This window comes from Ixodes scapularis, unplaced genomic scaffold, assembly GCF_016920785.2.
Source record: "Ixodes scapularis isolate PalLabHiFi unplaced genomic scaffold, ASM1692078v2 PGA_scaffold13__105_contigs__length_92229423, whole genome shotgun sequence".
In the NCBI taxonomy this organism is placed as follows: domain Eukaryota; kingdom Metazoa; phylum Arthropoda; class Arachnida; order Ixodida; family Ixodidae; genus Ixodes; species Ixodes scapularis.
The window spans coordinates 45,974,118-46,046,206 of NW_024609839.1; the positions used below are offsets into that span (position 1 = coordinate 45,974,118).

At 44.1% G+C, this 72,089-nt stretch overlaps 2 protein-coding genes across 3 annotated transcripts in view; one reads left to right on the plus strand and one right to left on the minus strand.

The window, feature by feature from the left end:
- Positions 1 to 18,230: 18,230 nt before the first annotated feature.
- LOC8027789 (carbohydrate sulfotransferase 1) lies at positions 18,231 to 46,779 on the minus strand. Of its 2 annotated transcripts, none has more exons than XM_002409514.4 (2): positions 46,566 to 46,779; positions 18,231 to 20,664 (listed from the first exon to the last, which is right to left on the minus strand). In XM_002409514.4, the coding sequence occupies exons 1-2, from the start codon at positions 46,618 to 46,620 to the stop codon at positions 19,496 to 19,498; spliced, it is 1,224 nt and encodes a 407-aa protein (XP_002409558.3). In that variant the 5' UTR covers positions 46,621 to 46,779; the 3' UTR covers positions 18,231 to 19,495. The 2 variants fall into 2 exon arrangements, with proteins under 2 accessions (XP_002409558.3, XP_029835892.2); XM_029980032.3 differs by lacking the exon at positions 46,566 to 46,779 and adding an exon at positions 29,099 to 29,268.
- Positions 46,780 to 71,341: 24,562 nt separating this feature from the next.
- LOC121046610 overlaps positions 71,342 to 72,089 on the plus strand; it is a 4,209-nt gene continuing 3,461 nt past the window's right edge. The window contains exon 1 of the mRNA XM_040501048.2: positions 71,342 to 71,683. Coding sequence (XP_040356982.1) covers positions 71,357 to 71,683 — 327 coding nt within the window. The 5' untranslated portion in view covers positions 71,342 to 71,356. The remainder of the gene's footprint in view (positions 71,684 to 72,089) is intronic.

The window sequence follows — 72,089 nt, forward strand, 5'->3', positions numbered from 1 at the left end:
GAGCAAGAGTATTGCAATGACTAAAACATACTTCATTTTCCAATATTCTTGATAGGGTTCCTGAAAGAAAGATGAAAAAAAAAGAAGCAAAGCGTTACGGACATGACGGGTTGAAGTCGCATCCACAAACGTTATTGTGTGACACATATATTGATTTGGCTGGGAAGTTTTTATCTAGAAGAACTGAAGTAAAACCCCGACATCAATAATGACTTGCCAAAGCGAAGTCAACCTACAATCTCTACGAGTAATGTTTGAGCCAGTGGTCTGGTGAGCAGAGTTTGGAAGCCTTTTATGTAACTGTCGTGTTTACGAAACATTCAAACAATTTTTATTCCGAGGATCACGCGATAGGCGTTAATTCTTATGGAGTTGTTCATTTAAAAAAGTTCGCATTCGGCATGAGATACGATTATGTGTTTTGTGTTCCGTAAATTTAAAAAATCGTGACGGGGCTTCGTCTCCAGGTTGGCTTAGTGAGCGGAACGTGGCCGTGACTAGTTATCAGCGACGCAAAATTAATTATCGTGTTTAGTAGAACCAGGTGGGATTTTCCAACTACTGCCACACCGTCTCGCTTAGAGCAGTACACGCAGAAAAAAAATTAAATCTTCCACATAAAAAAAACCGCTATTTGCTAAGTTTTGGCATGACATGCAGCTTTTGTAAAGGGAAGGGCAATAAAACTCGACGAGTATCAAAGATGCATGACGTTTTTCTTAACGGGCTAGAGGCCCACTAAAACCAGAACATCATGAATGTCTTACCAGAGAGAAGTCAGCCTACAATCTTTACGAGTAATGTTCGAGCCAGTAGTCTGGAGAGCATAGCTTTGAAGCCTTTTATGTAACTGTCGTGTTGCGACACATTGAAACAATTTTGAATCCAAGGGATCCCGCGATAGGCGTTCATTCTTCTGTAGTTGTTCACTTTGCGACGTTCGCATTCGTATGAGACACGACCGTGGGTTTTGCTTTCCGTAAATTTAAAAATCGTGACGGGACATCGTCTCCACGTTAGCTTGGTGAGCAGAAAAGGCCATGACTAAATATCAGCTTACGATAATTTAGAGTGTTTAGTAGAACCAGGTGGGAGTTCCCAACTGCTGCTGCGTCGTCTGCCTGGGAGCCGCACACGCACAGCGCATTTAAGTCTTCCACATAAGAAACGCTATTTGCAAACTTTGGGCATGACATGCAGTTTTTTTAAAAGAAAGACAATAAAACTTCACGAATAAGACCGATATATGCCTTTTTTTAATCACCCACTTGTTTTTAAACCCCAAAGTTGCAAATATATAAAGTTTTGCAACTTGTTTTTTAACACTTACCGAAAGACGGAGTTTATGAACCATATAATGAGAGGCATACCTATGTCGATTCAACAATCTTTACGGTCCTTTTCTAGGGCTGCTGGCGCGAAAAGAATGAAACGTTCCTTATGCGTTGAAACCTTGTTTACTAAGGTTGCTCTTGAATGCCGTCGCTTTTTTTTTTAATTGTCAGCGGTACACACTGGATCATTGGCGAACTCCACAACGCCAGAATTTTGAATAGCTTTAAAATTAGCAACCCTAGTTGTCAAGTGAATTCTGAAATAAAAATTCACATTAGCAATACACACGCAGAAACAAGTAAAAAAACGACCAGATTATTAGCAAGTAATAATACCCCAGTTATAGTTTTTTATTACTATATTTACCCTCAAAACAGATAATGCTCGTATGCATGTGAGTTGTAGTGCACACTCCTGAAAAACCACTGAAGCCCCCAAATACAGTTTGTGCCATACATTTGGGTGTTATACTCAGACATCACCCCTCAAAATGGGAAGTATATATTGTGGGAGTGTTTAAACACCGTTCGCGGAACAATAAGACCCGGGGCTCACTGAGAGCCCGTGTTCCAACACCCACCCCGCAGCGTACTCACGTTCAACCGCCGCGGCAGGTTCGTTCGTTTGCTGCACAGCGTAGCTCTAATAGAAGAGACAAACGTACCACACAGTGTGCCGGGTGACCAAACAGTTTAATCACCGCAAAAAGCTATACAGGGCGTAAACAACGCGACACACTGAGCACCGGTGACGAGAATCGACTCACCGCTCGAAGCCTTCCCGAGAGCCGACGGGCGCCAACGTACTGGAGACGGGTCCGACGCACAACCACCCGCTCCCGTCGCCACCCGGAGAGTCTCTCTGCTCGGCGTCCGACCCGCCCTTGTCGACGCCTCCCTAGCGCACCCTCGACCACAGGGGTCCCAGGATTTGGGGACAATCGCATCCCCTTTCGGAGGGGGTGACGAGGGTACAGCTTCTAAGATTTCGCTGTCCTCCTCGCCACCGACGGATGCGTGCGGCTGAACAAATGAGTCCAGCGGCTCGCTCCGCGGCCGCTTTAGGGCCTCTCGAGGAAAAGAAATAACCGTATTTCCACAATAAAAAAAAAAAAAAAAAAATTGCAAAGGAAAAACATACATCTTTAAAAAGCCGAAATTGAAATTTCCGCTCTCCTCGGTGACATCGTGAATCGTCTGGCTTTCTGCTAGTTCTTTTTCATTTTTTTGTTTTGCTTTGTTGCTCTTCAACCGGAAATATCGTCGTCTCTCATGAGCTTTACTTACAAATTTCGCTGCAATGCATGTGTAAGCAGACAACGTTTCAGTTTAAACTTGCGGCTTTTCTGCGTAGGCGTCCCAAAACACTTTAAGAAACGGTTGCAGTCAAAGTCGAAGCGCTGGGGACCTTGACGTACAACGTGAGGCGCGATGTCGCCTCGGTGCTGCTCTAAGGACTGTCCCAGCACTGGCACATTTGAAACTTTTCCTCTGCATATACTTCCGAATAATTAAGCGGAGAAGATGTCCTGGCTGGAGGCGATTGCTGCAACTGTTCGGTGCATGCAACGCGATCTTACCAGTGTGTGTTGTCGAAGCTTCACAAATCTGCAGCAGCAGAAAGAAGCGACGACACGGCGGCGTCCTCATCGACATCTTCTGGCTCTCGGGCAGGCCTTATACAACCATTACGAACTTTCGCCTAATTCCTTCTGAAAGTCCCAAGGGTCATCCGGTATCGAAGACGAGACCTAATCTTACAGCCATCGCCAACATTGCGCTCGCTTGAGGGGCAACCATCAGGCAATGCCATTTTGACAGATCAAAGCAAAGCTGGGAAAGAGTTGACAGGAGACAATGTGGATCGAGTTGACGTTGCGACGGAGTCACTTCCAGAGTTAGATTTTTATATTTTCGATCAAGAAGTCGCCGTTGCGATTCACGGTTGTAGGAATCTCTTTCATGCATGCCAATAATATGTTAATGAAAGTGCAACTTTGTCAACCTCAATATTTATACGAAATCAACCGTTGACGACTTTGAGTCACGTGATCAGAAATACGATCGAAACAAGGTGTATGGTAGGATAGAAGGGCGCGCTCTTTTCAAAAAACGCGATCGCACAATAAAATGTTGTTTCGCGTTGCCATTTTTTTTTGTTTCTTTTTATGCCACCACTATGAAACGTTTAAGGAAATAAAAACTACAGTTGTTGGGATGTGAGTGCCTCTTTAAGAAATGGTCGCACTTAATATAATAGTTCTAAATTTGCAACTATTACTTTAAGGACAGCAATTGAATAGGGCAAAACATTTTTTTTTTTTGCACTCCTGTCATCAAAAATTCGGAGAGAATAGTTAACAGGAGGAATGCACATCCGAGAGAAGATTTCTTAATGAACCACTTTCCAAAGCGTGCACCCTCTAGAATCAACTGCGTCAATTAAATGCGTCCTTTATTCTCTTGCAAGTTGTTTGAACGCGCATTAGGCACGTGGGCTTCTTCAAATTTCGACCTGCACCCAGGTACGCTGGCATAGATCAGTGTTCGCCAACAATTCTTGCCCAATCATGTGCCTTGTGCACAAAGATTGGGGACACCAAAAGTTGCCTGACCAGGTTTTGAAAAGGTCCATTCTGTGCGGATTAGGAGAAAGACGTTGTTAATCATTAAATCAGCTGCATAGGAGTACAGCTTCAGGGAGAGCGAAGGGTTGGAAGCACGAGCAGAAATAAAGGAATTATTGCATTTTGGGCTGATCCAGAAAAAAAGCACTCCGATAATTCGACTGTTAAGCAAGGTGTTCGTTACCTTTGCAACGCAATAGGCGATGCTTAGAGCATGGGCACTTCATACTCCACTTCCGATGTGGGTGCAGTCATGTTTGAACTCAGTGGAGGGTGGGTGCAATTGGCCTTCTTTACGATTCGAATTTGCGACCTCTGGGTTTAAGTGAGTACGCTGGGGCAAAGTCGGTGTACTTTGAAACTGATTGCGAATTCCACTGGGCGTCTTGGAGCGCGCCGGGATCGACTTCTCTGGAGCGAGCCTATTTCACTGGGCAATCGGGTTTGAGACCGACGTGTTTCAATGGTAGTTTTGGATTAGCTCCCGCTCCAGTTCTCAATCGGGATCCGAGAAAAGTCATTCCCACGATTTCGGCGGATTCAGCCGGAAGCCAGCCGAGCTAGCCCTCGGCGCACACACGTGACTTCCTTTCTCGCGGGGCATCTCGCCTGATCTCGCTCATCTCGTCTCAGAAGAAGAAGCACGTCGCGGGCTGGGATCCTAGATTGTCTCGACAGCAGAAGAATTCGTAATGGCCGATTGCTTACCCCTTGGATCGACAGCCTGCAGACAAGTATTCTGGTAAATTCGAGAACCGTCTTGGGGGGGGGGGGGGGGGGGGGGCTGATTCGAGATTAGAATGATCTACGCGCCGAACTTTCTACGCCGAATGCTCCAGAAGCCCACGCGTGTACAAAAGTGGCTCCGCGTGGCAAGCCGGAGTTAGTTTCGCCCCAGCGTTCGACTCTGCTCTTTCGCCGACTTCGAAGCCCGCGACGATCTGCTGTTATCTTTTGTCTCCTTTTTTTTATTTTTGGGCACAAGTTCGGCCCCCATTAAACGTTTAGTTTCTTCAGTCATAATCGCCTCATCACTTGTCATTCGTGACAGTATTATGCCATCCTATAGGTCAACACCGTTTAATTTTCTCGCAGGGATTCATAACTCAGCTTCCAAGAACTGCCTTGCGCTGTTCACAAGTGTAAACTGTTTCTCAAGATATGTTCCCACCAGCAAAGCAGGCACATTTACGCGTGTTTGTACATGCATATTTTAGAGAAAACGTCATCGAGCCGGCATAGCCGGCTTAATGTCATTTGTCAATGTTGACGTTGATGCCGTGATATCAATAAAGCCCGAAAAGTAACACCCGACGGGATCTACAAACTGGTGCTTAACGTAAAGCCCCTAATTTAAGTTGTCATAAGCGATAAAGACCCAAGCTTCGCGTAAATAAATATGTACCTGGAACTTTACGTTGTTTCTACACAAAACAATGTACGCACTAAGCTGTCCTCCTGGCTGTATCAATCTCATGAAACAAAACATTTATCTTGTTTTCTTTCCCTTATAGGTACCTCTGTGTATTCCAAATATTCGGGTAGCGCGCATGCCCTCTTGGGATTGAAGGATCCGATTTTTGTTTTTTTGTTGAGAACAACAATGGCGACTGACCAAAGTGGTGCTCTTCTACAGTGTCTGGGAGTAGTGTACGGGCTTGTGTTTTGGTGGGCGCGGTTTGGAATACCTGTTGTAATTGAGTTTATGAATCGCCACCAGGGTGCCCCTTTTCCATTAATCGCCCTTGTGCGCGTGAATAAAGAAGAAGTGTAGCAGCGTTCGTCGGGGCTGGACGTGTCCTTTTTCCTTCGGCGTGTCCGCTTGGCCGCGGGCCGCCGCTGCCCTCCACGCCATCGTCGTCGTACCGTAAGCCTTCCTGCGCATATATCCTAATGCAGTATAGCCCCTCAAACACTACATTCTGGCGACGAGGATAACTGGAATAACTGAGATCGAGCTACCTCGACAGATTTCAAGATGTCGGCGTTCGCGAGCACAGCTCCTCCGCCATTCATGCCAATACCGGGTGCCCCCGCGCTACCCTGGGCGATGTGGAAATTAATTTTTTTAAACCACTTAGATGCTATCGATGCCGACGCATTCACCCCGAGACGGAAACGGGCCCTGCTAATTGGAATGCTTGGCCAGGAGGGTCAACGGATCGTGTCCACCTTCAACCTAGCAGGAGCTGCCGTTAGCGCCGAGCTTACTGAATTCGACGTACTGCTCCAGTCATTAGATCGACACTTCGGCACTGAACCACCCTCCGTGATTGGTCGTGAAGCGTCCGCCAGTGCTCCTCCTCCGCCTGGTCTACACTCTGTAGAATCAGAGCGAAGTTCCCCTAGACCAAGCCATCTGGACCAGTCCTCCCCCGCAAAGTCGTCACCGGAAGTGAGCGGAACTACCGAGTACAGCGAAGCATCAACCTCTGCCAGATCTGCTTCACCAACTCCGGATCATGACAATATCGAACAGGAGCAACCTTCTTTCATTCCTCTTGGTGGGCTGATGAATGACTATCCAGCTTCACGTCCCCCAGCCCGACCGCAGCGACCCAAGCAACGACCAGCTTGGCTCGACGACTATGTCTGCGATTATGTGTGTGCTGAATGAATTTTCGTGCCCTGTGTGCTCATGATGAAACGTTGCGGGATAGGATGTGTTGTAAATAGTTTTGGTTCCCAGATTTATTTCGTTCTTCATGTTCTCTCTTTTTTTATTTTACGGAAGGAAGAAAATGATATGTTGTAAATACCTTTCGTAGCCTGATAGATTTCGTTTCTTTTTGCTCTCCTTTTGCTTTATTTTAGGAAGGGAGAAATGTTGTAATTGAGTTTATGAATCGCCACCAGGGTGCCCCTTTTCCTTTAATCGCCCTTGTGCGCGTGAATAAAGAAGAAGTGTAGCAGCGTTCGTCGGGGCTGGACGTGTCCTTTTTCCTTCGGCGTGTCCGCTTGGCCGCGGGCCGCCGCTGCCCTCCACGCCATCGTCGTCGTACCGTAAGCCTTCCTGCGCATATATCCTAATGCAGTATAGCCCCTCAAACACTACATTCTGGGAGTAGTGTACGGGCTTGTGTTTTGGTGGGCGCGGTTTGGAATACCATTATGTAACTGGTGCTTTTCCGATTTGTCCAAGCAGTTTCTGTTTCAAGGGATGACATTCTACGCGCTTAATCTTCTACAGCCATTTGCTTCATAAGGTTTGCACCCGTGTGACTCACGATAGTGGGTTATGTGCTTCGCGAATTTAAAACTAGTGACGGAACAGCGGGGATCAAACTAGATTATCGAGCTCTTTAAGATCGTGACGAATTTTCAGCAGAAACTAAATTTTATCGTATGCAATGATCAGCTAAGAGTTTTTTTTTTCGGCTATCTGACACAATAATTACGCGCATTATGCGTCTAAACTTACCTAAAAAAAAACAACAACAACATTATGTGTTAATTTTCCGGGTTACATGCACTTGTTTTGTTAAAGTAAAACCAGCTAAACTCCTCCACACACGCTGAAACTGGGCTCAATATAAGCACGGCTTTAATTGGCCTGAACGTTTGCAGCATAGCAGCGTAAAAATTATATTTCAAAAATAAACCTTTTTTGCGCGCTTTCAGAGGAACGCAGTTCCATTAAAAGGGATTATACTCCTCATTCTAGTTCAGCTCGCTTGCACCGTTGCATTAATTGCATTATCATCATAACGTAGTTCGTGGAGAGTAATTATTAGGGAATAGTTTCTTGCGCCAATGATAATTCCTCCTGTCATCTTTCGGGCAGCCGGTGTGAAAAAATGTAAACCGTGCTGACCACACGTTCAAACATTGCTCAAATTGCCTTCAGTTGGCATCGCAAATTTTTCTTGCGGGAGAAATTGGTCGTATAAACAGTGCTTACCGAATTCTAGACGTACTCAACACTGCACATATATTGCGACTTTGAGTAATGTCAAACATAAGAACCCCTGTTTTAAGGGATACAAAAACACGAATTCAGTGGTTCTCGTGCACACTCTTGCAACCGAGTACGACCGAGAGTGACGAGACTTGTTAAAACCTCTTAAGATTTCTTAGGACGAGGAAACAGACTGGCATTCTGGCGCCATCTATGCGGTGACCCTGGAACTGCATTTTACGAGAGCGAATCTTTTGCAGGATTTCCGAGGTCAAATGAGCCTAGTACCTATAAGAAAGGCTCGTTTATAACGTTGACAAACGTTTTTCGAGCCGAGAAAGAGAGGATAATGCGCGAGAGAAGTAGAAAATATGCCGGACCGCCAAGTTTACACTGCTACCCAATACATGGCGCCAGTGTGTCCTCTCGTTGTAAGATGTTTCAAGGAACCCAGTTCTAAGAGGGCGCAAGAGTGTGAGTGGGCCTTTAACGTCCACACTTTATTAGAAAACGTCCAATATAGAAAACAGTGCCAATAAACGATTGTCAGTCGCTTGCATTTCAAATAGAATGCTATGTTTTTATTTCATATTCGTTCCTCTGGCATGTGCTTCAGATGCAGGAATAGATATCACTGAGCATCTGCGAATATCGGTTGCATCCTTATACAATATAACATACATTTAGCTACATTACCAATGCATCGAAGACTATGCTATGAGTATTGGCTTCATGGCTTTGCTTACATGAGTTCGACTCAAACACATTTCTTTAAATTTTTGTTAAAACGAAAGCATTCACCGTTTACATAGGTACGCATGAAATTCAGTGCGAACGTGGCGCCACGGCGTGTCACATCTGAAAATTAAAACTGCGGTTCCGGCTCAACCTGCACACCAAGAGAACTTTTCCCGTTTTTTTTTTTTTTTTTTCTTCTGCGTCTGAGGACTATTCGGGGATCTGCCCTTTGTTTTCAAAGTTCTACAAGAAGTTACAAGACGGAAGCAACATCAAATCCCAGGTTTTTTGGGCTGCGGGGTGGGGGCAGTCTGACACAGAGGAGGATTGGATGGGCATGTACGTTTTAGCAAGAGAACTTCAAACCTCTCACAGAACACCGCCAAGCCTCGCCTTGCCAGACCTCACCATCTACTTGTGGGCCCCAAAGCGAAGAGGTTTCAGCATCAGCAGAAAATGTAGCGAGGTAGGGACTGCTCTTTCTATTGTGCAGGGGCCAGGAGCAGTCCGCACCGTTCCCGTACGACCGAGGCCTTTCTGGAACTCCCTCCGACCCACAAGTGGAAATTTGGGAGTCCCGGAAGGAGGCCGCCGTCACTGAGGAGCTCAGAATTCAACTCACTTACGTTGGCAAGAAAAACTCATGTTTCATTTTTAGACAAAACTTGTGCGAAACACACGCCACCGTTTTGTGCCGCCACGGACGAAAGCGCTCGCCGCTCTGCATCAGCCATGTTGGTCGGCAAAATATTATAGCCAGGTTGTCCCTACAAATTGCTGCATTTCTGGAAATGATCAGCTTCACATTGCCCGTTTGTACTACCCCATTATCAGGAGGATACTGCAACATGTTACGTTTGCATCGAGGTGTCTGAGGACTGCAGCAGTTATTCCCAGGAGTACTGTTCTCTTCTAGGCTTGATTTTAAAACAAATTTACCGAGTGAATCATTTTAAATGAGAATATAGCAATACATTAAGTATTCAAGCGTTAGACTATCATTTATCGGTATTGTTTACTATATTTGACATTCTCTTATCGTGTCCTTTGCAGTTGAATATGTATTTTGCACCGTTTACCAAAGGCGGTTGCAAAGTTCGTAATCTCTCGAAATATGTTCCTTCCGCGCAGCTTGTCTACCATTTAGCTAATTATGGTAAAATCACAGATCGCTTCTTACCGCAGTGAAAGGCAAGCAATAGTAAATATGTTGCATACAACGTATTTACTTTATTAACCCGCAGCTTGTAAACCCTGAGATGGGGAACGATAAAAAAACGGACGAACACAACAAAATCTGAGATTTTGTTATGTTCGTCCGTCTTTTTATCGTTCCCCATCTCAGGGTTTACAAGATGTCGATTAATTACCAGCTCGCCTGCACTCTCTCACTGCTTACAATATTACTTCATTTTCAAACCGGCAGACCAATGAAATAACCGCAGGAAGTATTTTTGGCTGAATGAAATATTTAATAGAACTTATTCTTCACATGCTGCATTTCATTGAAAGCGCACAAAAGTGTTGCATTTCTAGTACGCTGCTGTCTGCAAACTTACATGGCAGTTAAGAAGAAATGAAAACAGAGTGCTGTCTCAGAGAGTGTCGTGCAGTTTAAATTCTTTTGACTTGACGAAAAATGCATGTCACGCCAAAAAGTAGCAAATTGTGATATTTATGTGCCTGTGCCAAGTTTAGGTCTCTCGTGCACCTACGTGTGTCATGGAGACGAAGTGTTAGCAGTCGTAAACTCGTACCTGTTTCTTCTAAACGCTAAAATGTGGCGTCGCCAGAAAGTTTGTCACGAGCTCGTTCCTCTCACTAAGCCAGCCTGATGCCCGAAGTGCCGTCACGATTTTAAACTTTACGGAACACACGACGCACGATTGCTTCGCATACGAATGCGAACGTCATAAAACAGAAACTTCTAAGGGTTAAGCGCGTACGGGATAATCCTTCGGCACTAAATTTCCTCGAAATTATTCTAAACAAGGTAGTGTCATTAAAGCCTCTTAAACAGCGCCCACCGAAGCAACGGCTCGAACGCTACTCGCAAATATTGTAGACAATAGAGACTTTTAGTATTGCGTATAGGAGCAAACGCAAGCCCGCTACGTTAGCGTTAACGCTGCGTTTTCCACATTGCGCATGCGCTATACGTACGAACTGCAGCGAGCTGTGGGTACGTACGCTCGTTATCGCTTTTTGCGAGCGTACGTAGCGGTCCCCTGCGTGCCATTAGGGAGTTGTAGTAGATCATTTTTCTCCTCCGCTATGGAATCCCCGTAGAAAACGGCGCAGCTGTGCATGCGCGCCCCCAGCCTTGTGTGCATAGTTCAAGGTTTTGTGGCGGATCACGGAGCGCTATCCGGGTGCTTAGCGGGCTGCGGAAACGGTCTACTACAATTCCCCATTCTCGTTGCGCTCGTCGCGCACGGGAAAGCGCGAGACTCCTCCAATTTGGAAAATGGCGGCGTAGTGGATTCGATGGCCTCACACCCTTGCACTCGCCATTTTTCTCTTGTCACTTCAGTTACTTTCCCGTATTGCGACAGAGCGGTACGCACCTCGTCATCCGAAACGTGGTGAGGCACCCAGTGGATCTTGAGACGAACGTTCTGTCCATTGGGGTCGAAGACGAGGCAACGGCGGTCTTTAACCAAGAGCTCCCGAGTTTCAACCAGCTTCTTCTTGCTTTCGTTGCTTTTGAAGGTCACGAGCCACACGTGGTTCATCTGGTAAGAACCCAGAGACACCACGTCGGCGAGCAGTCCTACGTGGCTCAATGCGTCGCGGAAATCCTCAACTCTGTAAGGACGTCCTTTAACGTCCGCGTGCAGAAACACAGAATTTAAAACAGTGCGACCAGTTGGCAGGGGTGGCAGATGAACAGAATAATCCAACTCAGCAGTAAATGCCTTATCGCCACGGCCCTGCTGGGCCGTTATCGCCGCTCCGTCGGAGATTGACATTCCGCGACCGTACGCTGCGGTGTCCGGAAGTGGAATGATGCTATGCCTTGGCTTAGGAAACTCGATGTGACCATTCGTTTTATACGAGATACTTCGGCTGCAAATTCAGTTAAGCCTTCAGCATGTTATGCAAAGCACTCGTACATCACTCGTCTTCAGTTCTATTCACCTGCCATGTAGAGTACTTTCGCGCCGTAGAACGATCCTTTTGTTCGCGCATCTCCGGCCCAGTAGACCTGGTACACCTTGTCGTCTTCAACTACACCGCTAAAGTCCCTTACGTCGTCAGAACTCGCAACAGGCTGGGTCTTGTCGAGTAGAAATTCTACTAAAACATAAGACATTGTAGATCCCGGGCAGGATCGACAGGTTGGAGCAAGCGGGCAAACAAAACGAGTCGAGAGCGATCGTTCATGAAAGCTCGGCGAAGCCTCTATGGGCGAAGCGAAATGGCGTTTTCGGCGTTTCGGCGGGCTTCTGATCAAGGTTGTCGGTCGGCTGCGTGTCATATCTCTAACATCAGCGGTTTTATGGGCTCACGCCCCGAAATCGTTTTCTTGTGCATTGATTATTTTTCGTATTCATAAATTGGACGAAATCGTGGTATCCGAACGAACTTTACGTCCTTTGACCGTACGTCTGTCTGCACGTCAAAGCTTTTTGACGTACAGTCAGAGCCAATCGATGTACAATCAGAATCGCCACCAAGATATCTTGATGGCATTTCGCGGCGGTCGACTGCCACCAGGAAACCATCAGAAAGCCGACAAGTGGAGTCTGACTGGAGTTTGACTGTCGGTCAGAGTAACTTGTTGGCCAATCAGACATGCTTGACGTACTGTCAGGCACAGTCAGCGGTCCACTAGAAAACATTGACTGCCAAACAGGGTTACATTGATGGATTTTTCCTTCGGGAGGCTACACGCACAACACAGGCAGCAGGCAAACATGCAGCAAAACAACAACAAAAAAGGGACTAATATATAAAATATATATATGTACTACCTATGAGGTCATAGGATTACCAAAATAAAATTATACAACAGCAACATATAAGCAAATACATCGATGTATATGATTAGAACCTACACACACACACAAAGAAAAAAAAACTGCAACGGATGATGCAAATACATTTTTGCCTGTTTTATACACTCACGTCACAGGCAGTAATCAACATATACTACCTATGAGGTCATAGAATTATATAGAGAAAGATTATGAGAGCAACATAATTACGAATATATTGATATGTATGATGAGAACAGACAAAACAGCAATCTACAGCAGACGAAGAAAATATATGTTTGCTTGTTTTCTGAAGGACAACAGCGAGGAGCTATTATCAATCATTTCAACTAAGACAGGGTAAAGGTTCAGGAGGTTAGGAACTTGCCAGCTTAATAATTGTGTACCGTAATTAGTTCCCATTCTAATTGTTTTAAAATTTCTGTGTCTAAAATTGTAGTGTACGTCAGTGTCATGTATATGGAGACAAAAGTAGTTCACGGTCAGTTTTTAGCTTTGAAAAAATGACTTAGCGGAAACTTTTTTGTTAAATTTAGCGGGAATTTTTCCCACTAAATTTAGCTAGCGGAGAAATGTACCCATAATGCTCCGCGCGGTGACGTCACGAGTGACCCTCGTGACGTCACATGTGACGTCACGTGTGACGTAATTATGGGAAAAGTCCCATAATGCAACGCGCGGTTACGCCGACGGCGACGCGGACGGCGACGCCGCTCAAGCCGGAAGCCAGAGCCTGAGAGCAGCGCTCTCAAATGAAAGACTTTTACATTCCCCTGTAACGCCGAATTAGAGCGCAGCTTTTGAGGAGGAGGAGGTGAAGGTACGGACAGGAGGGTATGCCAATCCTCCTCATCCGTACCCTCCCCTCCATCTCTCCTGCTCCCATCCCATTTATCGGGAAGTTTTCGTTGAATTGAGAGGGGAAAGTTTTCCGCTAAATTTAACGGGGAATTTTTTTTCTGCTAAGTCTAGTGGGAAAAAATTTCGCCAAATTTTGCAGGGAAATTTAGCCATAATGCAACGCGCGGTTACGTCACGAGTGACGTCACTCGTGACCCTTGTGACGTAACGTGTGACGTCAGTATGGAAATCGACCCATAATGCAACCCGCGGTTACGCCGACGGCGACGCCGCTCAAGCTAGAAACTGAACCGTCGACTGGGCGTTGTCTTCTTGATCTCCTAGCGGATGTAGACGCTGCTACTGAGCATGCGCACCGCTAGCTTTGTCCGCAGAATACCAGGAATCATTTCCGGCCGGCGAGACCTAGAGGGATGGTGGTTGCGGTTGCAGCTTTCGTTTTCTTGTCAGCCTACAGGTGAATGGAGTTCACGTACATTTTTTTTTCTTTAATACAATATTTCCTTTTTACGAAGACTACGATAATACGAGCGTGTGAGAAATGAAATGTAGTGGTTGCACAACATTTTCGGAAACAACGAGATTCTTTTAATTATTTTTTGATAAGTGTACGGGAAAGGTAACTTGAAAGCAATTAGTAATGTAACGAAAAAAATAATCAGTTACTTTCCAGCGAAGGTAATTTGTTACGCTAATTTATTACATTTGAGGGACGGTGGTTTTTAATAATAATCCATTACATTTTGCAAGTAACGGTCACAAATCTGACTAACCTATTTTTCTAAGGCACTCTAGACAGCCCGCAAAAATCGATTTTAAACTTATGCGCTGCGATTTACTACACAGGGCGCAACCATATGATGGAAGTTTACAGTGACCAAATTGAGGAATGAGCCTACGTTGTTCAAAAGAAAAACGAAACAAAAACCTGTTTTGGGCAGTCAAAGCCGTCACTTCGTAGATGATGTACGCGTAGAGAGAAGTGCTACTCAGTGCCGACAGACGGCGTACGCCGCGTTGAGGGAGCGCACGCCGAGTCGGGTTGATTGCAGACGATCCCGCGAAACAACCCGAATGGGCAAACACCATCTGTCGGCAGTATTTCCCTCTACGCGCGCATCGTCTGCAAAGTGGCGGCATAGATTGCTCAGAACAAGGTTTCTGCTTTACTTCTTTTTAACAAAGTCATTTTCTTCCTTTATGTTTTAATTGTAAACGTTCACCCCCTACTTGCACCTGTGTAGTACATTTCAGCGCGATGCGCAGAGAAACTAATTTTTAAGGACCGTCTGAATTATCCTAAAAGCGTTTGTTTACATACTGCAGTGAGAGCCCAATCAGCAAAATCGTTATTAAAACGGCGGAAAGAGGCATATAGGCCAAGAAATTTGCATACTTCTTTTACATCAGTAGGTCGAGGGAACCGGGTGATAGCTATTGATTTCTCTGGATAATGGTTGATGTCGTAAGCATTGACAGTGTTAGCCAAGATTTAGATTTAGTGATCAGTGAAAGAGCACTTCTTTTAAATTTGTATAGACTGCTATTTTAGTGCACTTAATGACTGGCTCTAACCAAGTGAAGTGTTTATTCAATGTTCTGTGAGAAATAGCTACACCGTCTAAACAACAAATTTATGTTTGCCATTTCAGCACCGCAGCAAGGAATCCATCGTTTTACAGAATGTGTCTGGGACGTTAAACAAACCAAAAGCCAGTACCTCAAACCTGTAGGGTGCCTGGGGAGTAATAAAATAATTATTTTCGCGATGTCCGCTCTTCTACTGATATGTACCAATATCTCGAGAACACAATTAAAGAAAGTAATCTAGAGCTTCGCATTCAATTGGAAGCGTCGGCTCTTCGTAAGAGAGGGCATTAATTTGTTATGCCTTCATTCAGCCATCGATAGATCACACAAAGCCTCCCGGAGCCATCTTTATTTTTGTTAAAACTACGCGCGCTGACGAAAAGCTAGAGGAAGGTGAAATAATATTTTTGGGGGCACGTCTCCACCGTGCTGGTCAATTAACTATACGTTCAGGACAAATACATTTCGCCTGAAGCGAACTAGCCGATTATCGCAGGAGTTAAAGCGGTGGTTGACAGACGTGGCAAAAGATAAAGGCTTATTCTTGAGGTAGCAAAATCGCATGTGCCTCTTTTATAGACTCAAATATTGATATTGTCGTCCCTTTGACAAATATAAATTATATATAAACAACAAACCCGGCACCCTCCTCAGACGGATGACATGTGGTAAGGGTAAGTATTGAGGACCTGTGTTGAAGGTAGTGCAAGAGGGGACAGCCGGTGAAAACGAGCGAAATATTATGGGTCTTCAACGCTGAATTTGCTATGATATATGCGCAACTGGAATTTCGGTAAAACCTCTATTTCTTAAAGAATGAAAGAAAGAATAAAAACACTTAGGGTCATGTTCAGTCTGTACAATTCTTTCAACTAGCACCGCAGAGTTACTGATATCTCTTTCATTACGCACATTCTCCCTCCCAAAATATTGAACTGGAGAAGATACATAAAAAACACCTGGTAAAATAATACCCCAAAAGAAAGAAATTAAAAACATTATTGACAAATTTAGAAAGATGAGCTCACTAACTAGTTAAATTCTAGCTTCTTGTTGTTGATCTTAGTCTTAGATAACCGAAGGAGCGGCGATGTTTTGTTCGTCACCACCTATCCTATAGGCTTGAATAATCTCTCGGTTCAAGCTTTTCATTCTGGTTCCCAATTATGCTGCTGTCCTTGCAAGGTGCAAGGAGTTCTACAATTCGTACAAAGGCGTTTGTGCAACCCAATTGGATAAAAAGATTAATTTGAAGAAATAAAAATCACGAGGATGTGCTCTCTTCAGCGGGTGTTAAGGCAGTGAACTGTCTGACCGATGTATCGGTCACTACATGGAAAATGATCGAGTTTACCACCCGCTCTTAACTGCGAACGGTCGGGTTGGCATGATTGATTTCACGTGCTCTGCGTGTTACATATTTAACTCTTGTGCAAAGCTAGTTTAATAAACTGTGCTGTCTGTCCTTGTCCCTAAGTGTTTTTATACTTTCTTTTATTCTTGTATTTTCGCGAACACGCTCTTTGTTCTGTCTTTTGTCTATGACAGTAGTGTAAAATTTGGGGTTAGCCATTTTTGTAGCAACACGCAAAGACACGGTTCAATATAAACACATGTCAGCTGCTGGTTAGAACAACAGTTCTTTTAAACTTTAGAAACACCGACGTCAGTGGTCAAGTCACATGTCCGTAAGCCGCGCGTAACTTTGTTACAGCCGACAGGATGTTCGCGCCACAGTGAGGGTGTGCGCCTGCCTGGATGTACTGCATGCCACTGTCGCAATCAACGAGAGGGCGATAAGAAGCTTCATCGTAACATCAATTATCTACTGCATTGTTCGACACCAATAAAGCAGAAGCAGCTAGCTAGAAAAACCTCGATATGGGTGTGGTCTTGAAAGCCAGGTTCATATCCGTTACACTTATGCTGATCACGATGTAGAAAACCCGAGACTGTGGTAAAAGCAGCGAAACTGTGTCGAAGAAGAAAGACAGGGGAAAAGAACGCCTCAAACTCAGCTACTGCGTTTATTTCCTCAATGCCTTATATACCCACAACCTAACCACCGACCACCGACGTCACAAAGTCAAACTTTGTTATCTATAAAATCCTACCCACACCGTAAACGGTGACCTCAATCCCAAACCGACAGCTTAGGACCTTGAACAGAACAAACAAAACAAACACACGGACCCACTTCCTTTCCAGCCGGAGTCTGGAAAGGCTGTGCTTTATCTAAACGAGAACTGATATGACCTCCAACTGAACCCCTGCCCGGAAAATGATTAATTCCACGTTCACTTACAACTATTACAAAAAAAAAAAAAAAAATAAAAAGAAACTTTAGATTTTAAGAAACTTCTTGGAACTACTTCAGAGTTGCATCGAAGCATGGCTGATACAATTACAATTACGAACTGTCTCTCTTATGAGCCTCTTAGTGTTGTTGCGTTCTCTGTGCACAATGTCAGTTTGCGACCAATGTGCCGTACAATCGTTACACCCACTAATGTGTTTAGCAATCTCTTAATTGGGTGCGTTTATTTTTACATTTCTTTTGTGCTCTACCAATCTTTCATTTAAACACCTTGCCGTTTGTCTCACATTCTTGAAACCGCATTTCAGTGGTATTTCACAGACCACCCCTTCCTCGCAATCAGCCAGCTTACCACGGTGCGCTTTCTGACACACTTTCTGACTCGTCTGAAGCGGTGTCAAATGGTTTAGCTTCAAATCGGACTTAAACGCTACATCTATCCCAAATTTTTTTGCGCATGCTTTAAGGTTATGAGAAACTGCGTGAAAATACGAAATAACCGCGTAATGGTTGTGGCTATATAAGGCATCGAGAAAATTAACGCAGTAGCTGAGTTTGAGACGTTCTTTTCCCCTGTCTTTCTTCTTTGACACCGTTTCCCTGCCTTTACCACAGTCTCGGGTTTTCTAAATCATGATCAACATCCACCAGCTCGACTGCGCACTGACTGTTTTTTTGAACTTATGTTGTTGTAAGGGAATGTAGAAAGTTTTCAAGTTCCAAGAAACTTATCAAATATTTTTATTTTTATTTTTAATGTCTAAGAACACATCGGAAACAAGGTTCAGATGTCTTATGCATGCCATTGTGACGTCTGCTTTGTAAGAATATATTGCTAGTGATTTCTTTACAAAAACAAGTGGAAAATGTAGTATGCATTTTTTATTCAACACAGAATAGCATAATATTAAAATGTCATGGTTTTAACAACTTTACAGGAGAAGCTCTGCTTAAGGTTGATGGGACAGTATAAGCTCAAGAAATATAAAAATGCCGTCGTTTAAAATTTTACAGAAGGAATAAAGTTTAACAAGTCTTGCAAAGTGACACATTTCACATTGCATTTAACCTGTCTTATAACTTGGCTTTGTCTCAATCAACACGGCTTAGATGGCGGCATGTGTGGCGCATTTTTGCGTATTTTATGCAGAGCTCAGCATGCAATATAGTACAGCATTGGTAAATCTCTTGTCTTGGGCAAATTTTAGTTTGGAGTTTAATGTCTTTGATTTCTAAAAAGAAACACGTGCACAATATTAAGTACTTGCCTAACGATCAGCTACCAGACTATCCCACATGCTCGACAGGAGTAAAAGGAAGTAAACATTTCACTTCTAAAAAAGTATGTAAAAAAATGAAATGCGATTTCTACACTGTAAATAGCGATCTACTAGGGTCTTCGACAGAGTTTTTCTTTTAAGCGTATACCTGCTGCGCCGTTAAGCATTGTGCAAGGAAGTTCGTGAGTGAAAAAACATAAACAACACACTCACATAAACAAGTAAGAAACATGTTCCACAATATTGTTATTTTTATTATAGCTTAAAATCTGTCAGCATTGGTCACATGAACAACTTCTGGTAATACATTTCAATCGCGTATAGTTTTCACGTCAATTCGTGTACCAGTATGATACCAATCAAAAATAACAATTATAGTTATATGCAATTTACCTATTCAAAACGTTCAACCATTATACATACATACAAAATGTATATTTTATATCTTGTGCATGACAGAAAAAGACCGAAAAAAGCTGAAAAGACAGAGCTCTACGAGTCCATGGCCCCCTTCAAATAACTCGCAACTGTGAAACATCAAACAATACAAAAGAACCAAAATTATAGCATTAATATTCACGAATTCAGCCAAAAACAAAGTTGCAAATCTATACAAAACGTTAGTACAAGTTGTGAACGTCTAATAAAAACCAAACACACTTCACACTCAACAGCATTCATAACATGCACTGTACAAAAATATAAAACAATCGATACAGTTCAGAGAAAACATATCAAAGTTATTAAGAAACATATACAAAAGTCTAACACATGTAAGGCATAAAATATTGAACAAGTTTTCCACACAAATATTATAGGTTCGTTCTAAAATATCGTGCTCGTAGCAAGTTAGACATTGTAAGCTACATCCACCCACTGATTCATTAAACCATTTTTAAGTTGACCCTCGTTTTGCACAAGCTTGTAGCCAAGTCGTGACATTACATCGGAACAAAATCTCTGCACCATGAAGACCTCGCTGATGTTCAACTTGCTCGTCCAACCAGCAATTGTCTTGGCCGACTCTCGCTTCGTTGAGTACGGGTTCCCAAGCTCGTTTTCTTTCGCACCCCCAGTGTGAGTTCTTATAAAATGCTTAACGTGAACTGAAAAGTTAAGGCCAAGACGCGCGTACAGGTCTCTGGCTTGGATGAAAGGGTTGGATGCAATGTCCTCATGACGTACTCGGACAACCTTGCCGGGGAAGTCCTGTTCAAGAGCCGCGAAGTTGTTCAAGTCCTCCCGTAACTGTTGGCAGAGTGCTTCTACGTTGGTACACTGAAAAGCTTGCACGCACCACGGGCGAGCTCTTCGGGAAACAAGAACTGCCCTCGGATCTCGGACAAGATGCACCACTCTCATGGTCTTGCTAATGTCCTCGTTGAGGTTCATCCATCGGTGAACTTGACGGATGCTCATAAAAGTAAGCTTCATTAAATGTAGCTTACTCTCGCGACAGATTGCGGACACAAACGACGGGTGGTGGCAGACGTCCACGATACCGCGACACATCTCCCACAGGTGCCCGTTGTGTTTGAAGAATGGCATCTTTAACGAGTGCTTCAGGTACTCGGTCTCGGGTTCGAAGTTGCACCGGAATAGGTTAGTCACGGTGCTTGAAGCCTTTTCGAAGCCTTCCCCGTATAGCCTAAGGCTCAGGGTGTACATGTGAAGCGGCTCGTAGTCATAGAATGTCGACGGGTTGGCGGAGAGTAAGTCTCCCAAAAAAGAAGAGCCAGAACGCACGTAGGTGACAACAAGGACTCGATTAACCGTTTCTTGGATGCCGTTTTCAAAACCCTTACCGAGCAAAGGCAAATGCCCGTTCAGGTCACCGCGGTCACCGTGTGGGAAAGATGAGACCGGCGTCGAGTCAGATGTCCCGTGTGTTGAGCAGTAAAGAATAAAAACTCCACCCAAGAAGAGCCATCCTAAAAACAATAATACTGTGATAGACTTGCGTGACCAAACTACGTAAACTACGCGTGACGTCACTTGGTTCATTTGGAGTCCTCGACCTGAAACAAAGTTAGAAAGAGCTCTTTTGAATATTCTATTTAAAATATTAGAAAGTAACGGTTGTGAATCCTAAAATTCTGTTTAAAACCACAGAAAACAAATCTAACAGTAAAAAAGTGTCTAAATTTCTTTCTACGTGATTTGCTTTATTTTGCAAAGGTTTGAACTGTACCGCGAACGACGAAAACACAAAACGCGAAAAAACAGTAGCTTCATTAGCGACGAATGTCTGCAAATTCAACCTTGTGCATTTAATACTCTTTCGTCCGTTTCACATTTCGGTGCTTCTCCGTGCCAGTTTTCGCTGTACATTTTAAAAGGCGGTAGCTTGTCCAAGTGTTCATTTTAAGCTGTTTTTTATTTATCTTCTGATAGCTCTCCGCTCCTCTCCTTCGCTTCTTTTCAGCTATGTCACTGCCCCCTCAACGGTAGCGAATAGAAACAATATATAGGTGTAGTGAATTGACATTTCAACGTATTTTGCAATTAGAATTTGCGGAATTGAAGAATCAGACTATAAGCATTCCTTTGTCATGAGGCGCCCTATGCAGTCAGACTGACAAATTTATTGTTTTATCGCACACCCTGACTGACATCAAGGTTTCTGTGTTGCTACTCTGGGTAGTTTACTTTACTAGTTGCCGTACACAAGACTTTATTAAAACTGCAGTTTCCGCGAGTTAATAAACCTACCACAAAGTTATAATCAAACTTAGTTAAACAAAGGATACACTGGGGCTGTAGCGTTCGTGGTCGATATGCCTTTTGAACTGAAACGTCTGCTCAGAATAAGTTTCAGGTCAATGAATTCTCACTTGTTTACTCTCGCGTCCTCTATATGGCTGTCATTTGTTTATGCACGAGGCAAGTGAAATTATTATATTAATCTCCAATATATAAACTGATTTAGATTTAGTTGTAGCAGATTTAATAAGCTACAGCTCCCTTCATATGTTTTATGGCTTCAAGGTAAGCAGAAACATTGCTTGCAAGCTTTGATACGCACAGTGCAAACATTAAATATTCTATAGCAATGTGGGACTGAATAAGGCGCCTCATGTGCCCGTCATGGCATATGAATGACGCAACTGTTGGCTCCATTTCTGTATGAGCACCAAATCTTAGGAGTAGCGGCTAGGTTTGTTTTACCACCAAATTTCCGCGAACAACGTCTGATTCTCACATCCAGAGTAACAACCTAGTAGGGAGAGAGCGGTGCATTTATTATATAGAAACAAGGTTGAAGGTGACTACACTCGACCCATAAGTTTTGCGCTGCGTCGTCAAGGCTAGCACACGTTCCGGAGCGCTATCGATGCTACTTGCCGGAATGCACGTGACGGAAATTTAACTCAAAGTCAGTGTTCGCGCTGCTGCGCGGGGTTGTTGTATAGTGACAAAATTAGACATCTTTGACGACCTAGCACTAATGTGGTGATACTGAGTATAAATATACATTTTGATGTACCTTTAAGTGTTCTAAGGCCATATACCTAGAACCAGGGATGGGCAAAATACATGCAAATATGTATCGAAATACAAATACAAAATACTTCGTCAAAAATGTATTTAATTACAAATCTAATTACATTTCCAAAAAAGCATTTAAATACAAGATACGAATACAACCAAATGTATTTGGTCTCCTCCAAATACTTTTCCAAATACATTCCTAAAAATTTGCGTCAGCGACCTCAGGGCACCTGCAACGGGTTTCTGCGTATCTCATTTTAATTTTGCATCGCACACTCGGGAGTCAGTGTGCGAGGCTTTAGTGACGTAATAGAAATATATTCACAAAAAAAAAAAATGTAATCAGCTTGGATGTAATCGGTGAAAAAAGTACACAGCTTCAAGCAGCTTTTTTTGCCGATTACATTTTGGTATAGACCAACAAAGAACCGAGACGACCAAGACGCGCAGCTCTAGCTTGAGAATTTTTTATTATTGCAACTCGCACCAGTTCTCAAGTTCTGAGCAGCGCCCATGGGGAGGAAACTCGGATACTTTTAGGTCGCGTTTACGGTATGCGTCGCATCGCGTCCTTTCAAACGCCCTTTTCGCGCCCGAGACGGGACGCTGACAAGACGCTTGTGAAAGCACGTGGATCGTGTACGGTGGGGACACCAGGACGCAGCTTCATGACAGCATTTAATGGTCGCGTCTTGCGGAATAAGGCGCCTCTTTTGTGGTTACGCCTCGAGGACGTTACAGCGCCCCCTGGCCAAGGAAAACAGGCCTATAGACAGTACTGAAATATAATAACCAGAACATTACGTAAGCGTTGAGCTGCTGAGGCTGTGACACAAGCCACGTAATAGCGTAGGTGCACTTATAAGTAGGAGCCTTATAAGTCTCATCGTTCAGCCGACCTGCAAGGTTCTTGAACAAAAGCAGGTCTGGCGACACCAAAGGTACAAAAACGTTTACGTGACTACTGCGAATGCTACTATTCCGCCGAAAAAAATTTTCGCCCTTGTCCCTCCGGCTGGCGTCGAAGCAGCGACCTTTCCTTCAGCAGCCCGTCGCGGTACCCCTCCGCCCTTCTGCGGATGACGCGGTACCCCATTAACGCATGACGCGGTACCACTCCGCCACGGGCGTAGGGGTACCGCATCATCTGTAAATCTTGTGTTTGTGCTGAAGGCATCGGCGCTTGGGCTTTCGCCTTCAAGTCGTCTTAGGGTTAACATAAGAGACCCTGTGGGTACTTTTTTTTCTTCGTGCGTCGTAATTTGTGTCGTTTTTCGTTCCAAGCGAAGATGTGGATGTGTGTTGTACGTAATAGCAACCAGAAATGAGCAAAACGTAAAAGAAAAGAACGCGACGTGACGAGGCTATATTTTCTGACGCCGGACGGCTCACGGGTAAAGATAAGCGAGACAGGTGATATGCGACGCAGAGCGCCGGTGGATAGACGGAAGCGAGACGCGAGCCTTGGTTTTCACTTCGTCTCTCGTGGATAACAGTGTTTACAGCTAATTTGAGGGGCAATATCTTATAAGGGTTGTATGTCCGGGTGTTGGGAAAATTGTCTCCGGGAGGCGAAGGTTCACAGTTCCTTTGGACGGGACAAGATGCGATAAGGCCATTGGATCAAGAGAAACACAAATAAATAAATATATATGTACGACGTTTCGAGCGGTCCCCGCTTAAAACGTCGTAATAAACTCCGTGTTAGTCACTCCGACAGTACGCATCTTTGACTTATTAACTTTTCCCGGTCCATTCCTCTACATTTACCCTCTTTACCTATATATATATATACATTCATGTCCCAATTACATCCCCCGAGAAAAATGGCCGCACTTAACGTCTTGATGTGCTCTTGGCTTCCCTTTTTATTATTTAGCAATGAAAGAAATTAGCAAAGATAGAATATACTTTATAAATGCGAATACCGCTAGTTGTTACTGAATCACGTAACATTGAGCATGAGTTTAAATATATATATATATATATATATATATATATATATATATATATATTATTTAGCAACCTTCCTGACGAAGACCGGACTCCGGCCGCAACGTCGAAGATTAAATCGTCCGTTGTTGCTGTTTTTCACTAAGGGTTTTTTTCTTCTCAGTTTTATATATATATATATATATATATCTCTTAGAAGAAGAGCCGCCATCATCAGTTGGACGTCACAAAAAATATAGTTAAACATATGCAATTCCTTAATTGTCATTTTATTCAAATTACATTTATTCTAAAAACTTCAAAAGTGTATACAGGAGACATTTTCTTTCCCATATTTAACCGACATGTCGGTATATGCCAGCGATCGCGATTACGAATTGGGTACCTTGAAATATGTTGGTTCAAAACAGACACTTTTACGAATTATGTAAGTTTGAAAAGATCGACTGTAAGTGCGCCGGCGAGCTGGTGGTAGCAAATTATGTCGATTAGCGCCTAAGGCTGTGTATGTTTTTTTTTATATTTTAAAATGCTTTAAGCAAAGGATATCTCTGCGCAGAAGGCGGTTGAGACTGGGTGTGTGGCTATATGGAATGCTTGAGAAATAAACCAGTTGGCAGTGTTTGAGACGTTCCCAACTGTAAATGTTCCTTCATCTAAGAGTTTTGTTCCTCTTCTACACCAAAGTATCCGGTGTCAAACGACATGATTAGTTAAAAGTGGTAAACAACTCAGTTCTAAGCGTTATTCGGAGTATATAAATATTCATGATGCAGATCCTTAATATATTAAACTCCCTGAACAGTTTATCAGTAGGCGCGCGAAAAGAAACATTTGCAATTGTGCGTAACATCACTTTTTATTAAGCAAGTGAGTATTTTCAAGAATTGTTGCGGCTGTGGTACCTCACACCAGACAAGAGTAATCTAAATCATGAAAGAGGGATTCATAAAATAATATTTTAGCTGATTTCGGAAGTATCTATCATATTTTAGATAGCAAGCCTACAACTTTTACCAACTTTTGTTGTTAGATACTCACTACGATAATCCCTTAACTAAACTTGTGAAAAGAGAAGTCCAAAAGTTTTAAAATAATAAACTATTTCAATATAAAACGTATTTAAATCAATGCAAGCTACTTAAATACTTGCTTTTAGAGCGCAGCTCTTAAGGCCCGTTCACACTCTTGCGACCTCTTAAACCTAGGTTTCTTAAAACTTCTTATACCAGAAAACACCCTGGCGCCATCTATTGGGAAGCAGTGTAAACTCGGCCGGTCCGGCATATTTCTTTTATTTCTCGCGCATTATCCTTTCTTTCTTGGCTCGAAAAACTTTTGTCAATGTTATAAACGAGCCTTTCTATGGGTATTACACGCATTTGACCTCGCAAATCCCGCAAAACCTTCGCTCCTGTGAAATGCAGTACCGGAGTCACCGCATAGATGGCGCCACAATGCCAGTGTGTTCCCTCATTCTAAAAACATTTAAGAAGTTTTAAGAGATCTCGTCTCTCTCAGTCGTACTCGGTCGCAAGAGTGTGAACGGGCCTTTAGGCGCCCGTTTCCGGCTTGAGCGGCGTCGCCGTCGCCGTCGGCGTAACCGCGCGGCGCATGATTAGAAATGCCCCATAATACACCGCGCGGGGGGGAGGAGAAGGGAGGAGGAGGGGAAGGAGGAGGAGGGGAGGAGGAAGGAGGAGAACGAGGGGAGGAGGGGGGTGGAAGAGGGGGAGGAGGAGGATGTGAAGAATAGGGGGAGGATAGGGGGAGGAGCTTGGAGGAGGAGGGAGGAGGGGTATAGAACCTGAGAACCGAACTAAGCGCGATCGCAACGCCTCCATTTCCCCGCAGCGGTCACTCCGGCAACTGCACGGCGGCTCTTTTTGGCTCAAGCCGAGTCGCGCAAGTGCCGTTGGCGCCATCTCGCAGTACACACAGCATCGCATTACATAGCGTCCGATGTTACTGCTGGATTTTGACTTTGATCGTCCATTTTGGCGCCGAAACGTATAAGCCGTTCTATCGTTTGTAGCGCCATCTAGCGAGCTTCAGGTTCCGCGGCCAGGCTGAGTGGTTAGAAACGTTTGCGAAAGTGCTCTTCTGGGCGCCGCTTCCTGATTGCTGTGCTGTTGGGGGCTCTAAAGTGCTGGGTTAGGGCCTAGGGCACGTCTTGTTTTCATGCTTGCTGAGGATGGTGTTTTTTGACTCATTGAGAACGTTAGTTGCCCTGCATTATGGCATCCGCCAGTGCGGCGGTACCGAGAAGTGCAACACTGAACGCGCAACCGATAGAAATCGGAGAAGTGTACTCAAAATAGTGAAGTACTTTACAGCGATTAAATTTTTCTTCTGGTTTTTGTCATTTTAAAAGCAGTACACCGAGAATATTTAGAGAGTTTTGAGTCATCTACAACAATGGAATGTAATATGAATAAGGACGCGCGAAATAAGAGCATTGCAGGAAACGATGAAAGCTAGCTCCCTTCGGTTTGAAGATATTGATACAAGTCTTATTTTAGGACCCCGTGTGGACGAGTGTGCCCTTTGTCGAGAACTGAAGACAGCAGAGTCAAGATGGGCCCATTGCCGGAGCGAGTCGATCAATGGTTCAACAATGCGAAATCGATGCATGAGCATGTTTCAGCAATAACAAATTAAGTTTTCTTTCCAACTACGTTATGTACTAGACATAGGACTAGTACATAACAGAGATGCCTAACCAAATAGACCATATCCAAGCATCATTAGCTTAAATGAAACTTATGGTGGGGTTGAACGAATACAGTCGCGTTGACGAGATTCTCCCCTATAAGGCTGAAAGCGTGACCAGCCGGTGAAACCATTCCAATAGACAAATGTCTCTATTGCCACATTTGAGCGTATCCCTAATAGGTTAGAGCGCTTTTGCGCAATTGAGGACAAAAGGGCGGCAAATATTATGAGGCCCAAAAACTCCCTGAGCTTATGGATGGTAGCGGGTAGTGAAAAGTTCGTAATTTCCGATGTGCTTTCGAGAAGAGGGAGGACTGCTGTGTGATCCACCAGACGCTCTATAAAGTGAAGCTTTCACACTCCAAACCCGAATTTTTCATTGTTGATAATGGGGCCGTGTTCTCCGAGGCGTTGGAAGAGCAGTCGAAGGTGTTGAAAATGTTCGCTCTCACGGCTGCAGATCAAAATATCATCAACATAGACATAGACGAATAGAAAGCCTCAATGAGTCTACGAAACACTAAAATGTTTTAGTGACATTTGGCAACCCAAATGGCGTACTGAGAAATTCAAACAAGCCAAAAGGCATGATGACCGTCGTATTGGGTATTTCGCACGGATCGACGGGAATCTGATGATAAGCTTTCAGCAGGCCTACTTTGGAGAAAAGTTTGAGCCGTGAAATGATATGGGGAAGTCTGCGACGTACGGTGGCGGACATCTGACAGGAAGTCTGGCGTGGTTCAGGGCTCGGTAATCGCCGCGTGGTCTCTAGTCTCTGGGATTTTTGTTTTCTTTTGGGAGGGGGGGGGGGGGGGGGGGTGGCACGTACAGAAAGATGCCCATGGCCTTGATGACGGCTATGTGATGTCGAGCTCCACCATGTGGCCAAAGTCACCACGGGCTATCTTGAGATGATCAGTGGGAAGACGGCGTTGTCGGCCAAGAGTAGAAGGGCATGTGATCACAATGTGGTGCGCAACATCATGCTGTTGGATGTTCGAGGGACACGTGATTTAGGTAAATTCCCGCAGCAATTTATCATACTGTGTATCTAGACTGGAGCAATTACTAAATTTGAAAGTTTGTTTAGCTGTGCACGTGAGCTGCGCGACGAGATTTGTTGTTGCGTCGATTAGGCGTTTGTGTTGCATGTCGACCATGAGGTTGAAGTTCTCCAAACAATTGGCACCGACCATTGTGTAATTTATATCTGCTACCATAAATAGCCACTGAAACATTCGACGCCGACCGATGTTCAGGGTCGATGAAAGCTGACCATAATAAGCGATACGCGTTTCGTTGGCTGCATCTAGGGTGCTGAGCCTCTTTCTGGTCTTGTGTTTTACGGCAGAAACTGGTAATACGCTCACATCCGCTCCTGTGGGGACTAAAATTCGGAGACCGGTACCCCGATCGATTATGAAGAACAAACGTCTTAGTTGCGTTCCCTCAGCATTCGACGCTTCTACTTGTTGGTCCCGGTGTTTCGTGTTGCAGATTAGGGCTCTACGCAGTTCCGAGCGCGGTCATCGAAATGCCGATGATATAAGCACTGGTCAGAGTGTCTTGATGTCGCCTGTGTCTGCGAGGAGGAATTGTGTAGAGTGTGAGGCGTGGAATGTTTCTGAGGTGCTGGTCATGACCGAAAAAAGGTAATGGTTTTCTGGGCACCGATTATTATGATCGTTTGCTGGACGTCTTCGTGAAAGGTATTCCGGGTGATTGCAGCAGTAGAAGTGTTTGCGGGTGTACAGTGCCGCTGAGTTTTGGCTTCGATACTAGTGACTTGTGGGACAGTTCCTTCCATTGCCAACCGTGCGAGCTGAACCAAAGTCAGTCCTGACGTGGAGGGAAGGATCTTTCTTACGTTGTTGGGTAGTCTTTGTATAATGAACTCACGCAGCGAAGTGGCTTCGGGCGTGGGAACCAGCTTTCCGAGATTTTGCTGAAGACGGCGAAAAAACTTAAGCGGCGCGATTGCACACGTCTTCCGATGATGGAATATGTTGAAGAATTCGATGTTCGGAAGCCGAGGTGTGTTTTGTGAGTTCATGTTTTAAGGTCTTATATGGCGTCCTGTTTGATGGTTCGAAGATAGTATTATGAATTTTCGCAGCAACTTCGACAAGTAACGTGGACAGGATGTGGTGAATATTCTGTGTGTCCGAAGTAATTTTACTGGTTATGAACATGCTCTTGACTTGCGCGGACCAGAGTTCCGGGTGTGCTGGCGACAAATTTGGATGTCGGAGCGCGCAGACATCCAGACAATGAACGAGGGTGGCTCACCGGTTGCCATAGCGTGGGTGGCTGGAGGTTCGTGTCCGATCACCAATTGAACGAAAAGATGTTCCCTTCGTAACTTTATTTACGCTTATATATATACATGTCCGATGAGTTCGGGAGCTGTCGCTGTTCTGAGCTCGCATCCCGAGCTCGACCTCGCTCGTGCTCCTCTTCTTTCTGTCTCGACAGTCAGCTGCTACAAAGCGTTTCTTATCAAATCGCGTGGCTACGATGTCAGTGTCCCTTCGCTAGCGCTCTCTGATAAGGAGTTTGCGGTTATCTACAATGAGAAAGTCATGCGTTAGGGTCATAGCCTTTTATCTTTATTGCCTTTAGCGCATATGTTTTATGTCCCTTGTTTATTTGCTTGTGTGTTTTCGTCATAAAAAACAGTTGAAAGCAATTCGAGTGTTTTTATTATCTTTTTTTCTTTATGCCCTTGTGTTCAGTAGTTTCACTTCAAGAATACACAACACAGTAGCCCCACTTGCCGCATTATTACAGTTTATTTCTTCTACAACCGGCCCTTCTTGTTCTAACTCTACTCTGCCCTCGAAGCATCTTTTTACGTCAAACTTATTGCCGCCTCGACGTACCAAGCAAGATTTTGTTCGTAAGCCCTTTGGCACGCCTCGACACCGTCCGAGGTGGTGGGCTTGTTCGGTTTTGTCCTCCGTCAGCTGGTCATGGGAAATATTTTGCAAGCTTCTTCGGTCCGGGCTATGACCTCAAGTCAGCAAATGTCGGGACGTTCAGTGGATGCACTGAGAATGGTCTACTGACTCTGAGCATGAAGTTTCTAAAAAGACATGGCGAGCACCTCATACTCACAACTCAGGTTACGAAATTATTGTGGCACACACTTGAGGTTTCGCTGGCGAAGAATGCCAGAAAGAGCGTTCCTTCGAATGATGACTTATTTCTTGGAGACGCGCAAACGCCATCTGAAGTCACTAGTGTCTTGCAAAGAGGACCAAAGTTAAGGATTGTGCCTAGAACCAGGCCTGCAGAAAAGCTTTGCCTTACTTTGGTGGAGTAGACGGAGCACCAAGAGAAAAAAATGGTGCATTTCAGAACGGTGGGATGCTATTTTGATACTTTGGGAACTCTTCAGAAAAATGTGAGTTCGAATCGTGTTTTAGCTTTAATAAAAGACAATTGCATCCATCATTTGACAGCTGACAAGGCCACCGGTTTTTGTCGTCGTTGGTGAGACGTTTTTCAAAGATAAATTTATAGAGGCCATAAAATGCACTTTAAACTTTAAAAAAAGTGTTTCCCTGACTATAGTCAAATTCCAGATTAAGGTTTATGCAAACGATTATAATTAGCATGGCTGGAGAAGATAAACCTAGTGTATAAGATAAATTTACAAGCCTTCTTTGCAGCTAGAAAACACAAATTCGAATGCTCTTTACGGACTATCGTAACAGAACTATGTTCATGCAGCCAGAGGTGGGCGGTTTCCTCGGCAAGCACACTTCGGCTTGGGAGCTGAAGAATCCTTTTCTAGATGGAAATTCCGAGGATATATGAAATTTACTAGAGAGAGAACTCATGGAAGGAGAAACCGGCTTTTCTATTTTTGTAGATGATTTATTCCACTAAATTCTCGACGGACACCAACTGGCTACGTTGCAACTTTTCATTACAGGAAATAAAGAATTATTTCCGTAATTTATTGTGCTACATGTTAGGATGTGTCTTCGAGTTTTTGACTCAACATCTGAGCTCCACTCTGGTTTCTTTTGAGGGAGAACTGTATTTCCGAACTCTAGGAGTATGAACAGGCTGGAGAGTAGCACCTGTTTTTTAAACATTTTCCTCGCCTTCTGTGACAAGGCAATTTTAGAAGAAAAAAAATTGAATGAACGTTGAAACCACCCGACCGCTTCGCGAGCCCAAGTGCAACACCGGACAAAACCCTCATGAACTTCATGCAATGAAGACATATCTTGTCTTCTGACGTTTTGAGGAATCACAAGGCGAGACCCAGACATTAGCACACCCTCAAGAATCTCAAGGTTTGCTCTTTCTGACCAATAGGGCCTTAACCAACTGCCCACATCTGTGAAGCGAGCTCAGCATATTACGACAGTACAACAGAAGCTGTTGGCATAAGCGGTCTTGTTCTTGTGCCCTCCTTACTTTGCTAAGGTGTCCCGACAGTTTGACCTTACTGGCGCAGCCGGCTGCACAACTCGACAGGTTCTCAAGTGAAATTCCCCCATAGGGAAATACGTTTTGTCGGGGGTGCCCCAGAGAGGGTATCTGCAGTGACGATATGATTTCCGGGAACCTAAACTATCTAAAACGAAAATCGCATAAGCCTCAACCGAAATATTTGTACTCCTGGCGAAAGCACATCCACCGGCGATTTCCAGAGTGGATTGTAATCAGTCTCAAACTGAAAGTCAAGTCCCCACAGAGAGAATTCCATTCGTTCGGCTGCCCACGTCAAAGTCAGTGCTATTTATATTTGTACATATCGCTGCTCGGAATGCGTTAACGAACGAGAAAGATAGGCCACAGTGTCTTTGCCGTCTGGCTGCACCTGCGTCAGAACCGCACCGATTTTGAACGATGACGTATCGGCAGGTAAGACAGTGGGAAGCTTTTGATAGAATTTCGTGTCACAATCCGCAGGGGAAATTAGCTTCTTCAATTGCCGAAAAATGTTTGCTCCTGACAAATCTCAGCACCAATCCTTATCCTTCACAGGTAATTCACGCAGCGATGCAGATATCTCTGTGATATTCGGAACGAACCTTGCAAAGTAGATAATCCTTCCCAAAAATCTGCGTACATCTACGATACCATACCTTCAATGCGTGTAATTTTTTTTTTTTTTTTTGATCTGGCCTAATTTCCGTGGTGTTCACAACGTAGACTAAAACGCCACTTGGAGAACTGGAAACGAGCATTTGTCCCAATTAAGCGTGATACTGGCTGTTTTCAACAGTTCCAGAACAGTACGCAGCCTTACATCATGCTCCGTTTTTATGGCTCGAAAAATAAAAATGTCATCCATCATGTTTGCTATTGCCTGCAAGATGTCTAGCACCTTACCAAACATCTTCTGAAAATATTCTGGAGCTGAGCTAATCCCGAACGGTAAACGCCAGAATCAGTAGCGCCCAAACGGGGAATTGAATGCCGTCAACGTCTGACTTCACGGTGCCTACTTGATCTGCTGAAAACCCGAGTTAGTGTCCAACTTTGAAAAATAGGAAGCACCGGACAATTGGCCTAAAGTGTCGTCCACAGTTGGCAAGACAAAGCGTCCACTCCTGTTCCACTGAGTGAGATCTACGCAGAGGCGAACTTCGCCAGATTTTCAATACGGCACTATGTCTGCACACCAGTCGGTTGGGCAATCTACTTTTCGAATCCCTCCATTGGCTTTCTACTTCGCCAGTTCCGTTTTTACGGCATCCCTTAAGGGTATAGGTTTTCGCCTAGGAGGGAATATAGCGAAAGGTATTGTGCCGGCCTTCAAGCGAATGGTGTACTCACCAGGTATCGCGCCAAGACCAGAGAAAAGCGGGGGGTAGTTTCGCTCATACTCTTTTTCTCTTCAAGAACATCCACGAATGTTTTAACGCTGGAAGCCCCAGCAATCAGCGTGTGCGGATGCTACGACGTACAAAGACTGTCGTGTGGTTTTCTGCCTCCAAAAATGTCGGCATTTAACGTGCCTTTAAAACGAAGGCGCTGATTTGCAGCACCAGTTAACACCGCAGGAGGTGCCACTAATTTAGACGGCACGCCTGGAAAGATAGGTTAAACTACAGATACTTCTCTCGAGTCTTACTTTGCCGACGCCGGCACCCCGTTTATAGATAGTCGAACAAACCTAGTCTTTAAAGCCCCAACCGATCGTACAAAATTGCCAGGCTGTTCACTTTATAGCAAAGAAACGCCTGTCTTCGGGTTCTCCAACTTGTTGCGGAAAACCACAGTAAAATGTCATTTGGTGCTATAATGGTGGCAACGCGCCGAGCGTCTGAGCGTGCGGGGCACTGAGTGTTGATGTGCTTAGAGCGTCGGAAATACTGGCAGAATTTCCGCCGCTGCCCGCGTGGCGAGGGCTGCCGCTGGTGCTGAAGTGTAGGTCGCTGACTGTGCATATCGCAGAATGTCCTGTTTGTGCCGGCCATCGCTGTGCGTGCACTCCGTTGCCCCACGGCGTTGACTTCCCCCGAGGTTACTGCATAGGCGGTCGGCTGTAGCTAATGCTGCTGACGACGAACAGTCTCCTTGAACCGGGCCTTGGCTAGCGCCGTTGCGAGTGTGATGGCGGCATCAATTTGGAGGGTCTTCGATAACTGTCCATCTCCAAGTCCCGCGACGAACCGGTACCGAATCAGACGGTCTCGAAACTGTGCGAAGTCAGAGAGGTCGGCGAGCTCATGTAGGGCAGTCGCAAACTGGTCGACACTCTGCTCAGTTTCTTGCTTGCGACGATGGGAACAGGCACGCTCGTAAACCACGTTCTTCGTAGCTATAAAGTGAATGTCATATTTCTTCTTTACTGTCGTCTAAATTTTGGATTGAATTTCCGAAAGGCCAAAAACCTGAAATATTTTCCGGGCCTGCTTTCCCACAGTAGGCTGAAGCTTTCGTACCCGGGCTTCCTCTAACCTTTCGTTGAGTCCCGCAGCATAGCGGAAATCGTCGAGGTCTGGTACCCAATCCGGTAATTTTGACGTCCGGTCGAAGTTGAACTGCTTCGGGGTGGGGAAACCGCCATGGGAGGGATCGCTGCTGGCGAGTCCGTCATCGTGCAAACCGAGTGCAAGGCGAGCGCCGCATGAAAACGCACGAGAACCATCATCCCACTTCTGGCACCATGTCGTGTGCTTTGCGGCGAGACGAAGGAATAGACAACGACGTAGTTGGCAGTGAACGAAGCCCGAGTTTATTCCGCGTGCTGTATACATCGCCACTCGCCGTACCTCCGATACGAGGCGAGCGAACGCGGGCATGCGCACAGGTCAGTTAGTACGATACGTCAGTAGTGATACAACAGCGTGATAAAAGTCAGGATGACATCACATGTACCGTCTCCGCTGGAATATGACTGCCCTGCTTGGGATCCGCACCAGAAAGTGACATCGCAAAACTAGACATTTTTTTATCCATATCGCTTCGATTCGTTTATAGAAGATACCGTAGAATAGACTCCGTGTCACACGTGCCCAATCTATAAAGTTGAGCATGAGTCTCCACTGTAAATGGAGAGGTCCCGGGTTCGATACCCGGACCAGACAGATTTTTTCGGTCGTGATAGTCACCTAGTTGTGTTTGGAGATTTGTGTTTGTCCTTTCTCCCTCCTATTCTCCTTCTCCGGGGACTTATTTCGCCATTCCTGTCCAGCTCGCTTGCACATTTGCATTTAATTGCATTATAATCATAACCTTAAAATATAAGCCTTTCACCATTGTTGGTGTTACACTGGTGGCACCTGATAAAACCTGCTCGCTCTATTGACGTGTAACCCCTGGTTAGCTCAGTTGGTAGAGCGCTCTAATGGAAATGAAGAGGTCCCGGGTTCGGTACCCAGACTAGGAAGATTTTTTCGGTCGCGCGCCCTTCACCTAGCTGTGTTTGTAAATTTGGGTTTGTCCTTTGTGCCTCCTGTTCCCCCTCCAGGGATTATTTTTGCCATTCTTGTCCAGTTCGCTTGCACCTTTGCATTTAATTGCATTATAAGTAGGATGTGCATTTTCCGGTTTTAACCGAAAAACACCGATAAACATCCGTTGGTGACGAAAATATAAAATCGGTTAAAACCGAAAAACACCGGTGGTTGGATATTTTCGCCCTGGTTAAAACCGAAAAACACCGGTCGTTGCTAGTTTCCGACCTAGCGAAACCCTTTCCCCGTAGAGGTTCGTCAAACGTGTTATCTCGTGGATCCTGCATTCTTCCAGTGTTTATACATGGCTTGCAAGTGGCGTCAGTCCGCCCTCCTTTCTGGGGGTCAAAAGCGTCTAGTGAACGCAGTGGACGCTGAGCTCTCATACGCCTTTCCCCTGTTGTGTCTCCCATGGCCCCCTTTTGTGGAAACATTAACACAGTGGAGGGTAGGCTCTCACGTGCCTTTTCCTCATTGTGTCTGGCCAAGTTATGTCGGTGCAAGCCATGTATTCAGAGGTTGCTGTGGCTCCTGGAAGACACTGCCAACGTCCGTGTCGTACAGGAGCGTACGTTTTCATAATTGCGGGTTGCGAACCGCAAGGAACGTGGTGCCATGAAGGCAGCACGTTCCTTGCGTGTAGATGCAAGCATAAAGGTATGCTGGCATCTACTATAATAACCAAGTGTTAGAAATAGTTGCTTCCTAGAGAAGAAGTGTATGAACTATGTGAATAAAATTGGAACTCTCTTTCTGTGATCAATCGCTTTTTTTTCACCGATATTCACCGATTTTAGCCTCGTCATGAGACGTTCCACCGTAATACACCGGTGTTTTGAAAATAAATAAACACCGAAAAACATCCGCCGATTTTTCTCACAAATAAACACCGGAAAGTACACACCCTAATTATAAGCAAGGCCTTCACTCACTTAGAGTGCGCAGAATAATGACCTAACTATAGTTTTTTTTTAGTTAGTTTTATTTTTATAAACTCGCGCTAAACCTATCCGCTATCCAAAATAGCCCCCCAACACGCCACTTGAGACATAGACATCTGGAATTTGTCTTGACTCTTTTTGCAAAAACCAATACATCTAAAATGTCTTTTTTTCCCCAATACAAATAATGATTGGAATGGTTTACTCCCTACCGCATTTGAAAGTGACAGTGGTTTTAGAAAAATATTTAAAGTTCATGAAACAGAGTCAAACCTCGTACAACTGTATTGGCGATAAAGTTTGTGTCGTGCTTTGTCGCGCTGTTCATATTTTTTTTATTTGTCCCAGTCTCAGGTTTTTTTACAAAAATGTTTTCTAACGAGCTCGCCTGCGTAGTTTCGCTCATTACAAATTGTTTGCTCTTATGAGTGCGTGACTTGTGTGAACTGTATTGCTTTGGTTTTGCGTACATGTGGTGCAAATGCTTCCTTGTTTGCTTTTTTAAGGTGGGTTTAAGAAATGTATAAAAATATGCTTTCCCTTACTCATGACAATGCATTTATTTACTCAAGAAGTTTTTTTCAGTTTGTTTGTAGAGATGTATAAAAGTGTGTGCGTTTCCTTACTCGTGTGAAGACATTTATTCAAGCATTTTACTTCGTTTTTAACACGTGTTGATGTACCCCTCCTGCTTCAAATCCTTCGGGGACCTGCTTCGAATCCTTCGGGGATCTAATCATCCGAGCATCCGCTTTACACATTGTACTCTCAAACCGAAATAAACTTCTTAGACGTCAATGTTCAAATAGACGAAGGTAAACTCACAACGAACCTGTACCGTAAGCCAACAGATCGACAGCAATACCTGCATTATCGAAGCGACCACCCACACCATTCCCAGAACAGCATTCCCTATAGCTAAGCTCATCGTTTCAAACGAATTTGTTTGAAAGAAACAGGTTTTGATGCGAGCAGCCACAATCTAAAGTCAGTGCTAGAGAAATAAAGGTATCCACCCGTATAATCGACGATGCAATCAGAAAAGCCAATCAACTGAACCGAGTACATCTTATCAGCCCGCGCCCCGCGCAAAGCGACACACAACGCACAAATCTATATCTAACTAAGAGCATGAACCATCTTAATGTAAAATGTCTTAAGAAGACATTATAACATTCTCGAACAAAGCGAGCGCCTTAAACGCGCGTTTCCTTACGCCCCTGGGGTAGTCCATAGATGATCGCCTAACCTCAAAGACGCGCTAGTAAACTCTCGGATAAATAGATCGCTGCCACCTAACAAATGTATGCCTTGCATACACCCAGGACGTCTGATCTGTAAACAGATGCAGCACACAAACATGGCCAGCAGCACGCACTTGCGGGTGTAGGAAAAAATGTCTCCGGAAAAAATATCCCCGGAAAAAAAAGGCCCCGGTGGAAAGTAGAAAAAAATGTCCCCAAAGGATTTTCTATCTCTGGGCTTTTCTGATCTTCGTGGCCTTCGAACGGACGGTGATATGTTCTCGGGAAAAAAGGCACCATGTGGCAAGTAGGAAAAAACGGCTCCAGCAAATAAGGAAATATACGATTTCGTGAGGTACACATCGCGACACTGTTAGCGCGAACAGGACATCGGCGCATTTTCACATTTTACTTAGAAAGAGTATTAGTGCGAACGAAATTTTACCGTCTGCAATATATCTTCAAATAAGCACTTTAAGTACCTATAATGACCTTGAGTACAATTACCCTTTCGTTGCTAGAAAAAAATAGCGATCGCTTGTTTGTGCTAAGTGTCGCGCTTTTTACCTATTTGGAAATGGTACACACGTACCTTTAAATTTCTCCAAATACTATAATTTGTCTTTGGCTAGAAGTGTTTTAAAAGTTTATTTCACAATGAAAAACAAACAAAAACCGTTGAGATTCAATGTTACAAAATCAGGGATGAAATGAGACTCTAGAGTCATGCACAAAAGTCAAAAGCGGATCGTACAGCAGGGCAAAAATTGTCCCTTCGGTGACATTTTTTCCTACTTTCCACCTGGGCCCCTTTTTTACGGGGACATATTTTACGGAGACTTTTTTTTCCGGGGACGTTTTTTTCCGGAACCACGCACTCGCAGTTCTCGATCGAAATTAAAGGGCACTTAACATGTGCCTCGTCGAACGTCGTGTACTTACTCGAGTGTACCGTATGCAAAATGCAATACATAGGTCAGACTATAACGGAACTTAGACTGAGCTTTAATAATCACAAATCGCACGCCATAACTCTTCCGACACTGCCTCTATCCAAACATCTCGCTCTCCCAACACACTCGTTCGATAAATTGTTAGTGACGCTTCTAGAATCTGGATTTAAATCAAATTGCGAACGTGAACAGCGCGAATTCTACTTAATTCACCGATTCAGCACAAGTAAACAAGGAATAAATGAAAGCCCCGGTACTCTGGCATTGATTAAAATGATATCAGACGAATAGCAACAGCGATCAGGAAACATTTTTTTCAGGCCCCAGACCTTATTGTTAGCTGCTGTACTGTGATTGTGACCGGAACTGGATCATCAACTTCTCAATTTTATCTACAGGTCTTGATATTTATTTTCTTTCTTTTATTTCTAGGTTTCACATTGTTCTCTTCCAGGTCTGACTCATGCATGCCCCACAAAACACCTGAAATGACCGTGCCGTTTTCCTTTTTTTGTAGCAGAACTTTAGTTTGCGCGTGTAACTTTCGTCTATTGTACGCTATCGTCCAGGTCATCCCTGCCCGTCCGGACACAAAGTCACCCTGTGCCGCCTCTCAAGAAACTACAACCGTCATCCCACCGTCTTGAAACTTGGCCCCGACCGTCAAGTTTCTTCACCCGGATACGAACTGCCCCACTCTTCCCTCTCACGAAAGCTCCAACTGTCAACCCGCCAAAATTTGGACCCGACCGTAGCGTTGTATAAACGTTCGCACATCCGGAACTCTCTCCCTACACTCCAACAGTCACCCGCCGTTTTTGAAACTTGGGCTCGACCGTAGCATTCTATAAATACCACCCGCGTTCATCTGCAAAAGTTCTTCCATTTCATTCGGCCTGACTCCGGCCGAAAGAAATGCGTGATGCTTGGTAATTAGTTCGCTAATTAACTATAAATTACTAATTCACTTCTAAATTATTGCAAATTGACATGGTTTCAGTTGGAAATTTGCTGAAGGTCATCGCAAGCCACTAAACCAGTAATTTTAGAAAGACTTTGAGCACATGGAAAGCGTAATAATAATAATAATAATATTTATTCCGGCTCAGGACAGCCGCGACGCCGCAGAAAGGCCGATGGCCCATACCGTAGAGGTCTGCGACGCCCTAAAGTTACCATTCGTGGAGCATATACAAACATTGAACAATTGATAAGAGAGGAAAAAATCGCTCGAGCTCCTCATCGCGACAGCTAGCCTTGTACCTGGTCCACGGCGGTTAACAGTAGCGCGCAACTACGCTTCTTACGCGCTCAAAGTGCTTCTGAAAATGATTGACGCTGTGGTTTCCGATGACGCTCAACAAGTTCCTCGTTGGAGCGGTATGTCTAGTTTTCACTAATTCAAAAGTTAATTACTCATTGTACTTCATGATCGAAATAATTAGTATGTATCGCGCATTCTCTGCCGTCTTCCACCGAGAGTAATTCAGTCCCGAGAAAATTATCTTTTACCTCAAATACACTATTTTCAGGAATCTTTGATGCACTTTGCGCGATTCTTTTTGTTAGCTTGAAAAGAAAGCCTGCGAAACATAACAAATTTTCGCTTGACAATGTGCCCGCGCGTCGCGCTTGCAGTGCTCCACGTCGTGGTCAGGAGGAACGAAGTCCACCTTATCAATGACGCGCTGTCGTAGACAGGGCTTTGTACTGGGGTAGTCCTCGAAGATAAACGCGACCACCTGCTTCCGCAAATTCCTATCTCTGACAGCGCGCCACTGATAAGGTGGACCTTGTTCCTTCAGAGCACGTCGGAGAGCGCTGCAAGCGCGACGAGCAGACGCGTTGTCACCTGTTTCTTTTTTTTTAGTATTTCTTGGGGTTTTTTTGGGGGCTGATAAAAATAAGCGCGCAAAATGTTTCTCGTAGGAAACGCCATAATTGAGTCTACTTAATTGGCTCTACAACATTCCGATTTACACTTCTGCTATTTAACTAATAACTAAAAACGATAAGGTAATTTGTCTTTATTAACGAATTAACCAGGCACACTAAACAAAATGTGTGCACTTTCCTTAATCGCTTCCTTACAACATAAAGTTTCTCTTACTCTCATTGAGCGCTCGGTTTCTTTTTTTTTTTTTGTAAAGTTAGGTGCAAATGATTAGGGACACCCTTTATAATTTGCAAAAATGAGGACACCCTGGCAGTTGCATGTTGACACTTGCCCAAGGCAAGTGTCAGCATTCGGTCAGTAACAGCGGAAATTCGAGATAAAAACCTCAAGCTCCTCAAATGTACAAAATGAAAGTCAAAGCCTCAGTGGAAAAGAACTTCACAACCATTAAATACAGGCCTTCAGGATCCCTCCGCAGCAACCTGAAGGAACTATGCATTTATCTAGAACTACCGAAAATGAAAAATTCGGTTAACTTTTGTAAAAAAAAAACAGCATATGAAAGTATTCTTTGCCGCTAAGACGCATAAGATGGACGTCCCTCTCCGCACAATAGTATCTGACAGAGGATGCTGACAGAAGGACTTCACCACGTTTTTCCATAAACACCTTTCCAGCATACATCCCTCGCAGCCTTGTAGCATCAAGAACACTCAGGAGCTTATCAACGCTGAAGAACCGTTTTCTGCCAGTGCTGGATCCTAGCATAGATTTCTTGTGGCTAGACATAGAAGATATGTATCATAACCTGGACATTTCAATTATTCTTTAATGCGTATAACAAGCCGTAATCGGCCACGGAGTCCGTAGATTCCAAAAGTCATCCGGAGTGCCATTTTCCGGCTTCGTCGAGCATCTGCAGCTCTACCGAAAATCAACAATAATCGTGCACGGATGGAAAATCTAGATTTTGAAACCCGGGGTTTGTATAGGATGTTGCCTTACGCCCATATTAACTGATATCTACCTTTCTTATGTCAATGGAATCCTACAGGCATGCTCAAGAACACTATCCCAGAATGTACCGTTGTCTGCTACATTGATGACTGCCTGATTACTTGCCATCTAGCCAATAAAGTCAAGAAGACTGTGACCTCGTTCGAAAGCGCAGGAGGAAAACTTAAATTCAAACAGAAACATCCATCCTCGAAAGGGCTGCCATTTTTAGACTTGCGATTAAAAAAAACACACACACAAAAGTCGAAGGCATTTGCTGGGCGTTCTGGCAGCGTTCAGAAAAGCCAGTGCTTTATTTGAGAGTGCTAATTCAAAGTGAGTCAAAATAGGTACAATCAAGAAGTTAATCGCATTATCTAAAAGGAAATTTTTCAACATTCGCCAGCAGATAGCATAAAGGGTCAAACTCGACGACATCTGAGTTCGGAATATCCGGTGGAACACCCTGTCTTCCTTTTCCACTAGCGTATGAACCCCAAAGTAAATACAAAAGCGCCTTTAGTCGAGGGATAGCCAGCATACCCCACATTCATAATGCTTCCCATCGTATTCGATCAGTTCCTTTACGCTATGACACAAAATTTTGTATTTTCTAGTAAATTCTAATTGGTAAGCATGTGCAACATGATCAAAAGAAAAGAAAAATCCAAGTTAATCAATCAATCAATGTTTATTTTTCCCTTGTGCTAACCAACAGCTCGAAAGCCTACTGGGTCAAGCACGCCACACTTTTCCGGGCTTGATCCAGAGGAAAAGTGTACTCCATCCTCCTCAAATGCGGAACTGAGTGCGGAAGGCAAACTGGCCGATGTATAAAGGACCGCTTACGTGAACACAAACATATAGCCAGTTCAAGAGCTGACAACCCCATTCATCCGATCGCGATTGACGCCAACGAATGCATTGGGTGCGCGCCTGACTTCGGCGGGAACCAAGACAAAGGGGGGACACCGCTATCGCTACAAACGTGGGATCATTGAATCCTTCCTTATCGAGAATGCAGAAAACAACCCTTCATCGGCTTCAGTACACTTATCAAAAAAGGGAAATAGAATTCGTCATACCTGAACTTGAAAAAAAAAATATCAAAACTCCCCGTGAAACAAGGAAGGACAAGCATACCCATGCTTTTGGGGGCCGGTCTATGTACTGTGTAGAAAACGGGACAATAAAATATTTATTATTATTATTATTATTATTATTATTATTATTATTATTATTATTATTATTATTATTATTAAAAAACAACTAGACCATCACTGCAGTTCTGCCCATGCTCGTTGTTTCCTCCTCTCCCTTTCCACCCCCAAGTTTCCCTCCCCCCTTATCACCCTATTTTTGTTGGATCTTGTTCAGGGTGCCATTTTCCCGCCCAAATGAACGATGTTTCTAAATGAAAAATCGTGGTTGTCCTGTGATTGTCCTCTGTGTTTTATTCTTTCGATTTTAAGTACCTTGTATGATATATGTATGTGTTTTTTTTTTGAAGTGACAATGATTAAAAAAAAACATTAAAGGTAATTTTATGTGGTTTCACAGGTGATTTTTACGGCCAGGGGGACAATTAGTCGGGTAATTAAATAGTATTTTAATAACTCAATTTCTGTATTAGGGAAAATAGATATATAATTCAAATTAAAAAAAAAAGAAAACTTGCTGAGCCTTATTCAGATTTACCAAATCAATAATTTTTATAAATATTTGGGGCGCATAGGGAAGCTTACATGGTAGTGCACTAAACGTACCACTCGCGCAGCAAGTACAATGCTGGAGTTATTATAAGAGCCGGAAAAATCGCACAGCCGTATTATCGCACCGGTAGTCTAGCTCCTGCTGCACCACAATTTTAGCGAACTACTTTGCTTCTAACAGCGCTCAAAATATTTTTGGAAATTACCGATTTAGTGTTTATCGATTCACCAAGTGTTTGAATCGAAAACATATTCCTATTTTAGTAAATAAAAAGTTTATGATCAAATTTTACTTAATTTTCCGACTTATTGTTACGATTATCTCCCTATTGTATGTCCCCCTAGGCCATATAATTCACTTGCACAAACTGCAGAAGTGTAGCTTTCATGGCTTTTATTTCATTTAGTTTCATTCTAAAGAAAAACACAAACACGGATGTTCCATTTTACTTTGAACAGGTTTAATACAAAACATTCGTAATTGATGCACGAATAGGGTTTGTGCAGGTGAGCTTTACGGCCAGGGGGACATTATGTGGGTGGCTAATCTTTGTGGTAAGTCGGATAATTAACTAAACTTCCCTAATTATATGTTTAACTTGTAAAAATAATATAGAAAACGCAGCCTCAGGTTATTGTTTTCCACGAACATTTTCTTCTGTATTTTGTAATCATGTTTGTCACGTGCAAAGCACGTGCGTATATTTTCTTTTTCTTTTGATCATGCGCTTTTTCGCTTGGCATGTGGCGTTCGAACCTCGCCTTCTTCAGAGCAGAAATAAACCTCGGAGTCGTTCAGCCACCACCGGACGCCCGTCTTACTCACGACGGGTTCAGCCACGTCCTAACAAATAATCATATGGTTTCAATTAGAAACATGCTGAGCGTAATTTAAAGCCAGCATATCATTCAGTATTAGAACCCCTTGAAGCTCGTGGGGAACTCGGGGGCACCCCAAAGTTACCACGCGTGCATCAGGCGCAAAGCTAGCAGTGGCAAAACGCGGATGATTAGATTACCATTGCTTAAAATTGAATATTTCAAAAGTTAAATAATTCATATGAATTAATTATTGTCAGTGACAGGTGAAGAGTAAAGTTGAAGCTCCTCCTACCCTTTTCCACTTCAGCAGAGCGAACGCTGGAGAGGAGGTGACCTCCTCTCCTGCTCACGCTCGGCTAAAGTGGAAAGAGGTGGGAGGAGCTTCCACTTTACCCTTGACCTGTCACGACTATAGTTTATATATATATGTATGTACAGCTAAAGGCGAGTTACCAAGAAAAACATCGTCTTGCCATATGCCTTTGAAACTATAATTCGCGCGACTTGAGTTTCACACCTCTGTGCATTATAAACCCACTGACAGCCATAGCTACCTTCTCTGCTCGAGCCATCCTAGATCCTAAATCAACTCTATTCCCTTCTCACAATTTCTCCGCCTCCGTAGGATTTCAGCGACGACAGTGATTTCCGTCATGAGCTTAAGACGATGACCATCTTCTTTATTGAACGTGGTTACGCCCTCAGCCCTCGGCGGAATGCCAGCAGTCGCGTTTCTAACATTTCGCGGCGCGACACCTTATTTTCCCAATCAAGGTCTAAACCCCCGTGTAACCCCCTCATCTTCATGTTCCATCCCTCGATACCTATATACTCGGTAAAATAAACATGGACGCCACTCCCACCTCGTAGACTCCAAAGTTATTTCTAAGGCACCCGCGCTAACTTACCGTCGAAAGCCCAACTTACGGTTCCTTTTAGTACGCAGCAACCGTTCCATAAGACCTCAGACTTTACTCCCCGGCACCACGCCGTGCGGCGTCCCAAAATGCCTTACATGCAAACACACCGGCCCTCCTCACAACCTGCTTATGAGAATCCCTAACGATCACAGCTGTAAATGTTCTAATATGATATGCATTATTTCCTGCACACTGTGTCCAACCTTAATATATATCGGTGAAACTGATCGCCGACTCCACGAACGCTTCAAAGAGAACACCGCAGACTTGTCACACTAGAAAGAGCAGGCCAACTCAAACATGACCTCTCCACACACGTATCTAAACGCTTCTCCTCCACAAATCACTTTGAACTTAACATGCGAGTATGCGTCATCAAATCAGGCTTCCATACACCCACCTCACGGAAAAAAAGAAGAAAACAGATTAATTTTTTTAACTTAAAGACGAAATTTCCTTTTGGTGAAAACAAAAAACTTTCCTTTCGGCTATTAGACAACCCCCTTTTCCCCGCTCCTTCCTTTTTTTATAATTTGGTTGGTCACGCGGGGGCTATAAGCTTCCCCCTAGCCGCATTCCTCAACTTGTTGACTTCAAAACTTTTGCACCTTACTTGACAACTTTTCCTCCTCCCTCTCTGACTCCACAACGTCACATCTGTCACGTGTTACCTATGCCTTTTTGTATATACGGTATTATTATTCCGATCTGTCATCTCCCCTAGTATATCTGAAGGAGACCGTTTGGTCAAAACGTCGTTTTCCTCCTTTCTTTGGCACTTATCTTTCACTTCGTATCCGTTAACACTCCACCCCAACTCCCCAAATTCAGCGCCCGAGCACAGGAAGGTTCCACCAATAAAGCATTAACTCCAAATGCTACCCAAGTTCTGGACCAACCAAACTGCCCAGTGCCCATGTTTGGTCGTAAAATTTATGCTTTATGCTTCATTCTTAATTTTCTCTAAAACAAAATTTCTATTACTTACTAGGCCTAGTCGTTGTGTAGTGAACATATAGGGTGTTTCACGAAAAGTGGACAAATTCCATATAGCAAAAAATACGCCTCGCAACAAAAAGGCAAAAAAAACTTGTGTCGTTTTGGTCCTGGCCCAGGGGCCCATTAACGAAAATTATTAAAGTTTGTGATAATTAAGCTGTTAATTACCTTTCCGTAATTAACTTTTTTATTGTTGTGTTTAAAGGCATGGTCTCAAATAAAAAGTCGCTCAGCATCATCGAAAACCACTAAATCTACTGATTGCAGAACCACAAAAGGCACGCGCAGCATTTTACGGCTTTCTGAAATTCTCGAATTCGACTGATTTTTAAGTTTCGGTTTGCAATCGGAGCGCTTCTCGACCCTGACGGCACCGCGCCCCGTTGAGAAATAGTGCAACCAACCTCTGCTGCTCTACACTCTAGCTGCGCTGTCCTCGCACAACGCAGCAGAGGCTGGTTGCACTATTTCTCCACGGGGCGCAGTGCCGTCGGGGCCGAGAAGCGCTCCGATTGCAAACCGAAACTGAAAAACCCGTCTAAATTGTGCGGTTCTTTAGAAAGCCGTAAAATGCTGCGCGTGCCTTCTATCGTTCCGCAATTTGTTGATTTATTGTTTTTCAATGATGCTGAGCAGTTTTCTAATTGAAAACATGGCCTTAAACATAATTTATAAACGTTAATTACGAAAAAATAATCAACAGCTTAATTATCCCATACTTAAATAATTTTCCTAATTGGGCCCCTGGGCCAGGACCAAAACGACACAAGCATTTTCTTGTTGCGACGCGTAGTTTTCGCAATATGGGATTTGTTCACTTTTCGTGAAACACCCTGTATTCCTTGTTAGGAACCTCGTGTCACCCCCTTCGCCCGACAAGTTTTGTCCAAATTAAACCAACCAGCCTAGTATATTTATGCAACCCCAGCGGTCGAAAAAATTTGATTTCAAAGAAGTAAAGAAAGTCAAAAAGGAAATACAACGAATGCTGATGCTCGTACAGGCTCGCTGCAACGAAGATTCCCTCTCCTTTGAGTGGTGGAATTAAATAACCCCCTAACCAAAGACATTATCTCTAAATCCAGCGGAAATAGGTTGTACGTTACCTTGACGGCGTTAAACATTTTTTTTTTTAAATCGACGCTTTTATATTTTATTAGAACTCGATTTTCACAAATAAATACCCACCTGATCACGTACCAGTTTAAGCAATTAGTGGCCTACGGTCAGAGGGGAAGGGTAACTACAGGCAACGTCTACAAATCATTTCCAGTTTAACATGGTGTTGAAGCATTTAAATAGCAAGACGTTATACCAATTCGTGGAGGTTTCATGACAGCTTACCGTGAGGAACCTTTGAACCGCTGGCCGAACGCGTGGACATGTCCGGTTTATACATTAGTAAAACGGTCTGAAAGTACTGGCTTCCGAGCTGTTAAGAAACGGTTAGGTGAGGTCCCCAGTTCGTTCCTATGCTCGTCAACTCAGAAGCCAATGACTAGTGGGAATAGAACTAAGGTTCGCTCCCACAAAGGAAATAAGCGTCTGCCGCAGCGGCTGCTTGCTTATCAGTCAAGGGAAGGACATGTAGATAAGGTTATTGACAAAACAAAACTTGCAAGACTTGTATAGATAACATACCCAGACGGCTAATTGGAAAATTCCACTGGGGATAACAAAAACATGTACCTCTATTGCGGAGACTCTGTGTGTGATTAAGTGGTTGAATACATTATCAAAGATATTCGTAGCTGTGTTAACTGTGTTTGTTCCGCGTTTTTGGCTTAAATAATAAAACACTACGAAAAGTATGCCAAACATGTTTTTTGTTTAAATTTGGTTTTAACCAAAGAGGTCAGTGCATTTAATGACAAGGGTAAAACTCTCAGCTGATGGGTAACCTCCATTAAACCCTGTTTGCATGTGGAGGGGGGTGGTATCCGGCTGTAGGGGACACATGAATTGCGTGAATACATACAGGAGAATCGAGCTCAAAAATCAAAAATCTGAATTAAGCGATCAATTTCAAGCAGTGTTGCGGAGTTGCCAATCCGGAGTTGGAATGATTCCGGAATCATTCCACATTTTCGCGATCCCGGAATGGAATGGGAATGGAATGGCGGCAACGTTGAGGGGAATGGAATGGGAATGGAATTAGATGCCTTTTGCCCGGAATGGAATGGGAATGGAATGGGGCCAGGTTCTTTGTATTTTTTTTTATTCATTTGACTTTTTTTTTTTTACGTTTAGCTATACTGAGTTAGTCAGCTAGTCAGTTGTTCAGAAATAAAATGAGCGGGAATCTGCAAACCCGCGTGGGGCCCTAACCGCCCATCCACACTGGAAGCGGATCCGCGTTCGCAAAGTGGTTGCGAACGCGGTTGTATAAAGGCCGGTTCACACATGCAGCGAAGCGCTGATGTAGCGCTGCTCACGTGCCGTCAGCTACTTGCCGTCTGCCATGAGCAACAGTTTTGACGGTGCGATACAAAGCTGGTGAACGCTGCCGTCAACACGCGCTTAGCGCGAGGTCAGCGCTATGCTTGGAGCGCTCCGCTGCATGTGTGAACAGGCCTTAAAGATCCAGTACAATTGCACGTGCACTCGGTGGCATCAAGTGCGCGTGCAATTGTACTGGATCTTTATACAACCGCGTTCGCAACCGCTTTGCGAACGCGGATCCGTTTCCAGTGTGAATGAGCGGTAAGAGACTAAAGGCCGGTTCTCACATGCAGCGGAGCGCTGATGTAGCGCTTCTCACGTGCCGTCAGCTACTTATCGTCTGCCATGAGCAACAGTTTTGACGGTGCGATACAAAGCTGGTGAACGCTCCCGTCAGCACGCGCTTAGCGCGAGGTCAGCGCTACGCTTGTAGCGTTGCGCTACATGTGTGAACAGGCCTTTATACGCAAAAAAATGCAATACAAAAAACAATCGTCAAACCAAAGAACAAAGGGGGGAGGGAAGGGGCGCCTTTCACCAGTGAAGTTCAACACAAATCCGAATGCGTCTGCGCCTGTTGCACGGCTCAATGGTACGTCCTCAGTCGATGTAAACCTGACCCGCTGCTCTGGTGATCCGATACCTAGGAAGGAGGCCAGACGTGGCCTCGCCTCGCTGTGCAGACCCAGACTTCGTACTCCTGCGACTCGTCTCGAGCGCGCTGTTTCTTGGAGAGCTCACACCTGTGCCGGCCATCTCAGGTCGCAATCCACAGGTCTCTGTTTTGATGATGCTAGCCGACACTTGAGGACCGCCATTCATGCTTTGGAGGTCGGCAGGTAGGACCGTCACAACAGGGATGCCACCGTATCGATTTTTCAACCGTAACAGAAGATAAGACATGTGCTCCAGGATGCTTCAGGTGGTTCACCCTATTCTCGAAAATTACAAATTCAACTGCCTGCATGGTCTTCAACAAGGTGACCTACAACGAAATTACGTATTCTCCTTTCATACAGCAGCGTGGGTACAGTTTCATGTTCAAGGCAACACCTACAGATACAAGAATACTTGTTCATTCCGCCGTGACGTCATGTGATCACTGTTGACAGGGGCGCCCTTATTGGACAGGGGAGTAATGATGTTTTGATGGAATTTATTGAGAGGTCGAAATCTTTTCGCATGACTGGTCATCAGACAAGATGCCAGGGAAGAAACCGCGGTCAATCCTTGATGGAACGTTTTTCGGGGGGGAAAAAAACAACTTCCACTTCAAATTTAAAATCTTAAAAATATTTGAAACATGTATTGCATTATCAGTATTTATATTTCTGCCAGGCACATAGCCAGGATTTCTTTTTTCGGTGAGGAGGGGGGAGGAGGAGTAGGAGGTCCCAGCAAAGTGGAAGATTTCGGGAAAACCCGGGCCCGATGCCCCCCCCCCCCTTCCCCCCCCCCCCCCCCACCCCCGGCTGCGTGTCTGATTTCTGCCCTCCCTAAAATATATACCTGTATTTGATTTTCCAAAGACTTTTTGACTCTTTTTAAAATGTATTGCTGATACGTATCGCGATACATTATTACATATATATTTGAGTATCAGTATTTGAGGTACTATTTTCGTCTATCCAAGTATTTGTATTTTCAAATACATTTTTGACTATTTCTGCCCAACCCTGCAACGCAATGCAGCTGTCAAGTGTCAATTTTTACGTTTAGGAGTTTGAGGAATGGAATGGAACGATTCAGCCATTCCAGGAGTGGGAATGGGCTTAGTGTCCCCATTCCTAGGAGTTGAAAGGAATTGAATTATCGAAAACTCTAATTCCCCGGAATGGAATTGGAACGGAATGAGGGTGCCCATTCCGCAACACTGATTTCAAGCTCCCTCTAAACTTTTAGGCATCAACATCATAATTGGTGATGTTTGTACGAATCACGATATTGAAATTCACCCAAGGTTTTGTAAGTGGGAGTATGAAACGTTTTACTACCTGTTACCTAAAGTTTCTTCATTTTGTTTTTAATGCGTCAGCACGTCGCTTTGACAAGGGAAAGGACAAGGGGAAGTATGTATTTAGAAAACATCCAACCTGTGGAAGGGGAAGAACTTCTTCAACAAAAAAAAAAAATAATCGCCGGATGCGTGACGCATATTTGGTACGCAAGCAAAAAAGACTTTTAGTGCGCTGGCTCTCTCCTCTTCCTCATCCGTTTGGATGTTTTGCGGCGCAAAAAACTCGGGCTCTTCGTTACGTGGCCGATGTTGTATTTGGTATACTTTTAAAATATGATAGCATACTTTAGCCACTTCACCCGGATTTAGTGGTACACTACCTGGCCTTGAATGCGCCGTGCGTATGCTTGGCGCGCGTATGCGGACGTAGTTCTAGAGGTCGCCCTTAAGGCCGTCCAAGAGGTCATCCTAGAGGTCGTTTTAGACGTCGTCTTCGACGTCGTCCTTTGGAACGTTGTCCTTGACGTCTTTCTAGACGTCGTCTTTCGGGTCTTCCTAGAGGTTGTTCTTGAGATCGCCCTAGAGGTCTTCTTAAACGTCGTGCTTGACGGCATCCTGTGGGGCGTCATCCTCGATGTCGTCCTAACAAACAGATAAACCCGCACCGCGCATACACGGAGCGGCAGTAGGCACACATTCACATTTGCGCTGACGCTACGAAGCGATTATCAGTTTGAGGTGAGCTAGTTTGTACTATCGGAAACAATATGAGCGTGAACGGGCCTCCCCGTGTCGCCGCTAGCTGAGGCGCCGCCCTGGCGGCTCCGTTTTGAAAGTTTGCGCATGCGTGTACAAATCCAGTCGCTGTTCTCGATGTGACTGTTAACCCCCGTCTGTCGTCGGCTATGCGCGCGCTGGCGGCCGCTCGGGCTGTCGTCCGCTATGCGACTCGTGTATTTCCGTCGCAACTCAGACAAACGACTTAACATGATTCAGGAGTTTCCTGTGCGATAACCCAATGCCCACATTTGATACGTGATACGTAGGTGGCTTCTTTCATTGGGTCGAGATGCAGCAATAACATGCAAATAAATTCAGGACAAAATATCTGCGAAACTAAGCGTTCACCTACTGTGAGCCCGGAAAAGATTCAGTTAAGCGAAAAATGACTAGAGTTCCTGACGACGAACAGGTCAACATAGTTGAGCCGTCCCTCCAAGGCTACTCTCAAACGGCTGTCTCCAGTATGGCTGGAAGACCGCTGAAAACAGTGAACAGAACAATACAAGCATATAGGGACGACGAGAGAAGGATTCAAGATGCACCCCACCCTCGTCGACCACGCGCAACAACAGCCGAAGAGCACCACCATATTGTCGCGGCAATTTTCACGGACCCGTTTCAGTCGGCAAGAAACATCAAGGAAGCCCTCGATCTTCACATCAGCGAAATGACGATCCGACGAAGGCTTGCTGAGGTGGGGCTGAAGAGCCGAATGTCGGCCCAGAGGCCTCTGCTCACCGTCACAAAGAAGGCTCGACGGTACCGATTTGCACAAGACCACCTGGAGTCGACAGTCGACCAGTGAAGGAGTGTCGTCTTTTTTGACGAGTCAACATTCACGACCATGTGAGACCAAAAGCTGCGAGTGTGGCGGCCCGACTGCCATCGATATAGAACACTGCCTTTCTATTGATTATAACCAGTATTCTGTAACGCGCAGTCAATTTTATAAAACTGAAACCGTTAAATATTTTTGTAACGCAGATATATGAACCTCAGTTCGTCCAACATGTCGCAGCCAGTGGTCCCACCATGGTCAACGCCTGGGGACGGGCTTGGGCCCGTCCCCAGATGGTTAGTATTGACGGGATCTTGACGTCGCAGATGTGCTGAGAAGTAATCGATTACGTCATGCTCCCTTACGTCCTGGACGATGCCTTTCCCGATAGTGACTTTACCTTCCTGCACGACCTGTCGCCCGTTCACACCTCTGGGATAGTTCGTCGCCTCCTCGAGGAGCGCTGCGTCACCGAGCTGGCCTGGCCCCCCCAAGGGGGCAGATCTCAACATTCTAATATATAGAATGTCTGGAGGCTCATGAAGGCGGCCATGGCGCAGCGTTCTCTTCACAGGGTCACAGCTGACAAATTGTGGCGCATCGTCTTGGAAGAATGAAACAAGCTGCGGTACAAGCGGGATTATGTTTCCGCTCTGTTCAACTCCCTTCATTCCAAGATGAGAGCCGTCGTCGATGCTCGAGGCGAGATAACATCATACTAATGCTCTGTTCTCATTTTTTTTATGGTTTTGTTTAATTTGATTGCAGAGGGAAATCAAAACGCAACCTCCTACCGACGTTTCTGTGAAAGCCAGCGTTGGTTCTGTCTAGAAAGGACAGTGTAAATCTTCAATAGTTTTCTCTTTTGCTTTTAAACCACTTTTGGTTGTGTTCAGAAAGGACACAGTAGGAACACTCTACGAATAAGCCTGTCGCGCCCATGGCCGACGGCATGAGAGATGTTTTCACATGTTAGGGCCACGTGTTCAAAGAATAAAAGCATTGCGTTTCACTGAAGACTTTTGTGCAAATCAACACCATTAAAGCTGTCCAGGGCAAATACAATTCGCGTAGAAAGCACGGGTGTCCCCCGGAGCGCGCAATGTTGTGCGGCAGACGACAGCACGAGTGGCCGCCAGCGCAAACACGAGTCCCATATTATACGAAAGCACGAGCGGCCGCCAGCGCACGCACGAGTCGCATAGAATGCGACAGCACGAGCGGCCGCCAGCGCACACAGGAGTCCCATATTATACGAAAGCACGAGCGGCCGCCAGCGCGCGCATAGCAGACGACAGACGGGGGTTATAGTCAAAGCGAGAACAGCGACAGGATTTTTACATGCGTGAGCGAAACTTCACAACGGCGCCGCCAGGACGGCGCCTTAGGTAGCGGCGACTAAGGCCCCTTCGTGTTTCAAAAGTAGTGCAAGGTGCGTCGATGCACAAGGCACGTGCGACGTGCAATCTTTGGGAAGATCATGGCGGCACAGCGCAGCACTGGGCTAGATTTCAGACTCCATGTTCTTCCCAGAAGTGGCACGCGGCACGTGTCTCGAGGATTTCCACAACGATGAATGGCGCCACGTTTTCCAGAATAGAGGGCTTTAGCGCAGACACGCGGAGGCCCGTTGGCGCTCATATTGTTTCCGATAGTATATGGTTATTGATAATGGTAGAACAGCTTGAACATTAAACGATTATATAGAAACAGAAGATTAAACGGTTTCACAGAGACGAAGCATTCACTCAATTTTCAAGTGGCGCGCTGCAGTCACGCTGACGTCAGTGATTCCGTTGTATACTTTTAATAAAATTAAGTGTTGAGTTAAAAGTAGCCTCGTCGTTTTCACATTGAGCTGCGTCGTGAATCTCAAGACGATTGCTATCGCAATTCAAAAACAAGAAACATTGGTGGTTTCTGCAGGCGATTTTATTGTACCGGTACCTCGGAAAATCAGCGTTACAATTTTGATGGCTGGGTCGAACGTGCATATTATGAGCGGTTTTGACGCAGCCCCCTTTGACGTCGGCGCGAAAGTCCCTGAAGCCAAGCATTACCGGCTTACTTGTCCCGCCGCTCGCTCTCGTCATTGGGATGGGTCGACTGCTGGTCGTATCGGCATTTCTTCCGCTCCCAGCCCGCGCAGAGACTGGGTGCAACGAACGAAACTGAAATTGCTCGCCGAAAGACCGCCTGCTTGACTCGCTGGCGTCGTTCATGTCAGACTTCTCTTCCGAAGCCTTTCCCTCGGTTGACAGGGCCGCATTGTCGTCGGGCTGCGCCTTCTGGGAAGGAAACGCTGCGCCGTTCGTCAAAGGTGTGTGGGTCGCCACCTCGCTGACGTCCCGTGTCGCGGGAGCGTTTCACAGTACCGTTCGCTTCAGCAGGGTGTTTCTGCGGTTCTTCAGCCGACGAGGTGCCTTGTTCCAGGCAAAGCGCCGCGCTCTTCGCCTCTTCAATATCCATGGTTACCGGTGACAGATTTTCCGTCTCAACAGCACCAGTTACGCGGGTGTACGTCTTGACACATTCGTCCCTTTCATGACCAAAACGGAAACACTTAAAGCACCTCGGCACGCGCCAATCGAGGGTGGTGGACGAAATAACTCAATCCAAAAAACTCCGTCGCCAAACTCCCGTTGCAAATCCTCCGCGTTTTCTCCCCCCTGTCTACAATTTCCTGCCTTTAAAACACGCTCACACTCCCCGCAATGATATCCCCCTCACTCCTCACAAGTCAGTTTATTGCTGGACATTGGCAGGCAAAGTCCAGAACACTACCGCTCTTGGCATTTGTTGAATATTTAGATCAGAGATTGATACAATATTTCAGTTTCTAAAGCAAGGTGTGTAGTTGGGCTAGTTGATTAAAGAAAACAGACGCTTTAAACACGCGTCAGAGTACATTCTGAATTGCTAACCATCTCTTGTTTAAGCGAAATACCAAGTCACTGAAACGTGCGTTGCCGGGTCTCCCCGACGGATATGCATTGCTGTGGTGAACAGTATGGAATCTAAATTGGCAATAACTTGACCTGCTATGGTTATGTTGGAGGGAAGTAAACGCAATAAAAGAAAACAAAAACTGAAGGTCGGTTTTGGCGAAGCCCACGCACACCTACTCGAGAGCGTGTATAGACCTCTCCGATAATCAGCTTCTGCGCACTGTCATCTTCGCCTACTGGGCTGTGGAAGACGTTCTGAGTGTGTGCAGTAGCTATCTACCCCGTAATTTAAGACGACAGGCATGCTTCCACAGCCCTTTGACTCAGCATTGTTTGCCTGGTGATAAGCGCTGGACAGGTGTATACATCGTTTCAGCTTAAGTCCAGACGCAGCCGACGCTACGATGTAATGGCACTGATCAAGCAGCGTCAAATGCGCCAGTAGCTAGGCCTTTTTTTGTTTGTGATTGTTTCAGCGATGATAAAACACATATAGAAAAATTGGCTACACAAACCACGTACAGTCGCCGGCCATATGAGCTCCCCCGGCCGAACGCCGACCGGAGCAGCGAAAATCCCGCATACGTCGTGCGGAGCGTTGCCGCGTTTTGGGAACCGGGCTATTGGGACCAAACCATTCAATTATCAAAGGGGCGGACGCAGAAATTTTTATAGCATTCCGCATTTTGGAACGTGAATCTGAAGCACGGCAGATTACAATCCCGCTTCCGGTTGTAGGTAAACGCAGACGGCTTATCGAAATTCTTCGCTGCATAATATCTCTGACATGTTATATGTTACTTTTTTATTTGCAAAACCGGTTTTTCATTTTAAATATTTTCTACCCGAAGAGCAATCCTATGCATAAACTTTCGTACAATGTTTCTTAAACCTAGACTAGACAATGACAAGCGATTTTGAAATAATTTATTTAATGTATAGGGATATGCTATAAATAACAGAAAAGAAAAAAAAGATTTGTGTCGAAGCAGAATAAAGATTCAGGCACTTTTCATGAACGCGTTTTATCGAAAAGACTCTATTGTTCTGCGCTCAGTAGCGTGTTGCTTCGCCAAAAGTAATTATCTACACGATGACTTTGCAGATGGCTTTCTTGTCAGCCACTTCTCGCTTTCCGAGGGATCATTGTTGCCATGCCTAATATCATATCAAACACTTTATATTTGTAAGCTTTATATTTGTAAGCATCAATCGAACACTGCTGCTTTATCTACGCCTAAAGCAAGCTCCAGTTTATCAGCAGTTATACCATCATCTCCGAACACTTGGGGCCAACACCCGAAGACGGCAATTCTAATCGGCCATGTTTTCGTGATTCACACTTCTAAAGGCTGAAATCCCGATAAAAGCTATGCGTCCATCCCTTTGATAACGGAATGGTTTGGTCCCAATAGCCCAGTTCCCAAAACGCGGCAACGCTCGACGCGCCGCGCGCGGGATTTTCGCTGATCTGGTCGGCGTTCGGCCGGGGGAGCTCGTATGGGCCGTGTTCCAAAACTTACTCGATCTTACTCTAGGGTAAGAGTTTTGTACCTTGGCGTTCCAAAACCTACCCGCGTCCAGCGTTCTTCAATCTGTGTTGTCACGTGACACGACCCGCCGGAGTAGCTCAGGTTCATTTGGGTAAGATTTGGAACACAGCCATGGCCGGTGACTGTACTGTTGTTGGTTGTTTATCAATTGCGACAACATTCATTATGTGGCTCACGGCGCAGCTCACTGTCAATACGACAACGGAAATTTCATGTAAACACTTTATTATTTTAATGGTTTACGATGCAACCTTTTGGGTCAGCGCGAATGCAGCGCGCCACTTCGAGATTAAGTGATTGCCTCGTCACTGGGTAATCGTTTAATCTTCTGTCATTGTGTAATAGTTTAAAGTTCAAGCTATTTTACCGCAATCATTCACCTATGAACTAGCTCAACTCAAACCGATAGGTGCTTCGTACCTTGTGCTGAAATGTGAATGCCTGCGTACTGCCGCTCCGTGTATGCGTGGCGAGGGTGTATCTGCTTGCGCCGCAGCCATAAGTGATTGCTTCGTTGCTTGGGCGCAAATGTTAATGTGTACGTACTGCCGCTGCGTGTATCCGCGGTGCTGGTTTATCTGCTTGCTAGGACGACGTCGAGGGCGACCTGTAGGGCGATCTCTAGGACGTCCTCTAGGACAATCTCTAGGGAGACCTCAAGGACGTCGTCGAGAAAAACGCCCTAGAGCACGACCTCAAGGAGGACGTCTAGGACAACATGGAAGGTGACCTACTAGAAGATGACGTCGAAGACGAAGTCTAGAACTACGTCTAGGGCAACCTAAAGTACGACCTCAAGAACGGCGCTTAGGACGACGTCAAGAACAACTTTGGGACGACTTCTCACACGATCTCTAGGATGACGTCGAGGACGACGTCCGCATGCTCTCGGTGACTGCGTACCCGGGTGCGTCTCAGTATACGGCGCATACGCGCGCCGCATTTACGTACGGCGCATTCAAGGCCAGATAGCGTATCGCGAAAACGGGATGTAGCTAAAGAATGCTATCGCATTAATCATAAAATGAAAAATTTTATAAAACATATTAATTGTATAACTAATAAGGAGTTTTTTTTAATTTTGCTTTGACAAATAATGTGGCTGAAGGACAAGAACATCATTATTTGGAGATGTGGACAATCATTTGGAGATATGTTTATCTATAATGGACAAACTGGCCCAACAACGTGTACCCTATTGAACTGAATTTGTTCGTAAGTGACGCGACACCAAGTCATGTGACGTCATGTTCGAGCTAAATTTAGTGGGTAAGCAGGTGTTGAAGTCACGTGAAGTCAATTTTCCCGCTAACTGTAGTGGGGAATTGAATTGCTTTTGAGGTCCCATGACGTTAATTGTCTCACTACATCTAGCAGATAAAGTGATTTTCTTCATAGTTGACGTCACACCAAGTCATGTGACGTCATTTTCCCAGCTAAATTTAGCGGGCAATCTAAACTGGTGTTGAAGTCACGTGGCGTCAACCCCAATCCAAATTCCCGCTAAATTTAGCGGGGTGGTTACGCCGACGGCGACGGCGACGGCGAGCCCCCTGTATGTGAAAACGGGTACCTAAGAGCTGCGATATAAAAGTGTGACATACTACGGAAAATACGATATATGTCATTGTATTGAGCCAACGCTCATCGGGTCAATTGATTATTCTTTCCATGTCAGTACAATATGAGTAAAATAATAGTTTCGTGATTTCCAGTGATGTACGGAGAGTACCAAAAACCTCTGAAAGTCTCTATCTCTGGAAGTAGTGCAGCATTGACCAGAAGACTTTCGAGACTCAGGGTCTCCACTAACGAGGGCCCCGAAACAATTTGCAAGCTTGTGTTGCTTCTGGGGATTTAGCTGGGAATTGCAGAGGTTTTTGGTGTTATGATTATTGCAGGCTTCTCTCGTATATCCACAGTTTAAATCTTCGTGTGCAGACGTACATTTTATGATGATGATATAACACAGAAGTGTTTACTGGAGGCCGGTATAATGAAGTAGTCTGACTGACCTACGATGATGGTGAATTCTACTGCCCCACCACTGTCGACTCCACCCTCATCGCAATATACATGGTTACGGTATGTTTTATGTTATAGGCACAATGTTCTATTTTATTTTTAACGGGCAAAGGCTAGACGAAGAGATCTTTATAAACATAGAAGAGTGGATATCTGAGAGATTGATGTCTATTATACAATTGCGAGTCGAGCTGCATTAGCTGATTGAACAGATGAAAGAAGATAGGTAAGTCACTGCACCTAATTGCGAATTGGATTTCTATTTCTCAAGTTTAAGTATCTCTCAAATTGCTGGGGCACTTGAGTTGGACCATTGTTTGTGATACACGATCGAACTGGGTGTATGGAAGTTGCAAGGTATTTATAGCCACAAAAGTACAAGTTTCTAGAATTTTCCGCGCTGTTTACGAAGGCTCAGTAAAATGATTAAATTGCTTGTAAATCCTCAGTGAAATAGATCACGAACAAAGCTGGCAACAGTCTTGGCACGCGATAGCCTCAAAAATGCAATAGGCAGTAGTATTAAGGATCATTTTATTTCTTCTTTTTTTTTGTTTTTTTTTTAGAACATCAAATCAGTCTCTTCCAGATGATGCCATGTGTACTTTCCGAGCACGCTACTCCTTTCGGATAGACTCGCCTAAATGCTAAGGTTAAGACGTCATTTTACTTTTATTCTGAAATTAATATTAATTGTATCCTTGCCTAGTTCAAATATTGTTGCAGACTGAAGCCATAGTCAGAACAATTATAGGATTTGCTCTGACACGCCCCATTAAAAAAGAAAAAAAAACGGAGAAATAACTGTTTACACATCTGCATGGAGTTTAGCAAAACAGGGAGAAATAAGAAAGGGAAAAAGAGCGAAAGGAAGAGATCCCACACAGTTATTTCATATAAAAACAAATAGAACCTAGGTATGTTTTTCGCAGCGTGACTTTTTGATATGATGAAAAAAATATTAAACTAACCTAGCAGAAAGAATTGGGCTGCTCTGAACTTGAGCTATTAGCTAAATAAAATGTGAAAAACTTTAAGTTGCTCTATTTAGGTACATATAAGATGGTGTTTTTTTTATTTTTGTTAAATATTGGAGACACACAGTGTATTCAGTTCAACCTTATGACCTTATTCTTCACTACGAAACTTTCTGAACTAGTGCCAGATCTTTGCGATAATGTTCATTCGATTTACCAAAATGACATTGTATTTACGACTTTCAAAGGGCCTCCGACTGCGTGCCCATCGATGGTTATTACAACAACTTGAATTGCTGAAGATAGACCCCTCGGTTGTACATTAGATTACAGAGTTTGTATCTAATGAAAGCAATATGTTGCAGCTTTAGAGTATTTGACATCGAATACGGGTGTTAAGTCCGACGTGTCTCAGGGCTCTTTGCTAGACCCCCGATTCTTTCTTATTTACAAAAAAAAAAGTTTATTTATATAAAATATTTATATAGATGACTGTTAGCTATTTTCCTCGAATCGTTTTTTATTTTTTTGGAAATGACGCCGTTTTATAAAGCAAAATAGTAACCATAAATGACACCCTGGTTTACACATCTACAGAATCTCGCCTTTCATGTTGCACAATGAGGCGAATGGGTATTGACATCGACAAAACTAAATTTATGACAGTATCGGCAAGTTTAGAGATCTACATATCTGAGAGTTTGTTTTCTGAGAACCTAAACAGGAATGAACACATTTATTACATTGTAAATAATGCAAGTCGGGCATTCGGTTTCATTAGACGAAAATTAATTTTAGCGTTCACCGAAACGCGTCTTCTAGGTTTCAAATCATTCGTCATGCCTGCTTGATTGTGCTGCAATCATTGGGCTTTTTGTCAAGATTATCTGAGTAATAAGATAAAATTAAATCAAAACAAGCAGTACGTTTTATGGTTGAAGACTATTCACCATCTATGAGCGTAACGGCTCTAAAACAAGGATAAAAATTTGCGCTCATTGAACACCAGACCTAAGGGTTTCCTTCTCGCATTCATTCGCATTCTTTATTATTTTAATGTTCCACTGAGGAAGCGGTTATCACTTCCTCCTTATCGCGTTGTTTCTGGACATGACTATAAAAAATTGGATTACAAAAATGTCGGATTAACCTATTGCTCAACTCGCCGTTCTAGCCCTCCATTTCCGAGAGGGACGCTGTGCCCCCTAATACTGCGGAAATTAGAGATAGAACTAAATTCAAAACCATCACGTAAATTATTTCTTTACGATACCCAGGAATGGTGCACGCGTGTGCTTGGAAATCCTTTTGTATTGTATTATTTCATATTGCTTTTTTTAAATTTTTTAGATTGGTATGATTCTTTTGTAAAAAGGATATTATTGCATGTTGTATTTTGTATAATCAAGCTTTCTACCTCCATAACAAGACGGCTTGAGGTATGTTAAACAAAAATGGTATAGTGTTAATATGAATTGCCTTTTCGACAATGGCCCCCAAGATTATAATTAAAATTTCTTATATATCATAAACTACTATTCACTGAATTTAGTAATGCACACTGCTTTTTTATCGAAAACTTTTTATATATACCTGGTGTCTTATGTCGTAGGTTCCACATCATATCAGGAGAATAGAATGGCATTAGAGTTCACGCAAGGTTGTGACTGCCGAATGCTCCAGGTCTGTGCCAATCGTAGAATGCTTTCATGGCAAAAACACCGAAACGTCCCGGGCAAGAAACTTGTTGATATCTTGAAAGACCTGCACAAAAGGTGCAGAGCTGTACCCGGTTTTTTGAATTCCAAAACTAGTAATTTCAGCGTCACTTATCTCTCAATCTTGTAAAAATATTTTTATTTCGCACAAAGCCGCGGAAAAATAGCTAAAATAGTTTTATAGCTTCAATTTCCTCTATTACTGGTCTCAGTGAGCATGCAACCATACACTGCTCACAACAAAAGGGATCCAAGAGTGGGGGGGTGGGGAGGGGAGCTTACAGGTGGTTCATTTTGAATTGTGTATTACAAAACCACGGACAGCAGCAACGGATATAATACTACTGCGTACATTCAGCTAACACTCTTGTTTACTGTGCTTGAAACTGCGTACTTGCGGCACCTGTTTGCCCTCTGCCCTGGTCTGAAATCTGTTTATGACAAGCATATGTGCGAACATGGTTGGCGAGTGCGTCATAGGGAGGAGAGAGTGAGGTAGAGAGCATCCTGTTTTGCTGGCATCCCTGCCTGTTATTTTCTACACTTGGGTATTTCTCAATCCTCACCCCGTCCCAAGTTGCAATTAAGGAATATGAAGCGTACCCAAATAAGAAACTGAAGTTTTCCAAGCGGCTTAGGTATTCTCTTGTTGGGTGTAGTTGAAGGGAGGTCACAAAACAAAATAATGCGTGTTGAAGTGCTACCCTTAAATTGTTACGTCCAGAATGTGGGGACTATTTTCTCGGAGCCGAGATAGCCAACGTTCCAAAGCGTCTTATAATATTCCTGTAAGGTGATCTTAAGCAGTTGTATAGTATTAGGATAATTGAAGCTGTAACCTAATGGTTCTTTAAGCTTGAAAGTTCTAATTGTTTTGTTAAGTATAGTATTACGCAATTTCTACTTAATTGTAATGAAATAATAATGCATTGCAGCGATAATCAGACCAGGAATCATACTTCTTCCCTCTGCAGCCATATCTAAACCTTATAAAAGGCGCAGCTGAATTTCTCAAGAAAAAAAAAGAAAGAAAGAGTGACCTTGAAACGATAGTGAATTATAACATTTGCCTCTGTGCATTCAATAACTAGAGGGATTAGATGACGTGTGCACAAAAAAGGACAAGCTGCAAAGTTCACATTTTTTTCTTGTGATTTTAACAGTCCAAGCTCAGAAATAGCTGGTTATATATATTTTTTGCACTGCATATAATACTTCAACAGGTCATATTCAGTTCTTTAAATCGAACCAAGTCAATGTTATTCAAAAACAGTATAATGACTTGCAGTCGAATCAATATATTTGAAAGGGCGAGGTGAAAGCCCCACCATTGTCATTTGCATGACAATTTAAAAATTTGATTAAGAACTGCGAGAACTTATAATTATTTAGCAAGAACGGGTTGCAGAACGAAGCCCTGCCCTTTATACGCGGGCGAGAAGCTCTCAGTAGACCCCAGAATGTCAACCCATGCTTTTTTTTTAAATATTTGTCTCTTTTGTGGCCGTAAAAAGCCTTGAAAAGGCGGAGCCACTCGAGTATAAATATGGACTTTAGCTTGAGCGCTTATTGCATTGACAGCACATATTTAAGCATGTAAGAGCAATTTTATGTACTGTGTTACAGTATTGTTCATAATACATTTCTTTTTCACCAAGGTGTCAGAACGCATATGCAACAACTTCTAAAACCTTCTTGAAACACTGTATTTAATTCGCATTGTTCCAATTCAGATTCAACCAGAATGTATGTGATTTGGGAAATAAGAGGTTGAGTGAAATCGTTATTTTTTTACCTTTCAGAGATCAACTCAACATGCTCGTTCAATATGATAACAGGAGAAAACACGCTCTTGCAATTTTTCTCACTGCTGTCAAACTTGTATTAACAAGGTAAATGTAAGCTTTCAGTCTTTTTTTCCATCCGTATCAGTTTGATTGAGAGCACTTAGGCATATGTCAGCCAACAACTTCAAACCAAGGAACGAAAAGAAGAGAGATAACTGGTAGTTTAGCTGTGATAATAGCTGTTGACAACTGATCTTAAGGCAGAGCCTTTTTAGTTTGCCTGGAGCTGAAAGCACGAGTTGGACTTGAAACTTCGCGGCCTTTCTCTTCCAATTGTGGGACAGGCGGTGAATATATGGCATAACTGTCAGTCGGTGTTTCTTGTATTTTTCAATGCCACGTTTTTTATTTGAGGTCATCAAGGATTTGGCGACGTCATATAAGATTGAACTCGGGTATCCTGACGCTTTCAGTCTTTGTACTTGAACCTCGAAGCTTTCTCCCGCCGAGTGTACGCAAGATTTTTTAAGAGCTGTATTCAAACAATTTTTTGGGAATTCCTCTTTTAATTTTTGGAATGTGCCGAATCATACTGTGAAAGATCTTCCCTCGACCGAGGGGAATACATCCAGCAAGCGTGTTCGTCAGTGAACACCAGTCTTAGATCTAAAAACTGGAGAATGTTGACTGGTGACTCTTGGGGGACCTTGAGAACCGGGCCATTTTCTAAGAAGTTAGATCGGATGATGTTGAATATTTGCGTCTCATTCTCACTTGGGCGATGTTAAAGGAGAACGAGATTATATTATGTTACAGCATATATTATGAACTAGCACTTATATTATGTGGGATTTTCTTGTCCCATTCTGATCGGGCAATAACCAGTACACTTTCCAACAGTCATGTATCTCATATATTTCGATAAGTTGATGATTAACTCGTTCTCCATCAACATCGCCCAGGTGAGAATAAGACGCAAATATTCAACACCATCCGATTTAACTTCTTAGAAAATGGCCAGTGTCCCAAATACACCCGAGAGTCACCAGTAAACTTCATCATCCAGTTTTTAGATCTACAACTGGTGTTTCTGTCACCCACGCTTGCTGGATGTATTCCCCTAGATTGAAGAAAGGCCTTTCACGGTATGATTCGGCACATTCCGCAATTATTAAAAGAGGAATTGCACAAAACTGCCTGAATACAGCTCCTAAAAAATCTTGCGTACACTCGGCGGGGAAAAGCTTTGAGGCTCAAGTACAAAGACTTACGATAAGGAAAGAGGGACATTGAAGACAAACACACAAGACAGGCTTTCAAAAGCATGTCTTGTCTGTTTTTTATCAATGCCCCTATTTCCTTATCGTAAGTTATAAACCAACACGCTCAACCATCTTCATTACAAAGACTGAAAACGTCGGGATACCCGAGTAGGATCATACAGGACGTCAACGAATCCTTGATGACCTCCAATAAAAAACGTGACACCCAACAATACAAGAAACACCTACTGACAGTTCTGCCACATATACATTGCCTGTCGTACCACTTGAAGGGAACATCCGCGAAGTTTCAAGTACAAGTCGTGTTTTCAGCACCAGACAAACTAAAAATGCTCTGCCCTAAGATCAATTGCCAAAAACAGCAACAGGCAGAGTGCAGTGTCAAACATCGACTCAGATATGTAGAGTGTCAAAGTGGAGTGGTGTACCAAATACCATTTACATGCGGCAAGGTATATGTAGGTCAGTCGGGTCGATGTATTAGTACGAGATTAAGGGAACGTGCCCAAACATTGAAATCGACACCAGCCGGACATCTTGCGGTGCATGTCAGGGACTGCAACTGCTCACCATCATTCAACCACACCCAAGTTCTGAAGCGGTTCCGAGACAAAAGCACTAGAGAACTGTACGAGGCTCAAGTCATTCTCAAAAGTGTTGAAAAATGTATAAGCGCCCCGTCAGTAACACTAACACAACAAGAACTTCAGTTCCTTCGATCTTTGCCTTGAAGATTGTAAACACAGAGGCAACTTTTGTTCCAGCGGCGTTTTCCTTGAAAAATTTTCAGTCGTTTGCTCTGTGTCCGTTTTTTTTTCTCTTTTTTCTTTTTATTCTTGTTTTATTTTTGTTTTATCCACAATTTTTACGTGACAAGTACTATAACTTTAGGTGAAGTTAAAATAATTTTTATTTGGATTTCTAAAACTAAATGTGTTGTCTAAATAGCAGCACGGAGTTAATTTTTACCTTTCTTTTCTCCTTTTTCACTTCGACCTTGCCTTTCTCTACATGCTCTATTAAAGCGACAGTTGTAAGTAAGCGCTCTGTCTTGTCCTCTTCTTCTCTTCTTGGTCTTTTGCGCTTTTTAAACCTCCGTATAGATGTTCATCCAACTAGCCCCCCAATTGATCTTGTATTTTTAGCCTTAAATAAACGTCGCCATACTACTCAGCAACTGTATTCATTGTTAAATATTTCTATGGCCAGTGACTGCTTGGACATTCTTGGCCACCTCTTGTTTCTCTTACACCAATTGCCCAACATCTCTATCCCTAGTCTTGACATAAGCAGATATGATAAATGTGCTCCTTAAGCACCAATGAATCAATCACTTCCAACGCTTCGCCGCACTCCATTCGATTGACCAGCCGAAGAGTGACACAGATAATCCGTCCCTTCACTTTCCATCATCAACACCGAGACAGCTGCAACATCCTTCGACCACGACTTTAAATTTACAATTTGTGAGCTCCTCAAACTAGAATCTTGATAACTGACGCGCTATTACTTATTAGACAACTGACTCATACAGTATATCGCATAGTCAAAATATCTTCTATTTTCATTATGAAGCAGCGAATGATTTCGTAAGGTATCCCTGCGTCTGGTGTGATATATACCACCTGCAATCTCGAAGAACTTCACACATATCCAAGTAAGGGTTTGTACATAGGTGGACTAAGTTGGTAAGTAACTACAAATATCGAACGGAATGAAACATACGTCCAAACTGTGAAAACGGGTTCGATGAAGTTTCTTGAGGCTCGTGGAATAACAGTGTCCCACGTTTTTCTTGCGTGGTGATGTCGCTGTTTCGATATCAGGACAAAATAGATTTATAAAATCACGCACCAGACACTTAGCTGTGTTTGGAAATTTGTGTTTGTCCCCTGTTCCCTTTTTTACCCTTCTCCAGAGAATATTAACATTATTATTGTCTAGCTCACTTTCACCTTTGCATTATCTGCATTATCGTCATAACCTTGATACACAAACCTTTCACCTTTGTTGGACAGGGGTACTGACGTTTAACTCCTGTTAGCTCCGTTGGTAGAACGCTGCACTCGAATCGGAGAGGTCTCTAGTTTGATTCTACGGCCAGGCGGATTTATTTAGTCGCGCACCAATCACCTAGCTGTGTTTGGCGATTTGTGTTTGTCCTGTGTCCCCTTGTTCCCCTTCTCCAGCGAGAATTCTCAATATCGCTGTCTAGCTCGCTTTCACCTTTGCAATGAATGCATTATCATCATCCAGGTACATATTTGTTTTGTGAAAGAAGTTCTTGGTCTCTGAATGTCAAAGAAGCTACCCTTGATCTACCTGATGTCGTCAAACATACGAGGAACGATCGCAAAATGTTGTATTACTTTCACATAAAAAAAAGCCGTTAGTAATCTTGTAATGTATCGCGATGTGAGAAGCTGTTAGGTCTAGCAACCAGATATATATGTGTCATGTAGGCCAGGGATCTCTGGCCCAGCTTGCAAGAACAGCCTCTCATCTCAGCCTGGGTTGAAGAAAGCAGCGAAAAGTCTGGGGAGCGTCAGCGTCTTCATAAGCGGTCTGGGTTCCCTTTAGCTCGCGCTCTCAGTGCCACGAGGAGGAGAGGCCTGTGGTGCTCCACGAAAAGCAAGGAAGTGCGAAAAAAATTTCGTTGCTGCTTCAGCGATGTCCCATGTGTGTTGGGTGCTTCTCTTTGTTTCACTCCGCCAAGGTAATCCAAATGGTGTGAACTCGCCAGCTGTTCCACTTCGTCTTGGTGTGTTTGGTAGGTGTTGGGACATACGTTGTCCCACCAACTGCATGCTATCAATTTGTTCCAGAACAATCCCATATAACGTAACGTACTCCATCTAGTTCTTTAAAACATTCCTGCTATAAATATGGGCATAACCATAAACGGCTGCTCGCACCTCTTAGAGGGTTAACTGAGTAAAGAGTGAAAAGTTAATTGCGTGAATTTGGAGCTTACGGCGGCCGTTTGATAACAAAAGGCGTCTAGGTGACAACTGCCGAGATTTACATGCTGCGTGAGACTGAATGTCACGTTATCTACACCATGCAGCACGACGTACTCATGGCGCTAAGAATTCAAATGTAAAACCGTAGTCATAAGCCCACGTACACAAGAGCTTCGAGAGCGTAAGCGAAAGAGAAGTACTAGGCGTTACGGGTACGCCGTCTAGAAACTGCATCAACATACCCTTATCGTTTCCACTTAGCTTGTGAGTGGTTACTTGAGGCATCGTACCCAGCAAGGACGAGAGCACGAAACAATGTTCTAACTACGCCTCTTCCCGTCAGACGGTAACGAGGTGGGAGAAGTAGCGGAGGTAGCGGTAGGGACGCAGGCGAAGGGGTGTAAAACCGCGCCAAAAGCAGCCGGTGATGATTGCACGGTGAAAGCACATGGACGTCACGCAATCGTCCGGCGTTGACACAAATGTTTCAAGCTGAGCCTGTGCTCCATGAAATATTTTCCGCTTCTTTCCTTCGCGTGGTTTATGTTTTCGTTTCGGTGGATCCTCGTTGTTGTTTGTCAGGTGTTTTGAACGTTTACTTCTGTGTGCAGAGTCTACGGTGCGGTAATGAAGTCAACGAAGGGAGCGTAATCGATGGAGTTCCGCAGCTGGTTTTGTTCGCACGTCAAGGCAGTTGTCGTGCAATGATTATCTCTATGAATTCTGAAACATGGTCATGCATCTCGTGCCTCGTCGCGAATTTTTGTACTGCGCAGAATGGCCGGACAACGTTTGTTCGCAGTGAATGGCGTGGAACAGGCAGATTAAACGGACAGTTTGAGATTCTTCGTTTCAGGCACCCCGATAGTAAGCGCACGGGTCTGGGAAGCTCAGTCTCTCCGAGGGATATGCATTGCTGTGGTGAACAGTATGGAGTCTAAATTGGCAATAACTTGGCCAGCTATGGTTATGTTGCAGAGAAGTAAACGCAATGAAAGAAAATAAAAACTGAAGGTCGGTTTTGGGCGAAGCCCAGGCACACCTACTGATAAGAGTGTATAGACCTCTCCGATAGCCCCTTCTGCGCATTGTCATCTTCGCCTACTGGGCTGTGGAAGACGTTCTGAGTGTGTGCAGTAGCTACCTACCCCGTAATTTAAGACGACAGGCATGCTTCCACAACCCTTTGACTCAGCATTTCTTGCCTGGTGATAAGCGCTGGATAGGTCTATACTTCGTTTCAACTTAAGTCCAGAGGCAGCCGGCGCTTTGATGTAATGGGAGCGACCAAGCAGCGTCAAATGCGCAAGTAACTAGGCCTTTTCTGTTTGTGATTTATTCAGCGATGATAAAACACATATAGAAAAATTGGCTACAGAAACCACGTACTGTTGTTGGGTGTCTATCAATCGCGAAAACATTCGTCATGAGGCTCATGACGCAGATCACTGTCAATACGTCAACGGAAATTTCATGTAAACATTTTATTTTATGAAGGATTTTTGATGCAACCATTTGGGTCAGCGCGAATGCAGCGCGCGACTTCGAGATTGAGTGATTGCCTCGTCTCTGGGTAATCGTTTAGTCTTCTGTACTTACTTTCGTTTCGTTTCGTTTCGTTTTCGTTTAAAGTTCAAGCTATTTCACCACAATCATTCACCTATGAATTAGCTCAACTCAAACCGATATGTGCATCGTACCTTGTGCCAAAATGTGAATGCCGCTCTGTCTATGCGTGGCGAGGGTGTATCTGCTTGCGCCGCAGCCATGAGTGATTGCTTCGTTGCTTGGGCTCATATGTTAATGTGTACGTACTGCCGCTGCGTGTATCCGCGGTGCTGGTTTATCTACTTGCTAGGAAGACGTCGAGGACGGCATCTAGGACGACCTCCAGGGCGATCTCTAGGACGTCCTCTAGCACAATCTCTAGGAAGACCTCAAGGACGTCTTCGAGAAAAACGCCCTAGAGCACGACCTCAAGGAGGACGTCTAGGACAACATAGAGGGTGACCTACTAGAAGATGACGTCGAAGGCGAAGTGAAGAACCACATCTGGGGCAGTCTAAAGGACGACCTCAAGAACGGCGCTTAGGACGACGTCAAGAACGACGTTAAGACGCCTTCTCACAAGAACTCTAGGATGACATCAAGGACGACGTCCGCATGCTCTCGGCGCCTGCGTACCCGAGTGCGCCTCAGCATTTGCGCGGCGCATACGCGCGCCGCGTCGACCTACAGCGCATTCAAGGCCAGATAGCGTATCGCGAAAACGGCGGATGTTGCTAAAGAATGCTATCGCATTAAAAATGGAAGCAAAAATTCTTTAAAAATATTAATTATATAACTAATAAAGGGCCTTTCTAATTTCGGTGTGACAGATAATGTGGCTGGAGGACACGAAGATCATAACGTAACTTCAACTTTCTGTTCACAATCATTTGGAGATATGTTTACCTATAATGGACAAACCAGCCCAAGAGCCTGTACCCTATTAAACTGAATTTGTCCATAAGTGACACGACACCTCCTCGTGACGTCATTTTCGCAGCTAAATTTAGTGGGTAAGCTGGAGTTGAAGTCACGCGACGTATATTTTCCCGGTAAATTAAGCGGGGAACTGAATTGCTGTCGAGGTCACATGACGTCAATTTTCTCGCAACATCTAGCGGAGAAAGTGAATTTCTTCATAGTTGACGTCACACCAAGTCATGTGACGTCATTTTCAAAGCTAAAATTAGCGGGGAAACTCAACTGGGGTTGAAGTCACGTGGCGTCAACACAAATTCAAATTCCCGCTAAATTTAGCGGGGCGGTTACGCCGACGGCGACGGCGAGCCCTCTGTATGTGAAAATGGGTACCTAAGAGCTGCGCTATAAAAGTGTGACATACCATAGAAAATACGATATATGTCATTGAATTGAGCCAAAGATCATCGGGTCATTTGAATATTCTTTCCATGTCACTACAATATCAGTAAAATAATAGTTTCCTGATTTCCAATGATATACGGAGAGTACCAAAAAACTCTGGAAGTCTTGATCTCCAAAAGCAGTGCAGCATTGACGAGAACTTTAGAGACTGAGGGTCTCCGCTAACGAGGACCCGGAAACAATTTGGAAGCTTCTGTTGCTTCTGGGGATTTACCTGGGAATTCCAGAGGTTTTGGTGTTATGAATATTGCAGGCTTCTCTCGTATAGCCACAGTTTAGACCTTTGTGTGCAGACGTATATTTTCTGATGATGATATAACACAGAAATGTTTACTGGCGGCCGCGTAGGTCGCCAGTAAACAGTAAACTGATCGTAGGTCAGTCAGCCTGAAGTAGGCTGACTGACCTACGATGATGGTGAATTCTACTGCCCCACCATTGTCGACTCTACCCTCATCGCAATATATATGGTTACGGTATGTTTTATGTTATATACACAATGCTCTATTTTATTTTTAACGGGCAAAGGGTAGACGAAGAGATCTATATAAACATAGAAGAGTGAATATCTGAGGAATTGCTGTCTATTATGCAATTGAGAGTCAAGCTGCGTAAGCTGATTCAACATATGAAAGAAGATAAGTAAGTCACTGCACCTAATTGCGATTTGGATTTCTATTTCTCAAGTTTAAGTATCTCTCAAATTGCTCGGGCCCTCAAGTTTGACCTTTGTTTGTGATAGAAGATCGAACTGGGTGTATGGAAGTTGCAAGGTATTTATAGCCAGAAAAGTACAAGTTTCTGAAATTGCTTGGGCCCTCTAGTCTGACCTTTGTTTGTGGTAGAAGATCGAACTGGGTGTATGGAAGTTGCAAGGTATTTATAGCCAGAAAAGTACAAGTTTCTAGAATTTTCCCCGCTGTTCACAACGGCTCAGTAAAACGATTAAACTGCTTGTAAATCCCCAGTGAAATAGATCACGAACAAAGTTGGTAACAGCCTTGGCACACGATAGCATTAAAAAAAATAATGGGCAGTAGTATTAAGGATCATTTCATTCGTTTTTTTTGTTTGCTTTTTTCGAACACCAAATCGGTCTCTTCTAGATAATGCCATGTGTGCCTTCCTAGCAGGCTACTCCTTTCGGATAGACCCAACTGAATGCTAAGGTTAAGATCGATTTCAGATACGACTGGTGAAACACGTAGCTGATATTATTGGGCCTAGTCTTACTCATATTTTTAATATATGTTTTGTTGATGCAGTTTTTCCAGTGAATATGCACGTTGCGATATTTACGGTGGCCTATAAAAAGGGTGATCGAAACAATTTAGGAAATTATAGGCCAGTTTCTATTCTACCTGTTTTCTCAAAGATATTTGAAAAATCTTGCATTCAAGTCTCTCAAACTTTATAGATAAATGTAACTTGTTAAATCCTCAAGAATTTGGTCTTCGTAAAAACAGATCAACGGAATTAGCGTTACTCGACCAAAAAGAATATATTGTTACACAATTTGAAAACAAAGCGATTGTAGCTGGTGTATTTGTGGATTTTTCCAAGGCCTTTGATTTAGTGAGTCATGATATTCTGTTGGGGAAACTTAGTTACTATGGTATTTGTGAACAGGTTTTATTACTTTTGAAATACTATTTATCAAACCGAAAACAGGTTGTTCAGATAAACAACATGTGTTCTAAGGCTCTTTCTGTGACTTTTGCTGTACTGCAAGGTAGTATATTAGGGCCACTGCTATTTAATATTTATCTTAATGATATTGTAAAAATTAACCCTAGTGCCAATTCTAGTGCACAGAGATATTTCCTCAATTCCCGTCCAATTGAAATTGTGGAGCACTTTATATGTCTAGGTGTCGCGTTTTCCGCAAATATGTCGTGGAATAGTCATTTAAACTATTTAGTAGGCAAACTTGCTCAGATAACTGGAATGGGCACGGAAGAGTGGGCACGGAAGCAGCAACAACGACAGCATGGCTCACATGCCCTGCTTTTGCATTTCGCAGGCATTCCTGGCGCTCCTCTTGCTGTGGTCATCGCCCTGCACGAACGCGTCAGCAAGCTACCCGGCGCTTTTTCTGCAATCACCAGATTGTGGTGGATACCAGTGCTCCGTCAGCGGTGCGTTTTCGGACTTGCCGCGTCTGGATCAGCCCCTTTTCACTGCGACGGCATCAACGACAGCGACATCAATTCCTGCAGCCAATTTAAACTGTCAGAAGACCGACCGTTTCTTCAGTGGGCACGGAAGCAGCAACAACGACAGCATGGCTCACATGCCCTGCTTTTGCATTTCGCAGGTTTGTAAATGCTTTCCACTCTTCGCTAAAAAAAACGACAACCGTTTTTTATTTCTGCTCCCGTGCCCACGGGTCATGTGTGAAACTCTTGGCGAATGTTACTCAATGATGTTATTGTTACTGTGCTCTGGGGACGTAGAGATGAACCCGGGACCCGTCACCCGTTCTGAGGCTTTGCTTGAGTTAGATTCGTTGCCTGATGAGCCCTCAGAACAAATGGCTGTTCTTTTTCACCTTCTGAAAGACCTTCACGCGCGGTCAGTGCAATCTGCAAAGAGTCAAGCTGAGTTGGTTGCGGACGTAAAGTCAATTAAGGCTGGCCAAAAAAATATTGAAACCAAAATTGGCTGCATTCAGAAACGACTAGATGCCGTTGAAGAAAAAACTAACGCCTTTGACGATTTTG

Coding starts and splice junctions, on each gene's coding strand:
- LOC8027789 (XM_002409514.4), bottom strand. CDS start 46,620: ATGTATAAACCGGACATGTCCACGCGTTCGGCCAGCGGTTCAAAGGTT. Junction 20,665..46,565: donor CGGTTCAAAGGTTCCTCACG/GTAAGCTGTCAT, acceptor ACTTTGTTTCAG/GTCGAGGACTCCAAATGAAC.